The sequence below is a fragment of the Glycine max genome, chromosome 12, assembly GCF_000004515.6.
Source record: "Glycine max cultivar Williams 82 chromosome 12, Glycine_max_v4.0, whole genome shotgun sequence".
In the NCBI taxonomy this organism is placed as follows: Eukaryota; Viridiplantae; Streptophyta; class Magnoliopsida; order Fabales; family Fabaceae; genus Glycine; species Glycine max.
Window position 1 is genome coordinate 28,673,840 of NC_038248.2, and position 72,089 is coordinate 28,745,928.

Genomic DNA, 72,089 nt, shown 5'->3' on the forward strand with positions numbered 1-72,089 from the left:
ATCCTGCCTCGGTTTGCGTGCCATTTCTCTGGTTCTAGTACCTCGCGTTTCTCTGTGTCCGTCGGGGCTAGTTTTCGAAAGTACGCAATATATATATATCAAAATGCTCAGAATAAAACCCTGAGCGTGGTTCAGAGGTTGGTTTCGTTAAATTTTAAGTCGCACGCAAAAAGATGATTTTTAAACTAATTAATTAAGAATTAACCCATAACCTCCCAGTTATGGACTTCTCTTCCTTAATTAGCCTAACCCGCATATCTTGCCCCCACTACTCCTATTTCTACCAAGAACATATATGCATATACACTGAATAATACTTATATATATATAATCATTCAAAATACATCGTTTCCAAAAATTCCGGGTAGAAATTTCCAGGATGTTACAGGCGCCGGCCCCTCGACGGGGACCGGAGGGTAGAAATTGACATCCCCTTGGTCATACTCTCGATGATCCTCGTGAACCTCGTCGGGCTGTTGAGGAGGCTCCCCTTCAAGGATGGGGGAAGGGACATGACCCGCGTCATCACGCATGACTGGTGGCGTGTAATTAGGTGGTAATCCAAAAGGGTAAGCCACCCGGTTGTATCCCAAATGAGGGTTGCTGATGTGCCCCAGTGTGCTCCTTTCTTGTCCTACTGCGTTTGGGAGAGGATGGTGCGCGGTAGTTGGGAGAGTTGGGTCTGCTTCAGCATTCAAACTAACAGCGGCAGCGGTGGCCACGTTATTATCCATGAGTTGTCTCATTCCTAACATGGCCTCCATCATGGAAGGCATTTGCTCTTTCAAAGCTGACATGTCGGCTTTCATCTGTTCCTGTGTCTCCTTTTGGTCACCCATCGTCCTAGATTTGGATCTGGTGCGATAGGGATGCCTTGGGGCGCATTTAGTTATGGCGTTTTTCCTAAAAAAACCAAAAGTGAGGAGTAGGTAAAGAAAAATGAATGCATGCTAGAGATAAAATTCAGGAGTGACTTGATTCGCACTGATTTTTGGATTAAAAACGTGGGATAAACTCATTTTATTCAGAAAGTTATAACTAGTCAAGATCTAAGCGACAATACAAACTTCCTAGCGGTTTCTAATTATATGGGCCATTAAGTCTATCATATGCTGACAATAGCTTAGAAGTCCGTGGATCTCCTCGGGGGCAGAGTAGGTGTCCGCCATTGCTTTGGCCTTGGCTAGAAATCAGGGAAGTTCTTGACTCTCGTTCAAAGTAAGAGCAAATCGGTCCATCCACATTGTTGCCTCTTGATGTAATGAGTCGATCACCTTCCTCTAGCCTCCTTTTCTGCGTACACTCGGGCATACTCGCCCGCCACTTTATGCTCGTGGGCCGTGGCTAGATTTAGCTCTTCTTGGTACTTGCTGACGATGGCTAACATGTTGGTCTCTGTCTCGCATAAACGCTGAGACAAGTTTCTTTTGGACCTTGAGCAAGCAGCTAACTCCTCTTTCAAGACCATGCTATGTGCTTGTGATTGGTCTCTCTCTTCCCTTCGAAGCTTGAGCTCACTGTTGTTGCCCCATAAAGCTCCACGAAATTTGTCACGGCCATGATCTTCCTTGCGAGCCGTCTTGGTTTTTCATTCAAGGGCTCTTGCGGTAGCTGCATTTTCTTCTCGTAACCCAGAACACTCTTTCCGAATGTCTGTAGCGACCAACTTGAATTTTTCTTTGGCAAGTCTTGCTTTTCCTAGTTCTGTTTTTAGAGCTCGAAGTTCTTCATCCTCTTCTGGAGCTTTGAAGTTCTCTTCATCGATAATCTTTAACTTGGAGAGCCAACCTAATCCTCGTGTACGAAATTTTAGCCATTCATGATAACCACCGATGATGCCATTAAGGAAACATCATCAGTGGGTACAGGAACTAGAGCATCAGCATCTGTAACCTCCTCCACACCCACCTTTCCTTGGCCAAGCAACAAAGGAGTGTTATGAATAATAGTGGATCCCTCATAAACTCTCCCTAGGGCAACCAAGCGGGCAGGATCTGCTTCGATGTACAAGCCGCACCTATCTGAGTCACCCGTCTCAAGATCGTTTCTTGAGGGATCAACACAATTCCCCTTGGTGCTTACTCGAGGACCAGAGGGACCAACCAGAGGCTCGGGAGGTAGTGCAAGTCCCTGAGATTGCATCTGGGATGCATCTAGCTGAAGAATGCCATGAGCTGCCGCGTCACTTTTTCTGTGATGGACTCCTCTAGTTGGTCCCTGATTTGCTGGGTCAGCTGCTGCAATTCTTCAGGAGGCAGGGAGGAAGAGCTGCGGGATGTCCGTGGAGCCGATCCAAAGTATTGCTTAATGGTGACACCGGCTCCAGCAGCACGGACACGTGCAGGGTGCTCTAGACGTCCAATAGTAGCGGTGAGAACATCCTGACGTCCATGGGGAACGAAGGATCCCTGTGTCGCATGCTCCTCAAAGGAATCCTGCACAGAAAACACACAGTTGTACATGGCATTCACAAAATATTGAAATATAATTCTAATGGTTAGTTTAAAATGACTTACGATCTTCTCAGCGATTTCCTTTGCGGCCTTAGTCGTCATCTCCCCTTTTTTCTTCGTGCGGGCCATCTTCCACTTCATGTGGCGTCTGACCGGGGATGGAGGGTTGATGATGCCATCAACGCTTCCTAACTGTGCAGCTTCCTCCATCTTCTTCTTCCTCTTCTCAGCCAGGAGCTTCTGCTCCAAATATTCATAATCCCCATGAGACAAAACATGGGGGGAAGTGTTCTGTTTTTGGATGGCCTATACCTTTTTGCACATATCCTGCAAAAATAAAACAATAATCTTTCAAATTTCTAGAATGAAGTATAACAAGTTAATGTTTTTTGAAATACAACTTAAATGGCAAGGAATATACCTCCCAAGAAGGGTCTCTGCGAGTCTGGCAAAACTGGGCCCATTTTTCCTTGCTGATGTCGTATTTCTCATAGACAGTGTCCTCCACACCGTCCTGATCGGCTGTAAGGGCCCATTTCCTCGTGAGGTCTGATTTAAACTGCCTCTATCTCTCGCCCATGGTCTGAAGTAACTTCCTTTTCATCCTACTGTCAGAAGCCTCTGGGATTTCAAATTCTGCCTGACAACATCAAATAAGGTTTATTTGTTACAATAATGTATTTTTTGGCTATTAATTAAACAAAATCAAATAAGAAAAGAAAAATACCTGAATATCCTCCCAAATCAATTCCTTCTAAGCAATAGGGACCTCCTTCCAGTTCTCGTAGGTGACGTCCACCATATCACGTGCGACAATCCCAAATATGTTCTTAATTTCTTCCTGTGAGGACCGTCGGCCTTGCTGGTAGCAGGATCAACATGGACCATTGGTCTCTCAGCACCAGGTGGTCTAGTAGACAACGATCGTAGGCGTGAGGCTTTGCGTGTCCGCTTCACGGTAGACGGCGAAGCTGATGCGTCAGAAGGAGCAGGAGGAGGAGGTGGCGAGGCAGGTGGAGAAGCCATGATCCTGTATACATCATCAAAATGCAAATTTCAATTACAGACAAATATCGACATCAATAGTTCCTTAAATAAAATGTGATCAATTTTTATAATTTCATAAACTAATTTTCTATGACTATTCTAGATAAACAAATAAAATCTCATGTATAATATATCATAGCTTATATTTCCACTCATTTTCTTAGATTGAGATAAACATAAGCTTTTTTAAACCTTAAGACACTCTCCCTTAAATTAGAGTAACATTTTCTCACCCCTAAAATTTTACAAGGCAAAAAGGAGACAAAAATATCCTAATCTCATTTGAAATTGAAAACCAATCCCACTTAGCCATACCTAATCTACTTTAACACGTAATGAAGCACAACAACATGCTCCTCGCTATAATGAAATGACAAAGAAAGAACATATCAATTCTTTAAATAACAAGATGCATGATGTTAGGGGTCAAGTAGTCTAAAGGCCCAATTTTGCCTAAAATTTTCTGCAAGTGTGGTGGATTGTTTTGTTTCTGGGGTTTCTAAGGTGGGAGTGAATTTGTTGGGCTATTGAGGTTTTTAGATTTGGGTGGTGTTTATTTTTTTAAGGTTGTTTTGTATTTTGTGGGGTTTCAAAGGTTGCTTTTCAAGTAGTCTAAAGGCCCAATATATGCATGTTTTCAATAATGCAATTAGTAAACCAATGACACAACCCAATGTAGTATTGATTGATTCTAAATAGAAATGTAGTATTGATTTGCTCCATTTTATGGACTCATATTAAATGTCCATTAAATATTAATGAATTTGAATTATGTGTATGAGTTATGTAAATGAATCTAGCAAAATCAAATATATAAATAGAAAATTACATTAGACGATGTTAATTAATTCTCCTTCATCATGATCATTACAATTAGCATGAACGTCGTCAGCTTCTTCTTCTCCGACAACATTAGGAGTCATTTGTGTGGTCAAAGGACTAACATAGGTGTCCATGTATGAATCATCATCTTCTACATTGACACCAATTGTTTTGCCCTGGAGAACCACGCACCACTTTTCATCACAGGGGTCTTGCACGTAAAATACTTGTCTAGCTTGTTTTGCCATGATGAAAGGGTCATTGTGGTAACCAAGTTTCTTTAGGTCTACCAACGTAAATCCTATATCATCGGTGCACACACCGGTGTTGCTGTCAACCCATTTACATTTGAAAACACATACAATAAATTTCACATAGTTAAGCTCCCAAATTTCATCAATGAACCCAAAGTAAGGGATGGATGCTACACAGGGATTGGTGTCATTCACACTTGCGAAGTGTTAAGATTTAGCCCTTAGGGTGACCCCACTGGTCTGCATTGTACTTTTGTCATCTTGTGCTTTTTTGTAAAATGAATACTTGTTTATGTCGTATCCTTGCCAAGTTATAACATTCCTTTTAGGCCCATCTGCTAGTTTTCTTAATGTTTCTGAAGCATTCTCATCTGCAAAGATTTTATCTTTAAACCAATCACAGAAAGTCTTGTTATGCTTTTTCAATACCCAATTCTTTGACATTTTTGGATTATTCTGTTTGACTAAAGCTTCATGCTTATGTATGTATGGCAAAACTTCATTACTGTTGTTCAAGACATACAAGTGAGCTTGTAACAAATCTTCTACACTTGGAGTGATCACATGCCGTCCTCTTGAACCCTTACTACCCACTCTGTCATCATGCCGAGACTCAGGAAGGCCTACAGGTTTAGCCTTCTGAATGTGTTCTGAACAAAATTCAATGGTTTCTTTTGCAATGTACCTCTCAGCAATAGATACTTTTGGACGATATAGATTCTTTGTATACCCTTTTAAGATCTTCATGTATTGCTCAACCAGGTACATCCACCGTAGATAAACAGTACCACAACATTTGATTTCTCTTACCACATGCACAATCAAGTGAATCATGATGTCAAAGAAAGCAGGGGGAAAATACATCTCTAACTGGCATAGTATAATTGTGACCTTATTTTCCAGCTCATCAAACTTGATAGGATCAATGACTTTGCTACATATAGCATGGAAGAAAAAGCACAGGCGAGTTATGACTAACCTGACTTTGTTTGGCAAGATGTCTCGTATATCCACGACTAACAATTGTTGCATGAACACGCGACAATCGTGAGACTTTAACCCTACAAGCTTAAGCTCCTTTAACTGCACAAGACTCTTAATATTTGAAGAGTATCCTTGTGGAACCTTAACCCGACAAAGACACTGACAAAAACTTATCTTCTCCTTTTTGGACAAAGTATGGCAAGCTGGGGCAAGTAAATTTTCTTCCCATCAGACCTTGGATGCAATTGTGATCGTATCCCCATATCAGCTAGATCTTGACGGGTATTCAAGCCATCCTTCGTCTTGCCTTGAATGTTAAGGAGCGTCCCAATCACACTGTCACAAACATTTTTCTCCACATGCATAACATCAATAGAATGTCTAACGTCTAGATCAGACCAGTACGGAAGATCAAAGAAAATGGACCTCTTCTTCCATATGCAACTATTACTTTTATCCTTCTTTTGGATCTTTCCAAATACATTATTCAGGTGTTGAACCCGCTGATATACTTGTTCACCAATCAACAGTATTGGCGCAATATCATGCTCTTGACTTCCATTAAAAGCTTTTTTCAGTCGTCTGTAAGGATGATTGGGTGTTAGAAAACGGAAATGCCTACTGTAGACTATTTTTCTTCCATGTTTTAGTTGTATGTAGCTTTTGTTTTCTTCACAGATGGGGCATGCATGATGACCCTTAACATTGTAACCGCTGAGATTCCCATATGCTAGAAAGTCATTAATGGTACAAAAAAGCATTGCACGCATTTCGAACGTCTCCTTGCGAAACGCATCAAACACTACAACCCCCTCGTCCCACAACTTTCTCAAATCTTCAACCAACGGACTTAGATAAACATCAATGTCATTTCCTGGCTATCTTGGGCCCGATATCATCATAGACAACATCATGTATTTTCGCTTCATGCACAACCAAGGAGGCAAATTGTAAATTACTAGCAGAACTAGCCATGAACTGTGTTGAGTGCTTAAGGTGCCATATGGATTCATTCCATCACTGGCTAGTCCAAATCTAAGATTTCTTGGCTCATTCCCGAAATCCGGATAAAAACCATCAATCTTCTTCCACTGGGAGCAATCAGCCGGATGACGGACCATTCCATCAGAAATCCTTCCATTTGCATGCCATGTAAGGTCTTTTGCATCGTCCTCATTAGAAAAAAGACGCTTAAACCTTGGAATGATTGGAAGATACCATAAAACCTTTGCTGGGGGGCCCTTGTTGGAGTTTTCATCAGAACTGCTTTCCTCTTCATCCTTCACTTTGTACCGTGAAGTCCCACAAATAGGGCATTTCGACATTTCTTGGAATTCATGCCTGTACAGTATGCAATCATTGGGGCAAGCGTGAATCTTCTGATACTCCATACCCATTGGATACAATATCTTTTTCGCCTTATAGTAACTTTTCGGCAACGTGTTGTCCTCTGGAAGCAGATTGTACACTACCTCGAGCAGTGAGGTGAAACTTTTGTCACTCCACCCATACCTGGCCTTCACATTAACCAAACTTAACACCGCAGACAACAGGGTTAAGGAATTCTTGCACCCCGTATATAAAGGCTTCTTTGAATCACTCTGCAATCCTTCATACACAGGGGCGTGTGCTTGCTGGAAAGACTCTTGTCCAAGGTCATGAATCATGTCCTCCAAACGATCTCCCATTTCTACATCAAACGGTTCAGATTGGGACCCACTCTGCATGTCTGTCACTTTACCATGCCATATCCATGTCGTGTAATTCTTCTTAATCCCATCACACAATAGATGGTCCCGTATGTCGTCCAGTAGTTGTTCTCTTCCATTCAAACAGTTGATGCAAGGACAATAATATTTTCCTTCTTCATTCGGTCAACCTCTTTCTGAAGCAAATTGCAAAAACTGCTCGATGCCATCCTCATATTTTGGGCTCATGCGACTTTCATTCATCCAACTTCGATCCATCTAAGCAATTCCATGCATGAAAATCTCACTTTTTTATTTATAGGTGTGGCCCTATCCCATTTAGGAAGATTGTCTTTTATGTTAGCTTCAAACGTCAGGGTTAGCATTATTTTGAAAATTTGACTAAATTTCGGTAGCATTTTGCATTGGTCTCCAAGTACACAACATGACATCGGTGAAATTAATTTCCCGATAATCAAGTATGCACTCAGAGAACAACGTGAAATGCATTGTACCGAAATTTGATCAAATTAATCAAAATAATAATAACCTTAACGAATGAATCTAACATAAAAATATCAGTCTCCCCAAACTGTCCAAATGGACAATTCAAGACTAAATACAATGACTAATGCAAATTGTCCGCAAGAATCATTGCATTCAGTCTCAAATGGGAATCTAAGGTTCACTCAGCATGAACAACAATTGTTTATATAGCAAATTACATTGATGACGTACAAGAACATACAAATATCGAAATCAACAGTTGTGAGACTAGTCATAAAAATACAAGCAAAAGCAAGATGCTAACCAAGATGTAAATATTTTTATAAAGTTATAATAATACAAGCAAAAGCAACATGCTAACCAAGATCCAATGTTAGGATCCAACAGGGTATGACACTAGTCCTACATTAGAAGTATGGGATTCTAGTGTGGGTAGTAAAAGAGAAATCCTTCCCACTGGTAGTGAGAAGGTGGTCTCCATAAACTCTCTTGGCAACTAATAGATTCATTTGTCGGATCTGCAACAACGGATTTAAAAGAGACCACAATCTCCATGGAAGCTGAAGCAAAGATCAAGCAACGAGATTATAAATGGTTTTCGTAGCTCACACATTCTTAACAAAGTTATTTTTTTAACTTTATCCGAAGCTCACAAAGATTTGTCACATTGGAAGTTGACTAGTGATGGTACTTTTTCTGTGATGCACGGTTATTTGTGAGATTTGGGAAATGATTCTACCCAAAATGCATCATCCATCTCAGTTAATGATCTTAGAAGAAAGCTATGGAACATGCTTTATTATTATGTGAAGAATCGAACATGGCATGGTTTGCATCTTCGTTAGAAGGAAGAATGGATGTTTTGTAAGATATGGACTTTTCGGTCTAGTTTGACAAATGTTTATAGATTGAAGTGGCTCGTATCTGTCAATTTCTGTGGACCATCTGGTTTACAAGAAACCAATGGTTGTTTTCAACAAAGGAAAGTCCCCATGTGACTACTGTTAGAAAAATATCAGAATTTAGTTGTGCCTGCAATTGAAGTGGTATCAAATGATAATGTCCAAATTCATAAATGGAAGCAGCCAACTGTTTGTCTTATGAAAGCCAATTTGGATGCCTCTATGAAGAAGAATATAGGGACTTCGGTGAAGTCGTTGCTGCAGCATCTTTGGTTATTCCTCGCTGCTAGAAACCTCATGTAGCAGAAAATCATTTAAGAAGGCATCATGGTACAGTGAGCAAGTAATAGAGTTGGATTAAGCATAGGTAAAAGGATTCCACACTTTAATCCGATGTGCATAGGATGACAATTAACTGAGGAAAAATTTCAGAAAGAGACTAATCTAATGACTGAGGAGAATTAGCTTGCACAGAAGTACATCCAGCTTCAAAGATAGGAGCTGCAGGCTCAATAGTAGGACTAGAATCAGCATTGAGAGGAGAACTAGAGTTTCTGTGTGTGTATTGGTCATTAATTGGGTATATTGGTCACAAAATTAGGATGGTTGCAGTTTGTGTGTGGCAGTAGTGTTAATTTAAGAGACACACACACACATAGACAACTTTGGAGGTGGATTTTCGTAGTGAAGCACTAAACAGGAGCTGCTTATACAGGTGGTGTGGGAGGACAAAAAAGCATATTTTACCAGTGAAGGAAGAATGAACAGTTCAGTTTTACAAGAGGGAGATTCAGATTAGAGGGAGATACAGTTTTGGGATTTTAAATTCTGTGAAACCGGCTGAAGTATGCTCTGACATACCGTGAACTCATTGCTATTCTGATGCAGCGACATGTTCTTGTCAATGGCAAAGTTAGGATTGACAAGACTTACCCTGCTGGTTTCATGGGTATGTTTGCAGCTTCTCAATTTTTAGAATAACTATCTATTTCATGTTATGCAACCAAAATATGTTACATTATCAGGGGGAAATAATATGCTAAAGTTCTTATTGTTTATTGAGCTTGACCAATTCTGAATCTGATACATTTAGCAAACTCTCTTGAAGTCTATGTAGCTGGATATTGTAATATATATATATATATATATATATATATATATATATATATATATATATATATCCAGAGGTTTGAATGGAAAGTTAGGTGTTAACAAATTCTCAGCTATTCATGTTCTAAGAATGTAGTCTTGTCCTTAGAATTACAAACATTGTAAATTTTAAACCTTATTTCTAACATTCTCCACTGGCTTGTGAATAGACTATGGTAAAATGTGAGCTTGAATTGACCTAACCAAATTAGTTGCAGAATCAGTTCCTGTCTGAACTCTGGTAAAATGTGTACCTTTGCTGAGTTTAGTTATCTTATATAAAGGCTAACAAATGTGTTGATGCTAATGAACCTTTAAAATGTCAATTTCAGGACTTTTATAGTTTTTTATTTTATTTCATTTTCGAGTTACAATTTTTCCTACTTAATGGTTATGGTTTAGCATATATTCTTTGTATGTTGTGTAAATGGCAGTTCAAGCTCTGTAAGGTTAGGTCAGTGCAGTTTGGCCAGAAAGGTATCCCATACCTAAACACCTATGATGGTCGCACCATCCGTTACCCGGATTGAGGCTTCCAAAGAACTGATAGATATTGAGACCCAGAGAAAATAGGAAGCAAATGAATTTTCATTCAAATTGGAAAGCACGAGGAGAAATTTGAAGGAGGCCATTGAAGAGATTGATGAGTCAAAGGAGCTTGAAATGAAATTGGTTGTGACAATATCAGATGTTGATTTCTTGCAGAATGAGTTAAAGTCAGTTAAGGAAATGGATAAAAGGGTTCAAGGAGATGGGAGTACAAAGCAATTGGAAGGAAGATTCAAAAAAGGGGAGGAATTAGAAGACTCTATAGTGTTACAAAATATAACAAAAGAATCGGAGGCAACTAGGAAAGAATTAGCTTTGGTTAGAGAAGAAGGTTTCCAGTTTATGGCCTCTTTGGATGTCATAAGAAATGAGTTGAAGCATGTCACTACTGAGACAAATAGGTTGAAGAAGAAGGAAGGGAAAGTAGACTCAACAATTCAAAATCTCAATTTCAAGATTTTGAGGGCAAAGTCTAAATTAGAAGTTGTGTATGCTGCTAAGGAAAAGGCCAGATCCATAGTCGTGAGTCTATCTCATACTCTTGAAAAGCTGAAGACAGAAACAGAAGAAGCAAAAAAGGAAAATGAGGATGTAAGCCAAGAAGTTGCAGCCACCAAGGAAGAAATTCAAAAAGTTGAGTTAGATATAGACATGACCGAGGAAAGATTGCAAGGCGTCATGCAAAAGCTAGAAGTAGCCAAAGCATCTGAAGCTCTAACCTTAGAGAAGCTGAAAACTCTTACTGAGAGTACCATGAGAGAAAGAGCTTTAACAGCACAGCATAGTTCCATGATCACTATCTCAAAATTTGAGTATGAGTATTTAACAAATCATGCAGCCTCAGCAGAAGAAATTCCTGATAAAAAAGTAGCAGCAGCTGAGGCATGGATTGAAGCTCTCAAGGCCAGCGAGAAGGAAATACTGATGGAAACAAAAATAGCTCAAAGAGAACTCAAAGAATCAAAATTGGAGCAAGAGCTGGAGGTTTACACCAAAGAGAAGATGCTTTCAAGAAGAGTTAGTAGTAGTGAGGAGCTTGACAATTGGCCAAGAAAACGCGAGAAGAGTTCATCCAAGAACTTCCAGAGAGCCATGTCTAGAAAGAGCATCAAACTTAATGGCACTATAACTCCTGCAAGGGGAGCAAAGTTTCAGAAGATTGCTTCACCTGCAGCTCGGCATATCAGTCCTTTTACTATTAAGAAGAGAAAGAAGGTAATACCAAATTTGACAAAGCTTTTTAGGGCAAGAAAAACAATAGGGATAGATAGTGAATTCAAAATACAAAAAGTGATAATTGTGGCTTTTTATCATTGCTAAAATTTAGAAGCAAGGAAAAGTGTGTGTGAGGCAACATATCTATTAGTGATTGCCATGCAATTCCCATCACAGAACCCAAGTTCTCACTATGTCCCTTTTTCCCTTCCTTTTCATAATATCATTCCCACATGGCTCAAGTGTTTTTTTTTTATCATTGTTCCATTCATAACAACGATAAAGGATTTTACTACTAATTACTAAAACAATTTTTTATTTTAGAATTGTAAAAATAACTGATAATTGATTATTGATGCACCTGTGGTGCTATTTAGAATGCAAGCCACTAATAAATTTTATCAGAAAATAATTCTAACACAATAAATTCCCATTAGAGCAAGATTTTTTTTCTTCTTCAACGAAAAGGAAGGATAGAATAGAGAATCCAAAATATCTGTGATCGAGGCCGTACCCGAATCAAATAAACATGAAAATGCAGTAACTAGGAAGTGATCCTAGGTCGTTTCCCAACGAGCAGTGACAAGCCAAATGTTCATAATATACTTGCAGTAACAGTAACAGTAACGATGGGGGGGGGTTGTTTGCTTTTGTAAATTAAACAGCGAATATATGTGAATTAGAAAATATCAGAATTAAAACACGTTGCTTCCCCTTGATTCACAAGCAAGTCTCTTATCCTAGGTTACGAGAGTTTATCCTTTATCAGTTTAACCACTTAATCCAACCCTAAATTAAATTACTAAGCGAAATTCAACATAAGGCATTCATTATGTGATTAAGCATCACATACACCAATTACTCATAAACGATCATTAAGCATGAACGTAAATTAAGCGCAGAGACAATTAATCAAGCACTAAGCATGCATGAATTAAAAGCAACAAATTCAAAGTAATTAGTGAAGAGGAAAAACTAAACAGAATTTAACAGTAATAATAGAACCTCAAAGAGAACTGTGCTTGATCCTCAAGGGAAAACAACGCTGCGGACTTAGCCTTCCATTAATCAAATAGAGAATGAAATTTTATTGATAAAACTAAAAGTCTGAACTGGAATTGAAAAAAATGAAAATAAAAGAGAAAGAGAAGAGAGACTAAAACTAAAAACGAAAAATAGAAGAGAGAGAGGAGAGAGAGAGAGAGTCTCCCCCGAGGGAAAGAGGGGGCCCCCTAAACTAGAACCTTGGTGCTGTTATATAGTTTTTTCAGCCCCAAAGCTTACAAATATGTTTTAAATCCAAGCCCATAAGTAAAATAAAATCAAATCTAGATAAGATAAGATAAGATAAGATCTAGATGAAATAATATCTAGATGAGATCAAATCTAAATAATATCTAGATAAGATAAGATCTAATTTTATAGAATAAATTAGTCTGCCCTCTTCAAGTCCAAGCCCAATTCTAGATTCAAGCCCAATGCTAGATTCAAGCCCAATGCTTCATTAATTCCTGAAATTAGATTAAAAACATCAAATTAGCTGAATGGGCCCAAATAATAAAACTGCCTAATTAATTGACAATTAAGACCAATCAATAATTAAAATGGTGCAAAAAGGGTTTAGAAAATAGAAGAAAATGATGGCACATCAATCTGATAGCAACACCCAGGAAGAGACAGACACAGTACCTCAGGTCCATGAAGGTAGGCCCAAGAGAGGCACCACATGTCCTGTCCACTTGAAGAACTATGTGTAAATTGTTGCAAGTTCACTAAATGTATTCAAACTTGATCTTCCAAGTTCATTACAAGCAGAGTCATTGGGTTCTTAGTCTAATTAAGATATTACCATACAGCTTAGGGGTCAAGACATGTCTTAAATCTGGACAGAATAGTCTGTCGTGTGTATGCATTGCATGCTAGAAATATTATATCGATTAATGATATGACCAAAATAAAGTTTATAAGTAAACGGCAATTTTTAAATTTTGAGTTACCTTTTGGGGTTGAACTAGACCCAAATCCAAATATCTAAGGACTAACACTGCAAGATTGCATTGCAAGGGATGGTTTTAATTTTAAGCTTCCAATTACAAGGATTTGTGTTACATGATCATCTCACGTGTATATTCTTATTTCATTTTCGACTTCTTTTGCCTCTTGTCTCCTTTTCATCTCCAGATGTCTATGACAAGTGTCCAACTTTAATTGATTTCACGAAGACGCAAAATGGATCGCATCATCCCAAGAGACTTCTGTGCGAATAGTCTTTGGCACTTGGCTGTTATGCATGACAAACTGTCGTTCCAGCCATAGATTGGTCTTATGACAGCAAATCCTTAACTACATATGATTGTGATGTAAATTGACTCATTACCCAGAAACACAAATCAATTAAGTTCATATTTAATTGCCAAGAGAAAAGTTAATGATTTTAAGTTTTAATTTGATAATTTATTTATTTTAATTTAATTTTCTAACTTAGACTTATATATCTCAATTGTCTTGCCATTGAAATACTATTAAATTTCATCATTTATTTGATAGAATCGATCTCATAATTTTTTTTGAATAATCCCACTAAATATTTACTTGCTTTACCTTTTATTATCTTTTTCCTTTTCTTCCTATTAGTAAAAACTAAAAACAAAGTTGTCTAAAAGAAAGAGGATGAAAGGTATGGTGCATAAAACCCCAAACTCAAATATCTTTTCCCCCTTTCCATCATTATTGAAATTGAAACTGTTCTAAACTAGAGTTAAGGTTCAATTTGTATTATAGAACACCTGAGTCCAAAAAAGGCATAACCAACTCATGTAGCAAAGTATTGACCAAGGTCAACACCCACTCGGGTGTACGACTCCTATAATATTAGTATATTTGGATGCAAGTAAATTGAAAGACACGCAACCATGAATTGAATCCAGATACACACTACATAGGTGAACAATGAATTATCCTTCAAAAAGAAACTACAGAATATAAAATATACACTACATACTTTGTGAATTGCTTATCGATATCCTTTAGTAGGGGATTTCTTCATTTTCACTAGAACACTCACAGTTCGGACGAATATATGAACAAGGTTCGGAGATTTTATGAGCTCTTTATCAAAATAGCATGATAATTAAGGCATAACTTCCCTATTATTCATACTAAACAATATCTTTTTAATTGTCAGCTTGTGTTTCAAGATAGCATGACATCACAATTGCAATTCTCACCAACAAAATCATCAACACAGCAAAGCATACAAAAATATCAAGGAAATGTATCTTCATCAGGTCGTACCTCGATCAAGTCGTACCTCAGTATATGCAAGATTACGTCTAGCAAGTCCAGCAAAGCGACTGATGACGTAGCAAACAAACCTCGTACCTCAATCAGCTGACCACTAAAATCCAATCAAATGTATCTTCTAGCTATAGAGTTCCTGGAAAACAAAAGATTAGAAGGATCTTAGATTACTAATTCTATGATACAAGTATTTGCAAGACATAGAATTTGCATGACAAGCCACCAACCCCATACAAATTATTATTGGTAGGTAGGTATCCTACAAATAAAAAGCCCCACATGTCCTATAACGGATTATCACGGAAGGAAGGCTTAGCTGAGGCTTCATCTTGGTTCAAGGTATCCTACAAATAATTTCTTATCATGGATTATCAGCCACATTTAATCAGATTAGTTCTTTGAGACAGTATTACGATAGTGAGGATAAGAAAGGCATTTGATAACAACATTTCAAACAGGGCAAGACAACCTCACAGGATTGAAAAGCAAATTAAATTGTTTCATTTAGACGGAGACACTGCTGAGATACTAGAGTTAACAGTTCATAAGCAAATTAATTTTAAAATATGAGATGGAGCAATCACACAAACACTTATAAGTTAAATAATTCAGGTTTACTAATTCAATTTCAGCAATTACTTTTCATTTGTCCTGCTGAAGAGTTGAAAGATCCTTGGTTTGTTTTGCAGGCCAAAGTAAAGCCACAACATTCGGAGAAGAGCAACAACAAATCTCATATGAATTTGATACCAAGTTGGATGCAGTTCCTGTAGTAAACCCTACAACTCCAGCCACAACAAATTTATTTCCTACACTAAACCCAACAACAATTTCTCAAGCACCTGGCTCAACAGGACAAACCACACCCACAACCCCATACATGAACCATACAAACCCTTACACAAACCCCACAACACCAAAAACAAGCCCTACAAACCCATATTTGTCTTCCTTTCATTTGCCTCTTTCAAAAAGGTCATATAGGCTTTTACCTTCTAGGTCTTTCAGAAGTGAAAAATCCAACAAAAACAAAGCACAATGACCAACAAATCAAGTGAGACAGTGACTCCTCAAAGCTCAAAACACAGAACAATAAAAGGAAAAGTAGAACATTGTTACATTTGCCATGGTGCTATACGCATTACAACACACACCTACCTACCTACCCATTAGGCATTCAAAGGACACAAATCAATCTGAATTACTCACTGAAAATGACACCTTGCGAGCACGAGTGAACACCCCAAACGGAATGCAAAGTCAGCACCCTAAATAGCCCACGACAATGATGACAAACCAACTCCTTCGAGCTACCACGACTTCCACAAACCAACTCCTTGCAATACACACAAACAAACATCCTTGCAGTGAGCACAAGTTCCCCAAACAAACAAACAAAGAAGAAGAAGACAATAGAGGCTAAGGTCGCGAAGAAGAAAAACAAATTGTACCTAGGTAACATGGATAAGCCGTACAAACAAGCTGAAGAACATATACTCACGGTCGCAAAGAAGAAGCGAAGAAGAAGCGAAGATGGAGCAAAAGAGAAGAACAAAGCGCGAGGAAAAGTGTAGGGCTCGGGTTCTGAAATTTTAAAATATATAAGTCCAACATCGATTTTCAATAAAAAAAAAAACCGATGTTAACTCAACGATGTTAATGTTAACATCGGTTTTCTGAGAAAAACCGATGCTAACATATCATACGTTAACATCGGTTTATTAAAAACCGATGTTAATCAAAAGACGTTAACATCGGTTTTCCAAAAAACCGATGTTACCGTATCATATGTTAACATCGGTTTTTGGAAAACCGATGTTAACTACTCCAATTAACATCGGTTTTTTAAAAAACCGATGTTAACATATTTTAATTAACATCGGTTTTCGGAAAAACCGATGTTAATGAATATATATTATTTACATTTATGCCACCGCGTTTAGATTAACATCGATTTTGTCCAAAACTGATGTTAATCTGCCGATGTTAAAACTGCTTTTTGTAGTAGTGTTTTCTGCAGAAATAAAGTTGAAGTTTATCATTTCATTATAAGCTTGTTTTGTTTGCAATATTTATGTTGTGTTGGAATAGATCTCTATAAAGAATAAAGTTTGGACCTGTTGGAAATAGGCATGACTAAGATCACATTGCATGTAATTTTCATGTTGCTTATCCATATTGACCTATGTCATTAAGTGTATTGATGTGATAGTCATTGGGGTCTAGTTACATTTGTTGTAGTGACAAAAGCCGCAATGATTTCATTATTGATATATGAGATGGACTAGGTTGTTAAGGTGAAAGTCTAAAGGTAAATAGCATACAAATGCGCACTTCAGGATTTTTGATATAATTGTTACAATATGTAGTCCAAGTAGGAGATTGTTGGAATTTTCTATTCTAATAATTAATGTGGGCTAATATTATAAGACAATTATATTAGTTATTTATCATTAGTGGGTTTTATTTTATGTGATCAAATTAAGTGAGCTCGTTAGACAACTAAATCAGAGGATATGGACTTAAATGAGCAAATGTCAATGTTGGCCCATTAGGGGATAATGGGAACCCTATTAGATTAATAAGCTATAAGAAGGCTATTGTTCCCAATATACTGAGTCGTCACATATAGTTTCATTTCTCCCCATCTGAAGAGTTACGAAAGTCTTATTAAGGAATAAAGAGGTTCCGGTTGAGAAAGAATCATGAAGTCACCGATTACCTACGAATTCAGATTCCGTTGTGTTTGTTTGATAAATCATTATGGATCCAGGTATTCCTAAAACTCTTCTTGATAATCTAACATAATATGTTCTTGGTGATTATTGACATTTTATAAGGATCCCCTAAAATTCCAACAATTCACCGTTACAATTATACTATGTAGGTATCTATGATAACTATTATTGTTATTAATATTCATTTTCTCTCTTCTATATTTGTTTATTATCATCGTCAAGCATATAGGACGAAGATGGAGATGATGTTAGGAAACAAGAATAATGAATAACATACAATCTCGTGGTACTCCATTGTCATGATTATCTTAACCATCATTTATACATTTTTTTTCAAAAAATAATTATATATAAACATAAGATTAAATACTTTTTAAATTTTTTAATTTTTGGGTTTAATTTTGTTTTCTAAATTTTAAAAAAATAATTTAATTTTTTTCATGTTTTTATTAAATCATTTATCATATGACATTGCCAAGTTGATGCTCCAAATTAGTCTTGCAATTGTTCTTCAATATATTCATCATGAATGCATTTCAATATGTTGGTAGTTTTAGATTTTTACTTCATAGTTTAGTCTTTTGTAAATAATATACTAATAACATATCTAACAAGAATAACTTCAATAAAATTAAATATGTATTTTATTGTTTATAAAATTTTAATATATGAATAATGATTTATATCATCGTAGCTAGATAGACAGTATTATTTTATAAGATATATTATATATTTCAATCATATTAGTTTTGGTTCTAATTAAATAGGTGCTTCGCCATTACAATTATACTATGTAAGTATCTATTGTAACTATTATTATCTAATTTTATTACAAGAAAACAATAAATTGTTCATTTTACAAAATGGACAACCTAAAAAATTGACACGTCCAATTGGAGACCATTTTTGTCAATCGACTCTTTTTTTGACAGCTTTTTGAATTTCAAAATCCTTTCTCCCATGCACCATCTTGACAAATGGATATTGTTGAACAGATATGCATAATTTTGTCTTCATTTTGAATTTTAAAAATATTCTCCACTCATCTAACACAAACAACATTGTCGCACCAGCATCGCCACACCGCATCATCTTCGACTAGAACCATCTTCTCCACCCTTCATCCACCATGACCAAACTCTAACCACCACCAAACAACATTGTTGCACCACCACTGTCGCGCCACACTAACAGGTATTTCAATGTGACAGATCAAGTTTGAAATATTTGTCTTATGTTGCTTCTTTCTTCTCATTAGATATGGAATTTTTATTTGATATATGTTCCAAATTTGTGTTGATGTTTTTTAGTCTTGCTTTTGCTTCTTATATCATAAAAACAAATCCTACTTAAAATTGTTGAAATTTGTTTTGCTTATGAGGTGTTTAACAAAATGCCTCACCCAAATTCCATTATGATTTCTAGCAAGACTTAGGTTACAAAAAGCAACAATGACCATTAATTGACAGACCAAAAAAATTGCAAGCTCCTATACACCATCTCAGCATATGGATATTGTTGAACACCATTGATGAAATGTTGAAGAAATGTTGAAATTTGTTTTGCTTATGAGGTGTTTGATAAAATGCCTCACCCAAATTCCATTATGATTTCTAGCAAAATCAAGTTATGATGGTTTTAGTGTGAAATTTCCTTTTTATGAAGGATGCAACAAATGTTGCTATTGTCACTAATTATGAGTTTCTATTTATGTGGGTTAGGTGTTAAGGAATCAAGGTTTGAGCAATTGGATGAAAATCAAGTGAAAGCTATCAATACTTCAAATGGGAAGAATTTGCCTAAATGTCCAACTTTAATATTTGAATTCACAGGTGTTGCTTTTGGTAAAACAATACATCTCTTTGAAAGTCTTGGGTAAGTTCCTTATCAAGTCTTGGGATAGTTTATATATACATATAACATTGGGTGGCTTATGAAAAAAATTTCTTTTCTAGATATGCTATGAGGTAGGTACGCATCATTGTAATTGAAGTTCAATTTTGTAACATATGTAGGCTCTAGCTGAAGGTCCTTTAATTCAACCGTGAAAATTTATTGTGATGATGGGATTTAAGTGAGTTTTATGTTTCACATGATACACTTGTATCATCATATGAGTTTTGAAAAGTTTCTACCTTTTTTTTCTTTGTGTGGCAGCACTTTGTGTTTGTATTTTGTTCTTCAAAAATCTTCCATACATGCTCTTCATTTATTTTGTTCAGCATATATTTATGCATGTGTGTCTCTTTGGTATAAAGATTATGGTTTATTCATGGAAATGTTGGTATCAATTTGAAGTCCAATGATGACAGCTTAAGAGTTCTCTACTTTTGGTAAGTCTTCCCATTTCTCTTTTCAACTATTTGGTAGTACAAAATAAATTTATATATAAAGATGGATATCCTGTTTTCTATATACATAGTTCATTCCTCTTCTTTCCCTTATTCCTCTTTTTTCATCTATTTTTTTCTTTTAATGTTTCATTCATATGATTTTATTAGTTTTTGTTGTTCCATTGATTTTGGTGTGGCTTTATTGATGGGTTATGGAGAAATAGATAAATATTTATTTGATTTTATTTTGTACTACTTTGTGGGTTGAAAGCTACGTGTTTGGTTAAATCCCCAAATGTACTTTAAGATTTTCTTTGGCTATGCAGAAAAGATTTATACTCATTTGTTCTTTTTAATGTTTTATTTATATAATGTTATATGAGTCTTTGTACATTTTGTTTGAATGATATTGTGTTTTTTTATTCGTTTTGGACTGATTTATGACTTCATTGTTCTCCTTATACCATATTGTAAATCCTTTAATTATTTTTTAAAGCTCAAGGCTGGGAGGTAATCATTAATTAGTAGGTTTGAAAGCTTTATGTTTTTGTTTAAGTTTTAATTTGCCATGTATTTTGACTCTTTTCCTATTGTCCTATTGAGCAAACTGATAATATTGAGGAAATAACTTTGAAGATTTCTCACTTGCCAAAAGCTTCAGAAAAACATAAAAGGATTATTGTTATCACCCAAGGTGTAGATTCTATTTGTGTTGTTGAGTATGAGAAAATGAAATTGTATCCTATGATACTATTACCTAAAGACAAATTAGTTGATACCAATGGAGCAGATAGCAACCTATTGCTTTTAGTATTTAAATGTTAAAGTTATATGGGTAATTAAGTTTATGGGCAATTGGTGTGCTCATAAAATGCTTTGAATAGTAAATCATAGTCATGCAACCAATACATAGATATTGCATCTTGATGATAGTGGCAATCTAGATTTTTATTTTGTCTATTCTAAATGTTTGTGGAAACTTAAAAAATTGATAATGTTATGTACTTACAGTTTTTGTTTTTGCAGGTGTTACTGCTATGAATTACTATTATTATTATTATCATTGAGAAGGATTTTAATAGACACACTCAAACTACATGTAAGTCTTTCACTAACAAAATGATTGAACATGCTCTATAACGATTAAATATCAAGTTTACTCATATACAATATCATGGGTAAAGTGTAACTTTTTTTTGCTATTTTTTTTCTTCGGTGAGGGATCTGTTATTACTAGGTACAACGACTTGAGCTACTTCTTTAGCTTTTGGTAGGAATCCATATAGAGCTATAACTCAAGTAAAGAATATTATCATCTAATTCAAACACATAAAATTATTTGCTCTCCCCGTCAAAGATTTCTTTTCTATAAATATATATTGTCTACTACAATTTATAATAACAATTTAATTATATTTAAAATTAATTTTAAATGGCCTAAGATTATAATTTTATGACATTCAATTTAATTATATTCAAAATTAATTTTAGATTTAAAATTAGACAAAAATTATGTATTTTATTGTTTATAAAATTTTAAAACATGAGTAACCATAAATATCATCCAAACTAAATAGACAATATTAATTTATGAAATATATTACATATCTCAATCTTATTAGTTTTCATTCTCATTTATTAAGTTTTACACACTTACAGTTATGTCTATTGAGTTAAAGTTTAACACCAAATATTACAAATGTTTTGATTGGTGTTTTTCACCATTAAGTCATCCAACTCTTACCATTTTTCAGTGCACTTTTGATTATGTATTATAACATTGTAAAAAATAAAATATAATAATAATTATACTTAAATTACATATATGCATTTAAATTATTGTTATTCTTATATCCATTAAAACTTTAATACACCCCAATTAAGTTCTACTTTACTTTATATTATTAATTTATCTCAAATTCTCATTTTTCAAACATTCAAAAAACAAAATTAACTTTTTAATCTAAACACAATTTCAATACCAAAACAAAAAATATAATGGAGCAAAGCGAAGCGTACCTAAGCACGGGTATCTAACTAATTTATTAACTAAAAAAATTCATATGGTAGGTCCTGCATCAATGAGATTTTCACAACGAGTATTTGTATACAAATTATGAATGATGAATTGAAAACAAATAACCACAATTTGCCTACCAAACGGCTCGCATTTACTGTGTTTCTGTTGAGATTCATGTTGAAGCAAACAACTTGTTCATCCCTAGGATAGCAAGAATGGTTTCTTGGAAAACTTTTTGGTTGAGAATGCCCTTTAAAAATGGTGATCTGAAAGGTAGATGCTCCCACATAACATAGTGCAACGCGTTGGTTGCCATGAATTCCATAGAAGTTCCTCCACTCCAACCAACCATCTGTTACAAGTGATCTCATCAAATCTCCATTGTAACTAATCGTATGCCTATTATTGTTTTCGTCTATCCAGGTTTGCTCTAGTTCACCAACAATCTTCCGAATAAATGACTTGTTAACCTCACCAAACGCCTACAAAGTAAAACCCCACAAAAACTGATTGATATCAAGAAATGATTGTCGAACTACAATTAAAACTAATGAAGCAATACAACCATGGATTACCTAATCTTGAACATGAACAGTCATGATGATGGCTTTCCCTTCTCTATTGAAGATACTGTGCTCATTATCCATGGTGAAAAGTAGTAGTAACATGTAAAAAGAATGTAACAGGGCAATTTATACACGAAATGTGTTTAGTGATGTGTTAGACTTTAAAGCTGCAATGAAAAGACTTTGGGAAACCAAAGGGTGCTTGGAGATGGGAAAATACTTTTTGAAAGTTATGTGCCCATAAATTAACCTATTGGAAACCAAAAGACCTTTCACTGAACCATCTCTTCCGAAGGGTTACTAATGACCCATCTTGTCCCAGTTACCTAGCTAGGCACCTCAAGATGACCTTTCAAAATTAAAAAAATAGGCTCAAAACAGTATGTTGAATAATACTCAAAATCAGACTCAAATATACTTGATTATTATGTTATGTTCATGTCTCATCTCAAAAAATACACGGACATAATTTATATCAACATTATATTATATTTATATTTATATTTGCCATGTCAATTTGTATCACCAATGCATTCATGGTGCCACAGGAACTACACCAAGAAAAGAATACAAAAATTTAAAATTAACTTCATTCAATCTCCTTGGTTGAAAAAAATCAAAACAATCCTGACCATCAAGTTGAGCTGCGTTTTGTTTTTGACTTTCATCTAAAATAAAACATATGAAAATTGAAATACTATTTCAACAACATTTCCCAAAAAGAATTCAGATTTATAAGGCTATGTTTTTCACATTAACAACTTCTATTCCTAAAGATTTAGTGAATAGACACACGGTAGAGAACACCAAACCAAAAAATTCTTCAATTTAAAATTCTATAAGAATTTAAAATACTTTAATTGAAATTCTTTTATTTTTTAAATTTTATGTTTGGATAAAAAAAAATTAAATTTGTGAGGGTGAAAGAAAATAAATGCAAATAGAAGAGAAGATATGGTTGGTGTGCTTAAAGAGAAGAATATTGATGTGGCATGGGGAGTCGCATGGAAATAGGATATGACAGCATACACCACCATACCTGATCACATTCAGTCAACGACGCAAGGCATGACCCGAGCCATTTGCGTCGACGAGCACCTCCACCGGGTGATAGGCAGCAATAGCTGCTCCCCTGACTGACAGGTGCTGTTCTACATGTCCCCTACGCCTGCACCCGATCGACGCTCCGTGAGTTTAGACGGTGTTTCTTGAAGAAGAGAATCATCGACGTGAGGGAAGAGTCGCGAGTTCAAGAATGGGATTTCAAGAACTTTAAGGTGAAAAGAGGATGAAGGTTATAAAGAAAATACATGAATGTTTTGGAAGGTTCTTCTATCAAGAAGAGAATTTCAATTGCTCACCTTTTAGAAGGAAATTAAAATTCTATATTTGTAGTTGTTTAAAATTCTATTTTAAAATTACAAAAATTTAAATTCTTCATAGAAAAACATTCAAACAATGAATTTTAGATTAAAAAAATTTAAATTCTCTGATAAATAACTTTCCTCAGTTAAAATTTTCTATCCAAGCATACTTTAAGTTGAATATAAAGAAAGTAAATCACTCACATTAAGTTGAATATAAAGAAAGTAAATCACTCACATCATGTTGTGTCCGTAGGTTAAGTTGAGAATATGATACTTCACCGGAGTTCCAGCTTTATAATACTATATATATTACTATTGTGCCAGAAATGTGAACCTGGTTATACACGAAATAAACAACCAAAAAAGATTCAATTAGAAGAGCATCAAACACGAGCTAAAATCAAGCAAATTCAGCAATTGTACAATCATATCTATAATCTATAATAAATTATAAACTTTTAAAATAAATTGAGGTTTTGAATACATGATAAAAAGGTAAAATAAAAATAGGAAGCTAGTGAAGTCGCCAAATATATATTCTCTGTTTTCTATCCCCAAATCTACAACGGGAAAATTTTCAAATTAGCAAACCTTCCAAAAAGAAAAAGGCAGAAATCAGAAGAAAAAAAACATTAAATGTTATTAAAAAAAAATACAATATCCACTAGACACTAACACGAGTTTCACAAAACAAAAACTCATCTTGAAGCTGTCCTCATGCGCATCCATGCTATTGCTAGGTCAATTGGTTTCGAAGTTGGGAAGGCGCCTCTGAGTTGCCACTGAACGAAAGGGTCACTACTAGAAAATACACTTTCAACATCGGTTATTTAGAACATTCTACATCGGTTCTAAAACCGATGTTGAAAGTGACGATGTTGAATGTATGAATGTTAACATTGGTTTTGGAGAATCGATGTTAACATACATATGAAAACATCGGTTCTCTAAATACCCGATGTTAAACACAATGAACAACAGCAAAAAAAGTGTAGGCATGATGAACGTTGACATCGGTTTTCCAGTAAAACCAATGTTAATATGTTAGTTTAACATTGGTTTTCTAGAATAACCGATGTTAATGTATGCCCTTAACATCCGTTTTTCTAGAAAACCGATGTCAACGTTGATGATGCTTACACTTATTTGGTGTAGTTCTTTGTGTATAACATCGGTTAATTATAAATAACCGATGTTACTATTCAAATATTCACATCGGTTATTTATAATTAACCGATGTTAATGTACAATAGTTGACATCGGTTATCCACAGATAACTGATGTTAAAATACAAATGCTGACATCGGTTATACACAAAAAACTGATGTTAATATACAAACGTTAACATCGGTTTTCTATTATAACCGATGTTGGTTATGATATTAACATCGGTTTTTGTTAATAACCGATGTTGTTTTCAAATATTTTTTTTTATATATACTTTCTGTTTTTACAGTAAACCCAAAATTGTACCTGTCAAATGCAATTTCAGGAGGCCCAATTCACAGCAAATAAACATTTTATTCTGCTTTCAAGCAGTTTTAATGATAATAAACATCAAATAATTGATTTATATATTATAAAGAACAATCAACAAATGAATTCAATGTTCGTGTTACATAGAAAATGTAAAAAATGTAAAAAATGTTAAAAAATGTCCCTAAATCCTAGGCCTGATCTCTAACTCGGAGATAAAACTGTGCCCACTGAATCCGCAATGCTTTTAATCTCTCGGGCTCCAATGGTCTAGGGTCGTTAAAATACTGCATGATTAAATAAATCATATTAAGTTAATAATGTAATACAAAATATAAATAAATCGATTTTCTTTGAAATAAACTTACCGCTTCCCAATTATTTCTAAAACTTCCTAAAATGATGGTGGACATCCAGTGCATGACATAGTAGCCGCACTCAGTAGTTCCTTTTTGTCTATTACACTCAATACATAATGAAATTTGGATATTAATTAAACAACTAGTGTACAGACACATAAAGAAATATATATAAGTGGAAGTTTTATGTAAATGACGTACCTTGACGACAATCCACCTAGCAGGAGCCTTTGATTTAGGCTTTGGAGCATCATCAAGACCCTTGATAGCACTGTTCCATATGAGTAACAATTAAAAACTGGTGTTGTACGTTGAGGTATTACAATGCAAATGTATTGAAAAGAACACTAACCTATTAATAATCCCCTTAAGGTAGTTGTCTGGCCTGTTATGCAATGAACAAAACCAGACAACTAAGTGTTCCTTGGGCAGGATGACCACCATCTGCCAATGTCCGCTGCAGTGGAACCTAAAATGGGTTAGTACATTAGTAAACATTAATTAAATTTTGTTATTTTGTGACTTACCCATTTAGGTAGGCTCCAAGATACACATCGCGTTGTGAACTCTGCATCCAACTCTTTATGTAACTTTCAGATTCAAACTGCGATTGCCCAGACCTCTGAATGGACTGAGGCTCGAGGAATCCATAGATATCAGAATTCCCCGCTTGCATACATGTTTCAGTGAGATGCCTGTTTATGATAAGTCAAAGTTAAATATTTATGAATTGAAAGCCATAACTTAGGTAAATAAAAGCCTTTTATATAAAGACTTACAAAATCCACAACTGTAACACTGATATGATGAGACATTGACCACCGTGCGCGATTTCGGAGAGGTCTTCGTGCTTTATGTACAGGGGGAAATCTGGATTAACGACCCCGAACACAGTGGCATCCCATCTAACCTGATAAGGCCTCAAGAAAAGCTCTGGGATGGTCAATGCCATCAGATAAAGCGGATTATCGACCTCCGGATCGGGCTTCGGAGGTGGTTTTGGCTGAGACACAGCTACCTGTTCATGAAACAAAGTTAAATAGCCTAATTTGAAAAGAAGAAACATATAGTAAGGACAATAAGTACCTGCTGTGATAAAGACTTGACCAGATGTGTCGGCCAAGCAAGGAAGGTGTGAAGTGCCTGCCCCACTAAGGAAACCTCATCAGTGGGTACAGGAACTGGAGCATCTGCATCTCTAACCTCCTCCACACTCACCTTTACTTGGCCAAGCAACAAAGGAGTGTTATGAAAAATAGTGGATCCCTCATAAACTCTCCCGATGGCAACCAGGCGGGCAGGATATGCTTCTATGTACAAGCCGCACCTGTCAGAGTCACCGGTCTCAGGATCGTTTCCTGAGGGATCAACACAACTCCCCTTTGTGCTCACTCGAGGACCGGAGGGACCAGGACCAACCAGAGGCTCAGGACGCATTGCAAGTCCCTGAGATTGCATCTGCGACTGAAGGTGGCTGAAGGATGCCATGACCTGCCTCGTCACTTTCTCTGTGATGGACTCCTCTAGCTAGTCCCTGATCTGTTGAGTCAGCTGGTGTAATTCGTCAGGAGGCAGGGAGGAAGCGCTGCGGGATGTCCGTGGAGCCGATCCAAAGTATTGCTTGATGGTGAGACCGGCTCCAATACCACGGACACGTCCAGGGTGCTCTGGACGTCCAATAGCAGAGGCCAGAACATCCTGACGTCCATGGGGGACGAACGATCCCTGTGTGGCCTGCTCCTCAAACGAATCCTGCACAGAAAACACACAGTGGTACATGGCATTCTCAAAATATTCAAACATAATTGTAATGGTTAGTTGAACATGACTTACAATCTTCTCAGCGATTTCCTTTGCGGCCTCAGTCGTCATCTCCCCTGTCTTCTTCGTGCGGGCTATCTTCCACTTCACGTGGCGTCTGACCGGGGATGAAGGGTCGATGATGCCATCAACGCTTCTTGACTGTGCAGCTTCCTGCATCTTCTTCTTGGTCTTCTCAGCTAGGAGCTTCTGCTCCAAATAATCATAACCCCCACGAGACAAAACGTGGGGGGCAGTATTCTGCTTCTAGATGGCTTGTGCCTTCATGCGCACATCTTGAAAAAATTAAACAATAATGTTTGAAATGGGTAGAATGAAGTATAACAACATCATGTTTAATATGAAAAACAACTTAAATGGCAAAGGAACATACCTCCCAAGAAGGGTCTCTGCGAGTCTGGCAAAACTGGGCCCACTTTTCCTTGTTGATGCCGTATTTGTCACAGACAGTGTCCTCGACACCGTCCTGATCGGCTTCAAGGGCCCATTTCCTCGTGAGGTCTGATTTAAACTGCCTCCATCTCTCCCCCACAGTCTATAGTAACTTCTTTTTCGTCCTACTGTCAGAAGCCTTTGGGATATCAAATTCCGCCTGACAACATGAAACAAAGTTTATTTGTTACAATAATGAAATTTTTTGGCTATTAATTACACACAATCAAATAAGAAAAGAGAAATACCTGAATATCCTCCCAAATCAGGTCCTTCTGAGCAGTAGGGACCTCCTTCCAGTTCTCGTAGGTGATGTCCACCTTATCACATGCCACAACCCCCAAATATGTTCTTAATTTCTTCTTGTGGGGACCGTCGGCCTTCCCTGTAGCAGGATCAACATGCACCACTAGTCTCTCAACACCAGGTGGTCTAGTGGACAACGATCGTAGGCATGAGGCTTTGCGTGTCCGCTTCACGGCAGACGTCAAAGCCGATGCGTTCGAAGTAGGAGGAGGAGGAGGAGGAGTGGAGGCAGGTGGAGAACCCATGATCTTTTATACAATAACATACAAAATTGGATTAATGAAAAGAGGATTAGTGATAAGTTTTTTTTGGAAGGCAAAAGTATAACATTATTAAACAAAACCCCACCACATAAGGAGACAAGACAAATTAACCAAAGGACTCTGAAAGATAGGTAGTTGTGCTTTTTAATTGTGATTTCATCCATGTTTTCTTTGATATTGATTTTCTTAGGACTTCATCCATGTTTTGACAGCATTTGATTTTCTTTTTTGCAGAAAAGAAAGAGGGGAACGAGCAACAATTTGAAGGTTTTACATTCAGGAACTAAAGAATTCAAAATAGCTAGTAATAAGAGGGATTTGTTTTTGGGATTTTTTGAGCACCAAGAGCGGCTACGCAAGAAGCTTGCACTTGAGGAGGGAAGGATATTTGCAGCTAATGAACAACTTTCTTAACTATTTGTCCTTCAGATTTTACTGTTTTTTTTTCTTATATGTAAATATAAATAATATAAGGTTATGCCATAGGGACATGGTCATTTTTACCCCTAACAATCTTAGAAGTAAATATAGACCATGTTTTTACACCATACCCTTATACCATTTATATTTACATATTAGCAAAAAGAAACAGTAAAATCTTAAGGACAAATAGTTAAGAAACTTGTTCATTAGCTGCAAACATCCTTCCTTCCTCAAGTGCAAACTTCTTGCGTAGCCGCTCTTGGTGCTCAGAAAATCCCAAAAACAAATCCCTCTTATTACTAGCTATTTTGAATTCTTTAGTTCCTGAATATACAACCTTCAAATTGTTGCTCGTTCCCCTCTTTGAGAATGAGGAGGATCTTCATAGGACTTCATCCAGCTGATGTTTGTCGGCAGTTTCATCATCCACCACCCTTTTCTTATGTGCCTTCTCACGTTCATTGTTGTTAAACCCATATTTATGCCTTCTTCCCTTCATGCCTTGTTTGATCACAACTTTAGCTGAATCTCCCATCTTCAGCATAGTTGAATCTCCTGTCTTATTGTCCAATGCCACATTTTGATGGCCTGTATCTCTTTTGTTCGTATGTTCTACTGCTTCAGCTTCACAATGCATAGAGCAATCAGAATTTTTCAGTCATCACCAAAGGCTTCTGCATCAGCGTTGACACTCTCCACCCTCTTTGGTTTATGCTTCTGTGTTTTCTTCCATGCTTCCTTCTTATAATTCTCATATTTATTGGAGGTCCCACTAGAAGGATCAGCACCAATCCGTGCCTGTTCCTCCTCTACCAGCTCAATATCTTTCGTTTCACCTTTGCTTTTGAAAACTACACTGTAATTTACAAAACAAAAGTTGAAAGGAAAGATATTGACCTGATAGACGAGGAAGAAGCACAGATTGGTGGTGATCGTTCTAGTGCAACCTCGAATAAAGCTGAGATTTATAACGAGGAGGCACGGAAGAAAACACAGAAGCATAAACCAAAGAGGGTGGAGAGTGTCAATGCTGATGCAGAAGCCTTTGGTGATCACTCGGAAATTCTGATTGCTTTATGCATTCTGAAGCTGAAGCACTAGAACATACGAAGAAAAGAGATACAGGCCATCAAAGTGTGGCATTGGACAATGAGATAGGAGTTTCAACTATGCTGAAGATGGGAGATTCAACTAAAGTTGTGATAAAACAAGACATGAAGGGAAGAGAGCATAAATATGGGTTTAACAACAATGAACGTGAGAAGCCAGAGAAGAAAAGGGTGGTGGATGATGAAACTGGCGACAAACATGAGCTGGATGAAGTCCTAAGGAGGCAAATTGAAACAAAAAACCGATGCCTCAATAAGAGAAAAATGTAGTTGTCACTTACTAGGTTTGGTGACCTCTGTCTCTGCAGAAAATTACATTAGCCAATGTTAATCAACTATCCTTCATCATGATCATTTCGATTTGCATGAACGTCATCAGCTTCTTCTTCTCCGACAACGTTACCAGTGATTTGAGCGGTCAACGGACTAACATAGGTGTCCATGTATGAATCATCATCTTCTACATTAACACCAACTGTTTTGCCCTGCAGAACCACGCACCACCTTTCATCACAAGGGTCTTGCACGAAAAATACTTGTCTAGCTTGTTTTGCCATGATGAAAGGGTCATTGTGGTAACCAAGTTTCTTTAGGTCTACCAACGTAAATCCTATATCATCAGTGCGCACATCGGTGTTGCTGTCAACCCATTTACATTTGAAAACACATACCGTAAATTTCACATAGTTAAGCTCCCAAATTTCATCAATGAACCCAAAGTAAGGGATGGAAGCTACACAAGGATTGGCATCATTGACACTTGCAAAGTGTTGAGATTCAGCCCTTAGGGTGACCCCGCTGTTCTGCATTGTACTTTTGTCATCTTGTGCTTTTGTGTAAAATGAATACTTGTTTATGTCGTATCCTTGCCAGGTTATAACATTTCTTTTAGGCCCATCTGCTAGTTTTCTTAATGTTTATGAAGCATTCTCATCTGCAAAGATTGTATCTTTAAACCAATCACAGAAAGTTTTGTTATGCTTTTTCAACGCCCAATTCTTTGACATTTTCGAATTATTCTGTTTGACTAAAGCTTCATGCTTAACTATGTATGGCAAAACTTCATTACTGTTGTTCAAGACATACAAGTGAGCTTGTAACAAATCTTCTACACTTGGAGTGATCACCTGCAGTCCTCTTGAACCCTTACCACCCACTCTGTCATCATGCCGACACTCAGGAAGCCCAACAGCTTTAGCCTTCTCTAAGTATTCTGAACAAAATTCAATGGCTTCTTCTGCAATGTACCTCTCAACAATAGATGCTTCCGGACGATATAGATTCTTTGTATACCCTTTTAAGATCTTCATGTATCGCTCAACCGGGTACATCCACCGTAGATAAACAGGACCACAACATTTGATTTCTCTGACCAGATGCGCAATCAAGTGAATCATGATGTCAAAGAAAGCATGGGGAAAATACATCTCCAATTGGCAGAGTATAATTGTGGCCTCATTTTCCAACTCATCAAACATTACTGGATCAATCACTTTGCTACATATAGCATGGAAGAAAAATCACAGGCGAGTTATCGTGAACCTGACTTTGTTTGGCAAGATGTCTCGTATAGCCACGGCTAACAATTGTTGCATGAGCACATGACAATCGTGAGACTTTAACCCTACAAGCTTAAGCTCTTTCAATTGCACAAGGCTCTTAATATTTGAAGAGTATCCTTGTGGAACCTTCACCCGACGAAGACACTGACAAAAACTTATCTTCTCCTTCTTGGACAAAGTATGGCAGGCTGGGGGCAAGTAAATTTTCTTCCCATCAGACCTTGGATGCAACTGTGATCTTATACCCATATCAGCTAGATCTTGACGGGTATTCAAGCCATCCTTCGTCTTGCCTTGAATGTTAAGGAGCGTCCCAATCACACTGTCACAAACATTTTTCTCCACATGCATAACATCAATACAATGTCTAACGTCAAGATCACACCAGTACGGAAGATCAAAGAAAATGGACCTCTTCTTCCATATGCAACTCTGACTTTTATCCTTCTTTTGGGTCTTCCCAAATACAGTGTTTAGGTGTTGAACCCGCTGATATACCTGCTCACCAGTGAACGGTATCGGCGCAATATCATGCTCTTGACTTCCATTAAAAGCTTTTCTCAGTCGTCTGTAAGGATGATTGGGTGTTAGAAAGCGGCGATGCCTACTGTAGACTGTTTTTCTCCCATGTTTCAGTTGTGTGTAACTTGTATTTTCTTCACAGATGGGGCATGCATGATGACCCTTAACACTGTAACCGCTGAGATTCCCATATGCTGGGAAGTCATTAATGGTACAAAAAAGCATTGCACGCATTTCAAACGTCTCCTTGCGAAACGCATCAAATACTACAACCCCCTCGTCCCACAACTTTCTCAGATCTTCAACCAACGGACTTAGATAAACATCAATGTCATTTCCTGGCTATCTTGGGCCCGATATCATCATAGACAACATCATGTATTTTCGCTTCATGCACAACCAAGGAGGCAAATTGTAAATTACTAGCAGAACTGGCCATGAACTGTGTTGAGTGCTTAAGGTGCCATATGGATTCATTCCATCACTGGCTAGTCCAAGTCTAAGATTTCTTGGCTCATTCCCGAAATCCGGATACAAACCATCAATCTTCTTCCACTGGGAGCAATCAGCCGGATGACGGACCATTCCATCAGAAATCCTTCCATTTGCATGCCATGTAAGGTCTTTTGCGTCATCCTCGTTAGCAAACAGACGCTTAAACCTTGGAATGATTGGAAGATACCACAAAACCTTCGCTGGGGGTCCCTTGTTGGATTTTTCATCAGAATTGCTTTCCTCTTCATCCTTCACTTTGTACCGTGAAGTCCCACAGACAGGGCATTTGGACATTTGTTGGAATCCATGCTTGTAGAGTATGCAATCATTGGGGCAAGCATGAATCTTCTGATACTCCATACCCATGGGACACAATATCTTCTTCGCCTTATAGTAACTTTTAGGCAGCGTGTTGTCCTCTGGAAGCAGATTGTGCACTACCTCAAGCAGTGAGGTGAAACTTTTGTCACTCCACCCATACCTGGCCTTCACATTAACCAGACTTAACACCGCAAACAACAGGGTTAAGGATTTCTTGCACCCTGTATACAAAGGCTTCTTTGAATGACTCTGCAATCCTTCATACACAGGGGCGTGTGCTTGTTGAAAACACTCTTGTCCAAGGTCACGAATCAGGTCTTCCAAGTGATCTCCCATTTCTACATCAAACGGTTCAGATTGGGACCCAGTATGCATGTCAGTCACTTCACCATGCCATATCCACGTCGTGTAATTCTTCTTCATCCCATCACACAATAGATGGTCCCGTATGTCGTCAAGTAGTTGTCGTCTTCCATTCAAACAGTTGATGCAAGGACAATAATATTTTCCTTCTTCATTCGGTCGACCTCTTTCTAAAGCAAATTGCAAAAACTGCTCGACGCCATCCTCATATTCTGGGCTCATGCGACTTTGATTGATCCAACTTCGATCCATCTAAGCAAATCCATGCATGCAAATCTCACTTTTTTATTTATAGGTGTGGCCCTATCCCATTTAGGAAGACTGTCTTTTATGTTAGCCTCAAACGTCATGGTTAGCATTATTTTGAACAATTTGAGTAAATTTTGGCAGCATTTCACATTGGTCTCCAAGTACACGACATGACATCGGTGAAACGAATTTCACGATAATCAAGTATGCACTCAGAGAACAACTTGAAATGCATTCAACCGAAATTTCATCAAATTAATCAAAATAATAATAACCTGACCGAATGAGTCTAACATAAAAATACAAGTCTCCCCAAACTGTCCAAACGGACAATTCAAGACTAAATACAATGACTAATGCAAACTATCCGCAAGAATCATTGCATTCAGTCTCAAATGGGAATCTACGGTTCACTCAGCATGAACAACAGTTATTTATATAGCAAATTACATTCAGCACGTATAACAACATTCATGACATACAAGAACATTCATGATGTACAAGAACATACAAGGACATCAACAGTTGTGTGTGTGTGTGTGTGTTTTGTGTTTGTCTCTTTATGTGTGTGTGTGTGTGTGTGTCTATCTATGTGTGTGAGTGTGTTTGTGTATGTGTGTGTCTGTGACTCAGTGTGTGTGTCTTTGTGTGTGTGTCTGTGGCTCAGTGTGTTTGTGTGTTTGTCTGTCTCTTTATGTGTGTGTGATTGTGTGTGTGTGTGTGTGTTTGTCTCTTTATCTGTGTGTGTGTGTGGGTGTGTGTGTTTGTGGTTGTCTCTTTATCTGTGTGTGTGTGTGTGTGTTTGTCTCTTTATGTGTGTGTGTGTCTGTCCATGTGTGTGAGTGTGTTTGTGTATGTGTGTGTTTATGACTCAGTGTGTGTGTCTTTGTGTGTGGGTCTCTGTGTGTGTCTGTGGCTCAGTGTGTTTGTGTCTTTGTCTATGTCTTTATGTGTGCGTGACTCTGTGTGTGTGTGAATGTGTATCTTTATGTGTGTGTGTGTGTTTGTGTTTGTGTCTGCGTGTGTTTGTCTCTATGTGTGTGTGTTTGTGTATCTGTGTGTGTCTCATTGCAGGGTAGCAAAGGATCATTAAATTGTAAACATCATGAGCCACATGATGAGGGAAGCAGTATCAAATCAATGCTTTACAAGCTTTTGGTCAATCTCAAAAGTGGTGTCTTCATGCTGCAAATTGATGGTTTCTGAGTGGAAAATCCTAATTTGGTTAAGCCTGAAATTTTGCAGCATTTGCAAAGCAGATTCAAATTAATTGAAGTTATGTACGAGCACTGTAGCTTTTACAAAAATAAGCACTGCAGCTTATTTAAGGCACAAATTCTGCAGCATCTGCAGTATGTGGGTGGAAAAAGGGTGGGAGTGGAAATTTAAATGGAGAAGACACTTGTTTGACAGAGAGCTTGAGATGGCAGATTGTTTCCGTAATGATGTTGTTGGTAGCAGCCTGAGCTTGAAACCCATTTTCTGGAAACTCAATCTAATTCATGTACTGTTTTGTACCTCTAGTACTCACAATATATATAAATATAATTTATCTTGGCTGATAAAAAAAATGTGGGTGGAAAAATAAGCACTGCAGAAGGTTTTATGTTTCCTTACAACAACTGCGGGAGGCCTCAAATGCTTTTGAATACCTTTTAAGACAGAAATCTAGAGAAAGATGGTTGAAACAAGGGGACTGCAACTCAGCATATTTCCATAAAGTCATAAATTTCAGAAGAAGTTATAATAGTCTACATGGAATTCTCATTGGTGGTGTATGGGTTCAGGACCCCATTGCAGTTAAGAATGAAGCTATGAGCTTTTTCCAAAATAGATTCATTGAAATGCACAATATCATACCTACCCTTGATGGAGTTAATTTCTCCTCAATTAATCAGAGGCAGAGAGAAATTCTGATTGCTCCTTTCTCAGACAAGGAAATCAAAGATGCAATGTGGAGCTGTGGTGGGGAGAGATGCCCTGGACCGGATGGTTTTAACTTCAATTTCATTAAAGAATTTTGGGAGGTGGTAAAATCTGACTTCAGAAGATTTGTAGATGAGTTTCATGTCCATGGTTGCTTCCCTAAAGGCAACAATGCTTCATTCTTGGCTCTAATTCCCAAAATTAATCACCCTCATACTTTTGATGACTATAGACCAATCTCCTTGATTGGCTGTATGTACAAGGTCATAGCCAAGTTACTAGCAAATAGACTGAGGCTAGTTATATCTGCTCTTATTGATGAGAGACAGACATCCTTCATCAAAGAAAGACACATTCTGCATGGAACCTTAATCCTCAATGAGGTGATAGAGGAAGCTTGCAGATGTAAGAAGCCAGTTATGGTATTCAAGGTGGACTTCGAAAAGGCTTACGATTCAGTCTCATGGTCCTTTCTTGACTATATGCTGCAAAGAATGGGATTTTGTCCAAAGTGGAGACAATGGATTTCAGCATGTCTCACAACAACAACCATATCAGTTTTAGTTAATGGCAGTCCCTCAAAGGAGTTTGTCCCTTCTAGGGGCTTGAGGCAAGGGGACCCTTTAGCCCCATTGTTATTTAACATAGTTGGAGAAGGCATCACAGGTTTGATGAGGGAAGCAGTGCAAAAAAATCTATATAGAAGCTACTTGGTTGGGAAGAATAAGGAGCCCACTAATATTTTGCAATATGCTGACGACACGGCTTTTGTGGGAGAGGCTCTTTGGGAGAATGTTCTAGTTTTGAAGGCTTTGCTGCGAGGTTTTGAATTGGCTTCTGGATTAAAGATCAACTATGCCAAAGGTTAGTTTGGGATTATTGGAGGGATGGTCAACTGGGCAAATGAGGCAGCCCAACTTCTGAACTGCAGAAAAATAGAAACCCCTTTCTATTATTTGGGTATCCCAATTGGGGCTAAACCCTCAAGCGCGATGGTGTGGGAGCCTTTGATCAACAAATGTCAATCAAAACTATCCAAGTGGGCACAGAAGAACATATCTATGGCAGGGAAGGTGACACTAATAAATTCTGTCCTCAACGCCTTACCAATTTATCTGCTTTCATTCTTCAAGATACCTCAAAAGGTGGTTCATAGATTGGTGGCTCTGCAAAGGAATTTCCTGTGGGCTAAATGGGAAGATGTTTGCCTTCCTAAGGCTGAAGGGGGATTAGGGATTAAAGATATTGCTAAGTTCAATGAAGCTCTGCTGGGAAAATGGATTTGGGCCCTAGCTTCTGAACAAAAGCAGCTATGGGCCAGAATTATTAACTCCAAATATGGTGGATGGAAGGAGTTCCAGCTTGGAAGAGATAAAAGGGGATTTTCCAATTGGTGGAAGGATCTGACGAAGAGATAAAACATGGTTTGGAAGATAGGTTGTGGTGACAGAATTGATTTCTGGCATGACAGATGGATAGGCGAATGCACTCTTAAACAGCAATACAACCAACTTTTCATGATAAGCAGTCAGCAACACAGCCTCATTTCAATGATGGGTAATTTCTCCCAGGACAATTGGAGATGGGATTTGCAGTGGAGGAGAAATCTTTTTGATCATGAACATGACTTGGCAGTAAGCTTTATGGAAGACATTACATCAATATGTATTCAGAGAAATGTGAAGGACATTATGATTCCGGTTCACAAGACAGGTTTTCTAAACTAATTTGGAATCTGAATATACCTCCAAGGGCAGCAGTTTTCATTTGGAGACTTCTTAAAGACAGGCTCCCCACCAAAGGGAATTTGTTAAGGAGACATATGGATATTCAAGATGCTGGTTGCCCACTCTGTTGCCAAGGGCAGGAGGAAGTGGGGCATCTCTTCTTTAATTGTAAAAGGACAATAAATATGTGGTGGGAATCAATGGGATGGATCAAGGCTGTAGGACCCCTTCCAGCCTCCCCATTAAATCATTTTGTTCAATTTTGTGTTGGGTTTGGGACAAACACAAATCAGAGTAGATGGAGTGCTTGGTGGGTTGCTCTAACTAGCATTATATGGCATCACAGGAATCTTCTGATTTTTCAAGAAAAACCTTTTGATTCATATAAAGTCATGGACGAGGCTTTGTACTTAGTTTGGTCTTGGCTTAAATCTAAAGAGAAAGGTTTTGACATTAGTTTTAACCAATGGTCTTCCAACATATCGGAATCCTTTGGTTAATCTAAGTCGGATTGCCTTTTATTGGGATAGCTTAGGGTTTTTTGGAGGGCAGCACCAGAGGTGCTTGAATTTCTTTTATTCCAGTACCACTTGTACTGCTTTGATCATTTTAATAATATATATATTTTATGCCTTCCAAAAAAAAATTCATTTCCTAAGGGACTCAATTCCTCATTCATTGAAACCAGTATGCAACATTTTACATCAAACACCAGTATATAACATTTTAAAGCAAACACCACTATATAATATTTTAAATGAAACAGCAGTATATACATGCTAGTTCCTACGTACGTACCTCGAGTTGCTATAACCCGAACGACCTTCAACAACAATGTCAATTAAAAGTAGTCTATGATAACCTGAAAAAAAAAAAAACCAATGGTCATGGACATGGCTGACACATTTGGAGAAGATTTTGGTATTCATTTCAACCAATGGTCATCCAATATCAGAGCAGGATTTAATCATATAGTAAGAAATGGAAGCCATTAAACCAAAGTCAATACTCATGAATGCTAGAACATCCATCAAGAATGATAACAAAGCAGTAATTTAAATTAAATTCATCTTAGTTTTTCTATTTTATAATCACTCCCGATTGCTGGAATGGTGAAAGAGTTGCATTAATGCAGAAATTTCCACAGAATCATCAGTGTCAAGATTGCAGTTCTTTAGCACTTTAAAGAAAGATTCTTAGAGCAGAATCCTTGCAGACCAACCTTGGAAGGGATCCAGTTCTCTTCCCTTGATCAAAGGCAGAAGGAAATCCTTGTTGATAGATTCACTGAGCTGGAAATCAAGTCTGTAGTTTGGGCTTGCGAGGGAGATAAAAGTCTTGGCCTGGATGGTTTGAATTTCAATTTCATCAAACAGTTTTGGGAAACTCTAAAACCTTATTTTATCATATTCTTTGATGAATTCTTCATTAATGGCAGATTCCCCAAAGGAAGTAATGCATCCTTCATAGCCCTCATCCCCAAAACCAATAGCCCCCAATCTCTTAATGACTATAGACCCATCTCTCTCATAGGGTGTGTCTACAAAATAATGTCCAAAGTCCTGGCTAATAGGCTGGCTCTTGTGCTGCCTCACTTAATTGATGAAAGGCAAATTGCTTTCCTCAAAGGCAGACATATCCTCCATGGTATAATGATAGCTAATGAGGTCTTAGCTGAAGCTAAATTCAAAAATAACCCCTGCATGGTTTTCAAACTTGACTTTGAAAAAGCTTATGACTCAGTTTCTTGGGGATTCCTAAACTATATGATGATAAGGATGGGATTTTGTGATAGATGGGGAAAATGGATCCATGGATGCCTTTCTAGTGCAACTATATCAATTTTGATCAATGGCAGCACTACTAGAGAATTTTTGCCTGAGAGGGGACTGAGGCAAGGAGATCCCCTTGCACCTTTCCTATTTAAAATATCAGCTGAGGGACTCACTGGTTTGATGAGGACAACTGTCTCTAAAAACCTTTTCAGCAGCTATAAAGTGGGGAGGCAAAAGGAGGGGATTAACATCTTGCAGTATGCAGATGATACACTATTTTTTGGAACTGCAACTACAGCTAATGTTAGAGTCATGAAATCTATCCTCAGAATTTTCGAGTTGGTTTCAGGACTCAAGATTAACTATGCTAAAAGCCAATTTGGGTGCTTGGGTAAATCTTTGGACTGATGCAGGGAAGCAGCTAGCTACCTTAATTGTGGCCAGCTGGAATTTCCTTTTTCTTACCTTGGAATTCCAGTAGGGTCCACCTCTAAAAGCTGGGATGTTTGGCAGCCTCTCATCAGCAAGTTTGAATCTAAGGTAGCCAAATGGAAGCAGAGATGTCTCTCTATGGGAGGCAGGATATTCCTAACAGCCCTTCCTATCTACCTACTGTCATTCTTCAAAATTCCTAAAAAAGTGGTGCATAAGGTAGTATCTATTCCACACTTGGTGTTGGTTAAATGGAATGGAGACAGACTTCCATCTTCAGACTTTTGCAGTGCAAAAAAAAAAAAAAATCATGCAAGCATATTTGAAAACTTAAAATACGAATAACTCAAGTTAAAATCAATTCATTTTTTACAACTGTGAACAAATTAACTAAGGTACAGTAGGCAAATTTGTTTTCACTAATATTAGTAGGTCATCACCACTGCAGTAGAATTTAAGTTAAACTTAGATAAGTACCTTATGAAGAGGCCAGCTACCTTGTCACAACTAACAAGTCAGAACTGAACAAATTTCTGCATGTATAATTCAACAAATTTGTTATCAAACTTGTGTGTGTGTCTTTGTATGATGAGTGTGTGTGTGTGTCATCAGTGTGTGTCTGTGTGTTTCTATCATACGTGTGTGTGTGTGTGTCATTAGGGTTTGTGTGTGTGTGTGTGTGTGTGTGTGTGTTTCATGACCAATTTTTCTTACTGGCAATTCAGTGGCAGTGTATTGCTTAGGCTTCCGTCGAAATGAAAGGAAAATCAATGAGTCTGACAGAACAACTTCAGTCTTCACTCTTCACTAGTTGAACACAAATAAAAAAAAATTAAACTACTTCAAGGATAAATAAAAGGTTCAGAAGCAGCAGACCTAGATTGTCTAAGCTATTTTATAATGGGAAGCTATAGTTACAATGATGATGAAATGAACTATAGAAAAAACAAGTATAAAATACAGAAGAATAAAAAAACAATTAAGGGCAGAACTCAAAAGCTTTTAGCCATGTTGCTTGGAATTTAATCAATGAATCAATCATGTCACTGAAATTTGGAACATAAATGAACTTCTCCCTTACTATCATTCTCTTTCTCTATTTTTTCTCTCTCTCTAGCTGCCTTGTTATGTTATATATCTATCTGCATATACAAATGATACTCTCTTTTTACTTCATGGTGAATAATTAACCTACCTAGGTCTACAATGAGGGACTGAAAGTTCCAAGAGAAGAGTTTGAATCCAGAGAATATCAGCTGTGGCAGCAACTAAACTTCTATATTTTGTTGCAGGGGCCACTTCTATATCAGTTGTGGCTTTGTATCTATTGATATTGCCATCAGAATTAATAATGATCAAGCAAAAAAGAGAAAAGATGTTATTTCATATACATTGACCTAAACATTGATCTACTAACCCGTGTGCTTAAGGACCATATACACTACATTGGTTAAAAGCAAATGTTGCATAGTGGTTAAAACTTGCTTGTTGTAGCCTAAACCAGTTTAGCATCTTGTTCTCAAATTACTGGTTTCATAACTATGCTATTGGCTTGTGTAGCATAGTGGTTAAAACTTGCTTCTTATAGCCTAAACCAGTTTAAGCATCCTATTTTCAAATTACTGGTTTCAATTTTCTACACAAGCTACATACAAAAATTCTTAGGATCACTTCACAAACAAAAATATGCATAAAAAGCAATCATTGGAACTATCTTAACGTTTAGACCAAAATACTGACATTGTGTTGGATTAAACGAACAAGCTGATAAAAGAATCCTAACTAAACTGGGAAAGAAGAGCATAAGCAAAACAAATGAAACGGCACTCAAACCAAATAATGATTGCATGGGTAGTTTTCTTGAAATAGCACTCAAACTGGGAATGGCAGCTTAATTGGAGAAGACACCTAGCCTTTTCAATTCTGAAATAGCAATGGCGGATAGTTTTCTTGGGGACATATCACAGCAGCAACTTCATCCCCTAAGGGAGGACACTTGGATTTGGAAACCTGAACCTGCAGGAAACTACTCAACAAAAAGTGGATATGATTTGATATGGGGAGAGCTGATGGAGGCAAGACAGGAACAGGATTATGGGGCAATATGGAAACTCAAAATACCCACAAAACAGCAGTGTTCACTTGGAGGCTACTTCGAGATAGATTACCAACAAAGCAAAACCTTAGAAGGAGACAAATACCGATAGATGATATGTTATGTCCTTTATGCAGAAATAAGGAGGAGGGGGATGAACACTTGTTCTTCAATTGTAGCAAAACCATCCCTTTATGGTGGGAATCAATGTCTTGGGTTAATCTTATCACTGTAATGCCACAAAATCATAGGGACCATTTTCTGCAACATGGAATGGAGGTAGCAGATGGAGTCAGGTCCAAAACCTGGAAATGCTGGTGGATTGCTTAACTTGGACAATATGGCACCATAGAAATAAGGTGGTGTTCCAAGATACAACTTTTCATGGAACCAAACTGTTAGAAGATGCCCTTTTCATGAAACAGAGAAGCATCTCTATGGCTGGCAGAATTACCCTAATAAAAGCTGTTTTAATAGCACTGCCTATGTTTTATCTGTCTTTTTTCAGGGCCCCTATAGCAGTGATCAAGAGGCTAACAGCAATCCAAAGGAAATTTCTTTGGGGTGGCAACTGTGATGGGAAAAAGATAGCATGGATACCTTGGAGCAAAGTCTGTGCCCCTACAGCTAAGGGAGGGCTGGGAATTACAGATATTAAGGCACTCAATTATGCTTTGCTAATTAAATGGAAGTGGTTGATGTTCCACCAATCAGACCAGCTCTGGAGTAAGATCCTATTTTCTAAGTATAAGGGTTGGAGAGGTTTGGATCAGCGACCATCAAAGAAATATTTCTCTCAATGGTGGTCTGATTTAAAGAGTGTCAATCAGCACCCAGTCATGGAGGATGTTTCCAAGCAGCTCTCTTGGAAGGTGGGTAGGGGAGACCAAGCTCTTTTTTGGGAAGACCCTTGGGCTGATGGTGGGGTACCGTTTAAAGAACGATTCTCAGAATTATACCAAATCTCTTCCCAAAGATTGCATTCTGTTGAAGACATGAGGTACTTTTCCGAGCATGGGTGGCAATGGAATTTCTCTTGGAGACGCAATCTATTTGATAGCAAGATGGGGGTAGCATCAACTTTCTTAGAGACTATTGCTGCTATCAGAATTTGTGGTACCCTGAAAGATACCTGGTTGTGGGGAGCTGAACCTAATGGCATCCTCTCTACTAAATCAGCCTACAACCTCATTAAAGCAGAGCAGCTTTTGGAAGATCAAGATTCAGGTTTTCACCAGCTTTGGGATCTTAAAGTCCCCCCTAAGGTTCTGTCTTTTGCTTGGAGGCTGCTCTGGGATAGACTCCCTACTAAGGATAATCTTTCTAGGAGACAAATCCAGCTTGACAATGACCTATGCCCTCTATGTCAAACTCAACCCGAAACTACATCCCATCTGTTCTTCACTTGCGATAAAGTGCTGCCACTGTGGTGGGAATTCTTCACTTGGGTTAAGGAAGGCACAGTTCTACATAATAGTCCCGTGGCTAATTTTCTTCACACCTCAACTACAACTGGAGGAAAGAATATTACTAGAAGAAGGAAGACTTGGTGGTTGGCTGCTACAAAGTCAATCTGGCAATCCAGAAATGACTTGGTGTTTCACAATCAGGCGTTTGATATTCATAAGTTGATAGATAATTCTATTTTCCTCACTTGGACTTGGCTCAAGGGGTGGGAAAAGAATTTTTGTGCTCCTTTTCACCACTGGTCCTCAGCGATGTCCTTAGTTTTTGTTTAAGTTTGCTTTGTAGGGAGGGGTTTGTGGGTTTCCTCACGAGGGGGTCATGCTTTTTGTATCCTTTTAGGAGTTTCTTCTCCTGTGTTTCATGTAGTACCCCTGGTACTCTTATCTATTAATATATTTATTCTTGGCGGTTCAAAAAAAAAATGGTCGTGGATCAAAGCAATGGACAAGGATTTTTCTCTTCATTTTAACCAATGGTCCTCTAATCTTAAGGAAGGTTTTAGGAACTAGGAGGCGTTAACTCTTAAACTCTTAAACTGTTACAAGAACACAATAAGGGTAAGGGAAACTGTTAAACTCCAATAATAGGCGTTAACTCTTAAACTGTTACAAGAACACAATAAGGGTAAGGGAAACTTCACTAAGGAGAAGAAGCACAAAGTTGTCACGATGCTCGAGTTAAATATGAGATACCCTAGCCATGTTTAGTTCACTAAGTGTGCGATACATGAATGCAATCAAATATTTATACAGGATTAGACCAAACATACCTACGTGAGGTGGCGAAGGAGAAGAAGCACAGACTTCTGACGATGCTGGAGTGCGACGAACACGATGCTCGACCTTAGACAAAATGATGGTCAGATGGAGAACATACAGCTTCAAGGTAGATGGAGAACAAAGAGAGCAAGAAAGTATGGATGGAGAAGAAGACAAAGAGAAGGAGAAGACTACGCGAAGGTGACGAAACATACCTAGGTATGGTGGCGAAGGAGAAGAAGCAGAGACTTGTGACAATGCTCGAGTGCGACGAAGACAATGCTCGAGTGCGACGAACACGATGCTCAGATGCAGACAGGGACGGTTTTGCTAGACGGAGATTAGAAGAAGAAGAGAGTGCGAAAGCTTAGATGGAGAAGAAGACAGAGCGCTAGTTTCTTAGGGCTCACCATATTTTTTAAAATATAACTTCAACATCAGTTTTTTAAAAAAACCGATGTTAACAAAACGATGTTAACATATCAAACGTTAACATCGGTTTTCTAAAAACTCGATGTTAATAAACATATGTTAACATCGGTTATTTAAAAACCGATGTTAAATAATAAATGTTAACATCGGTTCTCCAATAACCGATGTTAATGAACTTTGTTAACATCGGTTTTTCACAAAACCGATGTTAACGTATACACGGTATTTACAATTATGCCACCGCGCATATGTTAACATCGGTTTTTTTAACAACCGATGTTAACACACCGATGTTGAATATGTTTTTTGTAGTAGTGGGTCTCCAACTCTTCATTGGGCAAAGTTGGGATTTTCTCAAAATTTCTTTTACCTTGTGTTTCCATAAGGAATTTCAAGATTTCCGGAATTTGAAATGTGTAGAATTTGAATTACTTTAATTTTAATTTATTTTATTTTTAAAATTTTTTATTTAGATAAATCAATTCAAATTTTTTTAGTTTTAAATTTTTTGTTTGGATAGAACAATTCAATTTTCTCTATATTGAAAATTTCAATTTTATATTTTAAATAGATGAAATTTTAATATTAAACTTTATAGAAAACAAACACAATATAATTTTGAAATATTAATTAAAAAATATTTTTTAATTTTTAATAATTTAAAAATACAAAATGTTAATAATTTTAGCTAGGGTTACTTTGTCTGACCATAATCAATAATGTTTTTAAGCCGACATCAACCAAGACTATTTTTCGATCGACATCAAATAGGTTTCTTTGTCAAAGTATGTCGGGAATATTTTTCAGCTGACGTCAGCCGGGGCTATTTTTCGATTAACGTTGGTTGAATATATTTTTCAGCCAATGTTGGCTAGGTTTTTTTACTAACATCGGCTAGGGTTTGTTTGACCGACACTGGCTATGATATTTTCGAACGACATTGATCAAGGTTATTTTTAGTCAATGTCAGCCTAAAAAATCCTAATAGGTGCTGACAAAAAAATCTACCCAATATCGGCTAAAAAATAGTTTGGTCGATGCCAAGAAATAGAACTATCCGATATCGGTCGAAAAACGTCATTGGTCAACGTTGGCCGAAAAATCCCTAGTTGAAGTTAGTAAAAAAACCCTACCCAACATCAGCTATAAAATAGTCTTGGCTGATGTTGGCTAAAAAATAGCTCTAACTGATGTCGACCGAAAAAACTCTAGTTGATGCCAATGGTAAGAACCTAGTCGATGTTGACTAAAAATAGTCATGCCTGATGTCGGTCAAAAGTACCTAGCTGGTGTTAGCAGAAAAAACCCTAGCCAACATCAACCAAAAATCCTAGCTAATGTGGTTAAGAAATAGCTCTGACTGATGTCAGCAAAAAAATCCTAACTAACGTCGACTAAGAAAATCTAGTTGACATCAACCAAAACACCCTAGCTAACATTGGCTGAAAAATAACTCTAGCCGATATTGGCTGGAAAAACCTAGCTGATGTCGGCTGAAAAACCCTAGCAGGTGTCTACTCAAAAGTTAGTCATGATCGATGTCAGTAAAAAAAATCTAGCCAATGTCGGCAAAAAAAAAATCATTAGTCAATATCAACTGAAAAAACCTGGATGACAACGACCAAAAAAATCTTTGGCCGACGTTAGCAAAAAATTCTCATGACTGACATCAGTGAGAAAATAACCCTAAGCAACATCATCTAAAAAAATTTAAGCCGATATCGACAAAAAATAACTTTGTTTGACATCATACAAAACAATTCTAACCTAAAAAACCTCAGCCAACGTCAGTGAAAAACAACTTATGCCAATGTCGATCGTAAAAACTTTGGTCACCTGTAATTGCGAGTGTTGAGCGAGAAAGAGTCACGAGCAAGAACGTGAGTTAGAGAGAGCATCTCCGAAAAAAGAATTTCAAATTCTATAGTTTTTGAGAGAATTTGAAATCCCACTGATTTAGTCAATCAAAATGATTCATAAAAATAGCAAAAATTAAATATCCTTTCAAATATTCTATCCAAACAAACTATTTTATCATGAATCCTTTTAAATTCCTTGAAAAAATGAACTCTCTTACTGAATTGTTCCATCCAAACACACTAAGGAAAATGTAGAGGAGAGGATAAAAAGCATGTCAATTAGTTTATTTTTCTAACCGCTACCTAAGGAGGTCGAAAACGGCGGCGGAGCCGATGATCTGAAAGATTCTACGTTATCTTTGGAGAGAAGGAGGAGGATATATCAGAAAAAGTGAATTTGTGAGTGCATTTCTTATCATTGGAATTTTGAATTTGGAAATGGCCACATAGCCACAAAGCTAATAGTAGTATGGTTTTTAAAAAGTTGGAACTGGTTTTCAAAATGTTGGAAATGGCTATAATGCTGCTGCTGTTGACACGTGTAAATGAGTTTTCTAGAAATTAAAATTTTGACAAACTTTTAAATTAGGTGTTTTTGTAATTTTCTCAAAATTTAAATATTTTAAGGCTTTTAAAATGAAATGGTGAGTAATCTTTTTGCAGGACTCAGAATCAAATTCATAATTAGAAAACGCTATAAATTAGGTATTCTCATCGTTTTCTCGAAATCTAAAAATTGGTAAACTTTTAAAATAAAATTATTGGCGAGTAATCATTTTGTAGGGACCATAATCAAATTCATAATTAGAAAATGCTATAAATTAGGTTTTGTTGTCATTTTTTAGAAATTTAAAAATTAGCAAACTTTTAAAATGAAATTCTTGGTGAGTAATCTTTTTGTAGGGACCAGAATCAAATTCATAATTAGAAAATGCTATAAATTAGGTATTCTTATCATTTTCTAATTAGGTATTCTCGTCCTTGAGTAGTATTGTAATTGTAATTATAAAAAGACAAGAGCTAATTGTTTGTACATATTTACGATTTTTTTTAAAACTATACAGATTAAGTTTTGTCTGAATGTGACATGATTTGTAAAAGTTGAAAAAATGGCAGAAGGGCTGTGGTGTTGACACGTTGCAAACATACCTCCAACAATGAGCTCCAATGTTATAAGTATAGATTTCAAAATATTATAATTATATATTTCAAAAACAGCGCTGAGAAGCAAAGCCAAAAGCAAATAAGAGAGTATTTGTATCCAAAAAATGGTGAACCACGTCTCAAACTATTCTCCTTTATTCATCATCTTGGTTTTGCTTGTCAAAGGTAAGTCTCTTGTTTTACATTGTGATGCTATTTAAACTACAAATAAAATGAAACTCAATAATATATTTTGCTTCATTTTTTTCTGTGTTTTATATTTTGGAGCATAGGTCAAATAGAAGTGCAAGGAGATTTATGTGTAAAAGCTTTGAATTATTGTGAAACCCAAGATGATTGTAAACTAAAGTGTATAGCCCCGCGCAAGGATGGGTTTGCGTATTGCGATAACACACACACGTGTTCCTGTTTTTTCTATTGTAAGCGAGACTCAAGTCGAACTACGTGTTCCTGTTCATGAATATGCGCCTACTACAATTCAAATTTGCAAGCCAATTTAATTAGTTTCCTCTTTGGTTCAAGTATCAACTTATATACTTGCAATTCAATAATTTGACTGTTGAATTTTATGGCATATTCTATATCTAATTTCTCCCTCATAGATTGCGTATCGATACACTTGTGGGGTAAATGTTTCATTAAATAAAAAATAAATATAAGAATATATAAATACACACAAATCCTTGTTTCGAAGTTTGAAATATTACAGTAATTACCTATTGTATTAATTACCATATATATATATAATGGTTTTTAGAATTAAATTCATGCATGTAATATTCTAATTTTGGCTCTGTGTGTATCAGATATATATATATACCTCAATGATAAGTATTATGTGTTATGTGAATCTATGATGATTGTTTAAAAATATTGAAGAAAAATAAATAATGGAGTAAATTACACTTCTTTCTCTTAAGAGATGTTAAAATTATATCGTATTTTTTATGTTTTTTTTTTTTTGGAAAAGATGAATTAAGAATTAAAATAAGATAAGACATTCTAACTAGATCGACACAATTTACTTCTTATGTTTAAATATACAGTTTAGTTCATTTAATTTATCACTCTTAAAGTCAATTACTTTCTCCTCTCTTAAGAGATACGCATATTTTAGTGTCCTTCCCTCTTATGTTAAAATATAGAATAAATTACATATCACTTCCTTAGTGATTTTCGTATTACATTCTCCTTTCCTCTTACGTTAAAATACACTCTATTTAACTTAAAATCTCTAAACAATATTTATTATAAGATTTAAAAAAATAATGATAAATATTTTTAATTTACTAAATTATCATTTACTCACTCAATACATGTTCTTAAAAAATATATAATTAAGTTTAAAATAATTTATTATATTGATAATTGATAATTAAAAATAAAATTTATAAGATATATTATACACGTATATATATATATATGTCAATTTGTATGTATTATAAAAAATTTTAATAATTATATTTTATTTCACAATAGATTTTTAATATAAATAATATTATTTTTACAGTTACATTTAATATATACATATGCATTATATTAATACATATAATGTATAGTACTACGTACTATTAAAATTAATCATATGTTTATAATTAATGTTATGTATGAAACATATAATTTTTATTTAAATATTTATAAAAATATTCCATTAACAAAATCAATTAAATACTAACTTAATACTTGTGTTTAATTTTATTATTTTAAAATATGTTTTGTGAAAATAATAATTAAAGATGAAATTAGTAGATGAATAATAATAATAATAATAATAATAATAATAATAATAATAATAATAATAATAATAATAATATATACAATTGAATAAAACATTTAAAAAAAAATTTAAATAATAATAATAAATTCAAATGAGATTTAGACACAACCAATATCATATTGTTACAAAAAAATATTTTGTAACATCCTATTACATTAGTTACTTGTGGCTTTGATGGAACCCTAATTTGTATATTTAATTTTTGGTATCATCAAACTAGAAAACCTAGCTGGGACTCTTTGAATTGGGGAAAATAAAAAAAAAGCATAATTAGAAAATGAGATAGAAAGAACAACGTCACAATCTTGAAAGATTGATAAGTTGAGGATAATTCGTTATAAAGAATAGAACTCTTAGATACAAGAACCAATAGAGATACTCTCTTTGATACATTTTATTCTTCTCTTTGGATAACTGCATACCTTGTGAAAGACAAGTGATGAGTGCATTTTACTTCATTCTCTTATCATGCAATCAGTAACTTTTGTTGCATACACCTTTGTACATAGTCATTGCATGTTATTGTCACTTGAGGACAAGTGAGATGTTCTCTTTTTGCTTGAGGACAAACAAAACTGTAAATTTGGGGGAGTTGTTAGTCGATGAATACGACTAACTTTTGAGTATAAAACCTGTGTAAAGTGTATCAAACTTCCCCAATTTATGGTTATTTTGTAATGTTATAAGTATTTTTTGTTAAGTATAGGTAATAAATACTTAGTACTTCCATTTTGTGTGTTTAATAATCATTTTCTCTCAATTTCAGGTTAATTAGGCAAGCTTTGAAAAGTGCTATTTTCCACCTTCTCGCTAAGCCAATCTGCAGGCTTAGTAAGCATCCGCTAAGCGCATCACTCATGGGCTAAGCGTGAGGAAGACTCTGGAAGAAGATGAGTTGTACAGGTTCACTAAGCGCACCGCTTCAGTTCATCCGCTAAGCGAGAAAGGCATGTGCTAAGCCAAAATTCACTAATATACGCTAAGTGGTCCATAATTGCGCTAAGCGCACGAGCACGAACAAGGCCACCTATTTAAGCCTGAAATCAGATTTTAGAGCGGGAGTTTGGACTGGGATTCGGAGCTTTACATGTCTAGAGATTCTAGAGAGAGAAAGGTCCAAGTTCTAGAGAGTTTTGAGAGATTTTGTTGTGTGTAGATCTGCAGAAACCAGAGCTTGAAGCAGGAGCCGGTTTGAGAGCTTGAGATGAGTTTGTGAGTGATTGTGAGATCCTAGAGGTGAAGGAGACATCCTCACCACTTGTATTTTTGCAATCTTTCATCTTGTCTATCTCTTTGTTGTAAAGAAGGCTTCCTGGTATGGAAAGCAAAATCCTCTGTTGGATCTTCCCTGTATAGGTACCTGATGTAAATATATTTCTATCTATTTAATGATGTTTTGTGTGTTCTCTATGCTATCTGCTTTTCACTCCAGTATGCCTTTACCTTGATCACGCAGATGCATGATTTTTTAGGGTCATTCAACAGTGGAAACTGGTCTGATTTTAAAGTCCTTGATAGTACAGGGCTAAGTTGTCGTACTATCACGAGGAATCAGGGTGCGATAATTTAGTTGTGTATGTGTATCTTAATGCGGTCCTGGTTGAGTTTAGTCCAACAAGAGGAATTTGCGAACGATGCTTGATCAGGATTAGGCTAAACTATCATGAGGAATCAGGGTTTGGTATCTCAGGAGACACCATAGGAACACATGAGCATTGTTAGATAGAGAATATCTTTTTAGCATCAGGCACCTATTAGGAAGGCCAATGTGTTTTCTACTTGTTTTTACACATCATTTCTCTCGTGTGATTTTCTTTCTTTTTGCACAGATAGTTTACACACCTGTTCATATTCACACTTATCTTTACACACCAGACACCTATTTGCTGAAATATCTTACCAAATAACACAAGTTCCCTGAGAGTTCGATACTCGGTTCTTACCATTTTATACAACTTGTTCGATCCGGTGAACTTGCCGGAAGCCGAACACTAAACATATTGACATCATATACCACTTTATCTGTACTAAGAGGAGGATTGTAGTCTAGAAAGTTGATACGAAGGAGAATCCAACTGATATGTTCACAAAGCCCATTCCTCAAAGCAAGTTTATGCACTATTTGGATCTACTTAATGTAGATTGTTACAAATAAATAATATTACATTTGATTCATAATTGCTATTGAACCAAGGTGGTTGACGTAGCTCCTTGTGGAGCTTGTAGGCCTTGGATCTTCTTCATCAATGGAGTCCTTTGCTTCTTGAAGATCAATGGCAACGGAATTGAGATGGAAGAAAGATGATTGGAGGTGCCACTTCAAGGAGAAGATGAGTCAAGAAGAAGCTCACCACCATAGGAAGTCATGGATAAGAGCTTAAAGGTAGGAGAAGATGAGTGGAGCGAGAGGGAGAGAAGGAGCACGAAATTTTGTGCCTCAAATGAGATTTGAACTTTGAAGTGTAATTCTCAAATGATCAAAGTTGAAAAAATGCACATACATTTCGAGAAAGCATTCCAGTTTTGACACAGTTCAAAGATTTGTAAATTTCTACCTTTCCCGAAAAACAAATTGAATTATACTTTTTAAAATTTAAATCTAACAGAACCCTCTTTTCATCAAGGTAAAAATTGTACAAAAACTCATTTTGTGTTGTTCTTAGTAAAATTTTCTTTCCAACACTTTTCTCTAGCTTCACAAAAACCCTTCTTGCAACCACTTTTTTTTTCTTTGGCCTTTAAAAATTAGAAAATGAAACTTATAATTTTTCTAATAGACATGTTTGAAAATTTTTTTTATCTCTAGTTTAATAAAATATAAACTTCATTTCAATTTGATAACTATACAAGCCAAAAATTGAAGGCATGCATTGCCAGACTTAACTTGTAACACAAAAAAGTCACCTTGCATGTCATAGATGGACCCCAAAAGACCTCAGCTCTCAAGGGCTTCAACATAAAAGTTGTTTCAAATTTTTTCACGTGTAAAACAAGATAAATTTCATGAAAAAACAACGGGTAGATAGTATTATAGGCTCAAATCACTAAGATTGGTTTTGATAACAAAGTCTTCCAGCTAGCCTTTCCCTTCTCATAGCCCCAAATTTCGAAAATCATAGCTTGTTTAAAAGTTCTAAGCAAAATTAGGCAGAGTCTCCTTTGTATTAGGTGATCTTCCAAGGAAAAAACAAAGCAAAAAGAAAAGAAGAAGACATGCATGCAAACGGAAATGTCACAACGTTACAAAACAATTTGGTAAAGCCTTAAAAACTTATTTTTCCAACATCTAATGCATTGTAGGTTCACTACACCATGGCTGCCTTCTCCCTGTAATGACCCCAAAATTACCTCATCTCTTAAGACTCCATTAATTTTCTTATGAAAAATGAGAGTAAATTTTTCATGATATACATTCACCAAACAAGGAAAAATTACTTAAAGGAATATATATATATATATATATATATATATATATATATATATATATATAAACTCAATACACATCATTCACATAACAGAAAGTAAATTAGTTCATACATATAATTAAAATATGTGATTTACATCCTCAATTCAAAAAGAATTAAGAACCAGCTATGAAGGAGTTGATTAACAAAACACAACTCTCTCCCAAAATAATCCCAATGTCATCATGTCGGCTTGGCAGCTCCACAAAAGAATCTCATTTCACGTACTCTATTGTTATCCATCTGCTCCCATGAACGAAGGTTCATAATCATCATAGGTACCAACCACATGGTACAAAAATTGCAAGGGTAAGTTTATTATAAAAGAAATTAACACAAAAATCAAATAACCATGATTAGTAAGAAAACATCAACAAATACCATAATCATACACAAGCATCCACTAGTCCAACATACACTCAACAAGTAGTCATCAACCTTCCATAATTCCAATCAATAATGCTCAGTATGATGCATGCACCTGACCTCAACTCTCAAATGCTCAATATGAAGAATTGCATTAAATAGATAATGGGAAAGAATTACATTACAAGAGTTTGGCCTCCAGGCTGCCAACAAAAGGGGTTTAGCCTCTCATATCCATGAGAAGCTTTACACTTTAGGGGCTAATAGAAGAAGCGGATGGATGACTAATATCAAGAAAGAGAATAATGACTAAAGAAAGAGGGTTTCCCCTAAGGGAGAGGCTCAGACTTTGGATTTTTTCACTAGAGAGCTCTGAGATTCGATGTGTCTTTTCCTTTTGCTTCCTACTCCTTTTATATGCCTAAGGTAGCTTACTTTTCATGCTGACTTCGTGCTAAGCGCGTATTTGTACGCTAAGCATGCCTTGGGCTTCCTCGTGGGCCTTCTCACGCTAAGCCAAGGTTGCACACTGAGCGAGACTGTGCGCTGAGCTTGGGCTGCACGCTGAGCGAGCTGAACACTAAGCCTGAACTTGCTCGCTAAGCAAGAGTCCACTTCTTCCAACTTTTTCTTCAAGGCTTTTTCTTCCACATTTTTCATCATTTTTCCTCTAAAGCGCTTGAATTCTTCTTCTTTTGACTTCTGCTAATAAAAAATTGCTCTGATGTTAATTTCTTCGTTATTTCATTAAAAACAATAGTAAAGTGAAGAAATTATTGCCATTCTTTGCAGTTATCAATTCTCTATCAACATTATCTTAAACATCAACGTCACCTCATATCAATTAATATCATCAATAAAAATATCATCAGTAAATTACATTCCACACACACATACATATATACATACATATATAGTTCATGCATGAGATTCACACTCTCTAGGTGTTCAAACAACACAAGTTTAATGTTAGTCGGTGAATACGACTAACTTTTGTGTATAAAACTTGTGTAAATTGTATCAAACTCCTCCAATTTATGGTTATTTTGTAGTGTTATAAGTTCTTTTAGTTAAAGATAGGTAATAAATACTTAGTAATTTTGTTTTGTGTGTTTAATAATCATTTTCTCTCAATTTTAGGTTAATTAGGCAAGCTTTGAAAAGTGTTGTTTTTCACCTTCTCGCTAAGCCAATCCGCTGGCTTAGTGAGCGTCCGCTAAGTGCAACACTCATTGGCTAAGCGCAAGGAAGAATCTGGAAGAAGATGAGCTATACAGGTTCGCTAAGCGCACCATTTCATCTCACTAAGTGCACCACTTCAGTCCATCCGTTAAGCGAGAAAGGCACGCGCTAAGCCGAAATTCACTAATGTGCACTAAGCGGTCCAGAATTGTGCTAAGCACACGAGCACGAACAAGGCCACTTATTTAAGCCTGAAATCAGATTTTAAAGGGGGAGTTTGAACTGGGATTCAGAGATTTTCATGTCTTGAGATTCTAGAGAGAGAAAGGTCCAAGTTCCAGAGAGTTTTGAGAGATTTTGTTGTGTGAAGATTGGCAGAAACCATAGCTTGAAGCAGGAGCCGATTTGAGAGCTCGAGATGAGTTTGTGAGTGATTGTGAGTTCCTAGAGGTGAAGGAGACAACCTCACCACTTGTATTTTTGCAATCTTTCATCTTGTCCTTCTCTTTGTTGTAAAGAAGGCTTCCTGGTATGGAAAGCTAAATCCTTTGTTGGATCTTCCCTGTAGGTACCTGATGTAAATATATTTTCATCTATTTAATGATGTTTTATGTGTTCTTTGTGCTATCTGCTTTTCACTCCAGTATGCCTTTTCCTTGATCACGTAGATGCATGCTTTGTTAGGGTCATTCAACAGTGGAAACTGGTCTGATTCTGATGACCTTGATAGGACAGGACTAAGTTGTTGTACTCTCACGAGGAATCAGGGTGCGATAATTTAGTTATAGTATGTTTGTCTTAATGCGGTCCTGGTTGAGTTTAGTCCAACAAGAGGAATCTAAGGACGATGCTTGATCAGGATTAGGCTAAACTATCATGAGGAATCGGGGTTTAGCATCTCAGGAGACACCATAGGAACACATAAGCATTGTTAGATAGAAAATATCCTTTTAGCATCAGGCACCTATTAGGAAGACCAACACGTTTTCTACTTGTTTTTACATATCATTTCTCTCGCGTGATTTTCCTTTTTGAATAGATAGTTTACATACTTGTTCATATTCACACTTAGATTTTCACACCAGACACCTATTCACTGAAATAGCTTACCAAGTAACACAAGTTCCCCGAGGGTTCAATACTCGGTTCTTACCGTTTTATACTACTTTTGTGATCCAATGAACTTGCCGAAAGCGAACAAGTTTTTGGCGCCGTTGCCGGGGAACTTCTTTTCATTTGGAAAGTTAGATCATTTTTAGGTGTCTATTATTTATTAGTTATTCTTTGATTTTGTTAATAGTTGTTCTTAATTCATATTTTTTCTTCTCTTATTGGATTGGATAACCGCTGTGTCTGTTAGTATTTTATATGCATAGATCTCCCACAGGCAATTTAGTTCCTCTAGACTTAGAAATTGAAGCTACATTGAGAAGGAACAAGGTCAAGAGGAGAAGGAAACTTTTGCAAGATAGAACAGTTGCATCCATTCTTGAGGAAGAAACTCATTTTTTTTATTCATTATCACCTAATTCACCATCATCAAGGGAATCCGCTACTCAATTGCCTAAAACCGCTAGCATGGCAGACGAGCAGCACCATAAGATCACCCTTGAGGATTATTCAAGCAGCTCAGTACCACAATTCTTTACTAGCATTGCACGTCTTGAAGTGCAAGCTCACAACATCAATTACTCGTATTCTTTAATTCATTTAATACAGGGGAATTTATTCCAAGGATTGCCTAATGAAGACCCTTATGCACAATTGGCAATGTTCATTGAAATATGCAACACTGTTAAGATTGCCGGTGTGCTTGATGAAGTTATTAGACTCAGCCTATTCTCATTATCATTGGCAGGAGAGGCCAAAAGGTGGCTTCACTCATTTAAGGGTAACAGTCTAAAAACCTAAGATGAAGTTGTTGAAAACTTCCTATAGAAATACTTCCCAGAGTCCAAGACTGCGGAAGGGAAAGCTGCAATCTCTTCATTTCATCAGTTCCCTGATGAATCTCTGAGTGAAGCATTGGAGAGGTTCAGAGGTTTATTGAGAAGAACTCCCACCCATGGGTTTTCCGAGCCAATTTAATTGAATATGTTTATAGATGGGTTGAGACCACAAACCTAGCAATTGCTAGATGCTTCTGCAGGGGGAAAGATAAAACTGAAGACCCTAGAAGAAGCAACTGAGCTAATTGAGAACATGTCAGCCAGTGATCATGCCATTCTACGAGATAGAACCCATCAACCCACGAAGAAAAGCTTGTTAGAGCTATCATCACATGACGCGTTATTGGCACAGAACAAGTTGCTTTCTAAGCAACTTGATATTTTAACAGAAACACTCAGAAATTTGCCAACTAAGTTGTCTATTGGTCAACCTATGCACTCTTCTGTTTTGCAGGTTACAGGTTGTACCATCTGTGGTAAGGCTCATAAAAAAGGCCAATGTATTCCCACTGAAAAAAACACTCAAGAAATTCATTATATGGGAAATCAACAGCGACAAGGGTACACTCAAGGAGGATTTTCAGGCTTCCAGCAGGGTCCCTATAATCAACAAGGACAGTGGAGGACACACCCTGGCAACCAGTTCAACAAAGACCAGAGTGGGCCTTCAAATAGGCCAATCCAACAAAGGCCTAACATATTCCAAAGGAATACTAAACTGGAGGAGACCTTGACTCAGTTTATGCAGGTAACAATGTCAAATCATAAAAGCACTGAGTCAGCATTGAAGAACCTTGAGGTCCAGATGGGACAACTGGCCAAGCAGATAGCTGACAAGTCATCCAATAGTTTTGTGGCAAATACAAAACAAAATCCCAAGGAGGAATGCAAAGCTATTATGACAAGGAGTAAAAGGTTTGTGGAGGCTAAGGATGAGGATAGTGTTGTCCATAAGAAGAATACTGCTGACAAGAAAGGTACTGATGGCAAGAAAAATGAGGTGAGAGGTGAAAGAAATCAAGAAAAAGAGGAACAAATAATGGTCAGGAATAAAGAATTGAAGGACCAAGAAAAAGAAAAAGAATTAGAAAAGGAAATAGAAAATGAAAAAATTGAAAAAGAACAAAAAAATAGGAATGCAAAGAAGAGTAGAAGTGAAAAAGCTGTGGATGAAGGTGTGGAAGTACCATATCCCGTGGTACCTTCCAAGAAGGAAAAAGATTGTCATCTGGCGAGATTTTTAGATATTTTCAGGAAATTGGAAATAACCATGGTCTTTGGAGAAGCTTTGCAGCAGATGCCACTCTACTCCAAATTCTTGAAGGATATGTTAACAAGGAAACATAAGTATATTCACTAGGAAAGCATCATAGTGGAAGGAAATTGCAGTGCAGTGATTCAAAAGATCCTTCCACCAAAGCATAAAGATCCTGGGAGTGTAACTATTCCTTGTTCAATAGGAGAAGTCATTGTGGGAAAAGCACTTATTGACCTGGGAGCCAGCATTAATCTAATGCCACTCTCCATGTGCAGAAGATTGGGAGAGTTGGAGATAATGCCCACTAGAATGACTTTACAACTAGATGACCACTCCATTACCATGCCATATGGAGTAATTGAAGATGTGTTGGTCAGAGTGAAACATTTTATCTTCCCTGCATATTTTATGGTAATGGATATTTGCGAAGATACTGACATTCTTGTAATATTGGGAAGGCCATTCATGTTGACCGCAAGTTGCATAGTTGATATCGGTAGGAGGAAGCTAGAGTTGGGTTTTGAAGATCAGAAAATTGATTTTGATTTATTTGTTGAAGACAAGCCTGTTTCAAAACAAAATGTTGGCTTACAGGTAATGGAAGGAGGTCAAGAGGTTCTGACGGTAAGAACCAAAACATGAGATCACCCAGTGAGGTAAATGCATCAAGCTAATGACGTCAAAGAAGCGCTTCCTGGGAGGCAACCCAGTTTTAATTTCTATTATCTTTGTTTTTGCATGCATATATTATGTGGAACTTGCTTTTTTTTAATCTGTACATTGGAGTATATCGACTTATCCTTGAATGTTAGATATAAGGGTTTCAATTTCTTGGAAAAAAGAATGAAAAATAACTTTGAAAATATTTTCTGAAAAATAGTTCTTTCACTAAGCACAAGCCTCGCACTAAGCGCATCTTTGTTCATGCGCTAAGCCACGAGTTTCAATCGCTTAGCGCTTAACCCTTGCATATGAGCCTGATTTGGTTTGCTAAGCTGGCCAAGGTTGAGCTAAGCCAACTTCAATTTGATCTGAATTCGGCTAAGCTACAACCTGATCGCTAAGCTCATCATACACTTTGGCTAAGCACGAGGCATTGCCACCAAGCTTAGTTCTTTGCGGCTAGAACTGGGGTTCATGAAGCTAAGCACCAGTCATGGCGGCTAAGCTGAATTCCTTGCGGCACTGTAAGCGCTAAGTGAGTCCTTATCAGCTAAGCGCATACTTCTCTATACTCAAGATGCATCATTTTAGCTAAGCTGGCCCAGAACCCGGCTTAGCAACAGTTGCATCTTTTCTAATCTGCAGACCTCGCTAAGCGGACTTATCCGCACGCTAAGTCAAGCCTGTGTGCTAAAAAAAAAACTTGAATTTCAAAGTTAGGCTAAGCGCACGGTGCCGCAAAGCGAGCATCTTCGAAAAACCAAACGTCACTTCGAGAAAGCAAAATGGCTTATGTGAGTGTAACGGCAACTACTCTCACATTTGTTGGAAACTGATGTATTGCCTGCATCTTCTCTCTTGCACTCATTTTCCTTCATTTTCGCCTTCTTCTGCATCAAAGCATCAACAATACAAGTAAGTTCCTTACTCCCTTCATTCTTTTTTGTTGTTGAACCTTAGGGTAGAAAACCATAGATTTTAGTTTTCAATCTTTAGGGTTTTCATAATTTTAGATTAGGTAAAAATTAGGACTTTTTATATGATTGTGTTGTGTAGATATTTTCAACTGTCTTGCATGTTTGATAATGCCTTTTAGAGGCTTAAAAAGACAAGGAAATGAACTTCATTTTCTGTGTTTTTTCTAGAAAATGCGATGAACTCGCTAAGCGAGCATGCTACGCTAAGCGAGTTCATCGATATTCATTAAAGATATGCGTTTCCAGACGAACTTGCTAAGCGCGCTGTCGCAACCTACCCTTCGGCGGGAGGGCGACGCGAGACTCGCGGGATGCGTGTTCCACGAAAGGAATACGCGCGGAGTCGCCACCAACGTTTATTCGAGGAAAACGTCGGAAAAACCGGAAAAGACGCGATCTACGAACTTTTAAGTGAAAGGTTCGGGAGTTGTATTTACGCACGGGGAAGGTATTAGCACCCCATACGTCCGTCCCAAGGGACGGCAGCCTTTAATCGAATGTGCAAACATGACTTTGATTTTTACGTTCCCTTTTATGTCCTTATATCCTTTTTATATTTTTCCTTTTTTGTGGTCGACAAGGGTGTTTCCCTTTGCTCCTACGTATTCCTCAATTTGGGATGAGAAAATCAGACCTACGTAGTTCTTTTGGAACAAAGTGTTTGGTTAAGTTGTTTTTGTCCTTTTTGCAAAATATGTTTTTATTGAACAAAAAGGTCATTTAAGGTGTTGGACCATTAAATGATCTTTTGATTTTGAAAGGAGAGAAACGTTAAGGTGTTGGACCATTAACGATCTTTTGGGGTGGTCGACAAAAGCGGGACTTTTGCTCCTACGTATCCTCAAGGAGGAACTCAGACCTACGTAGTTCTTTCGGAACAAAGTGTTTCTTTTTTATTTTAAGAGGTGATCATTTTAAGGCGTTGGACCTTAAAAATGATCCATTTTACTTAGTGAGGAAATGAAACGACAAACTTCAAAAGCCTATTTTTATGGACGAGCTTGACTAGGCGAATTGATCTTAGCCTTTAGTTTCACTTTAGTTATTAATCAATTCGATTAAGAATGAGCAATCCCAAAGAGAAAACGTCCGATTGATTTTCCGCTTTATTTTACTAAAAGATGTTTTTTTGATTATTTATATTATTTTTTTACCTCTTTTTGATTTCCAACGTGGTTACGGCATGACCGAACGGTCGAAATTTATTTTAACCGAAGTTAACGGATAATGCAATTCAAATGTTCGGTGAAAATTTATTTTATTTTTAAGTTAAGCGAGAAATGACTTAAGTAAAATGGCTTAAGCACGTCAACAGGGGGTATAAAGAGTAAACAAAATGAGAATCAAAATGCACGAAACACAATGTGGACCACTACGGGTGCATAGAATGAATCGAAAAGCTTGGTTCGAGGTACTTACCCGTTGAAGATCGAAGAACGATGAAGAACGAATGAAGAACGTCGAAGAACGGTTCAAACCTTTGCGAGATTCCTCACTGAAAACGTTACGGAAACGTTTCGGAAGCGCCTCGGCTTAGATTTTCTTCACGGAAACAATTTTTCCAAGCAAATTCCAAAGAGAGAGAAGTGCCTAAAGGGCTGGGATCCTTTTCTTCTTCATTTTCTCCCCTATTTATAGCAAAATAGGGGAGATGCTTGCCGCCCAGCTCGCCCAGGCGAGCTCAGCTCGCCCAGGCGAGCAGGGTTGCTTCCTCCAGAAGCAACCGCCTTCTGGAGGAACCTTCTGGAGGGCCCAAATGGGCCTGGGTGCTATTTGCACCCCCATTTTTACTAAGTTCACCCCCTCTGCTGTTTTTTGGTGATTCTTTTTTCGTAAAGTTACGGAAACTTACGAATTTCGTAACGATACTTGTTTTCTTTCCGTAATTGTTACGGAACCTTGCGGATTACATAATCATCCCCTTTTTGACTTACGGAATGTTACGGAACCTCACTTAATTATGCAACGACGCTTCCTTTTGATTTCCGGTGTGTCACGGAAACTTACGGATTGTGCATCAATATTTTTTTGGTTTTCCGGCATGTCCTGAAATTTCACAAATTGCCTAATGATGGGTGCCAAGCACCTCACGAGGACCAAAGAATGGTCGCACGTCATCGAGCAAAGGTTCCCGGACGAAATTAGGGTATGACAGTTGCCCCTCTTTACTTGTCTTTTATTGGAGATAAAAGAAAAGTAAAGATAAGACACTAATTTCGCTCCTCTCGACTTGGCGAGAGTCGCGGGTGACCATAAAATCTCCACATGCCAATGACTTGTTGTTCCCAAAATTTCACAAATTGCCTAATGACGGGCGCCAAGCACCTCACAAGGACCAAAGAATGGTCGCATGTCATCAAGCAAAGGTACCCGAAAATCAGTGTATGACACTAATTTCGCTCCTCTCGGTTGACGAGAGTCGCGGGTGACCGTGACTTGTCGTTCCTAGGATTTCACAAACTGCCTGATGATGGATGCCAAGCACCTCACAAGGACCAAAGAATGGTCGCATGTCATCAAGCAAAGGTCCCCGAAAATCAGCGTATGACACTAATTTCGCTCCTCTCGGCTGACGAGAGTCGCGGGTGACCATGAAATTTCCACATGTAAATGACTTTGTTGTCCCCGGAGGAACAAAAGGTGCAGAAGACTGTGTCAGCCTCTGCATGCTATCAAGCGTTCTGTCTTACAGATAGCAAAAGAATGGGTGCGAATAACCATAAGGTATCTCCGCGTATCTTGGGTGCAGAATGACCAAACTTGGTCTCTGCTTGTCATCGGGCCCGCCGCCTCTGGATGACAAAAGGGTGCGGATAACCGTAAGGTATCTCCGCGTATCTTGGGTGCAGAATGACCAAACTTGGTCTCTGCTTGTCATCGGGCCCGCCGCCTCTGGATGACAAAAGGGTGCGGATAACCGTAAGGTATCTCCGCGTATCTTGGGTGCAGAATGACCAAACTTGGTCTCTGCTTGTCATCGGGCCCGCCGCCTCTGGATGACAAAAGGGTGCGGATAACCGTAAGGTATCTCCGCGTATCTTGGGTGCAGAATGACCAAACTTGGTCTCTGCGTGCCATCGGACAACAACTGTGTCTAAATAGCAAAGGGGTGCGGATAACCGTAAGGTATCCCCGCGTATCATGTGTGCAGAATGACCAAACTTGGTCTCTGCGTGCCATCGGACAACAACTGTGTCTAAATAGCAAAGGGGTGCGGATAACCGTAAGGTATCCCCGCGTATCATGTGTGCAGAATGACCAAACTTGGTCTCTGCGTGCCATCGGACAACAACTGTGTCTAAATAGCAAAGGGGTGCGGATAACCGTAAGGTATCCCCGCGTATCATGTGTGCAGGATGACCAAACTTGGTCTCTGCGTGCCATCGGACAACAACTGTGTCTAATTAGCAAAGGAGTGCAGATAACCGTAAGGTGTCTCCGCGGTCTACCAGCTCTTGAGTCATGGCAACAAAAGGCGGTGTGGTCGACAAAAGCGAGGCTCTTGCTCCTACGTATCCTCCAATGAGGAACTCAGACCTACGTAGTTCTGGATAACTTGTGAGACTTGAAAAAGTCTCGGTGTTTTCTCCACTAAAATGCAAACATGTTTTAGCAAAGAGACAAATATTCCAACTGATTTTAGAGCAGCATATGATTTGAGTGACAAACAATGCGCCTACCAGGGAAGGAGAGTCTGCTGATGGGATCCCCCATAACCATAAATGAGATCTTGGATGTTAGCATTTCGTTTCTAAATGACCATTTAGAGGAAACACTGGGTTCGACAAAAATAGAAGAAATCCACTCAAAGTGTATCAATCTCGCACAGGTAAGTGTTTCATCCTAATTCCGAACCATAGATATGTCATGACTTGACTTTGCAAATTATTTCCTATCAAATCAAAAATTACATGCGTGATCATGGATCAATAGGGCTTCCCTTGGGAATGGGTTCTTTTGATGGTTTCTTCTTTCGGTTTTTATGTGTTTTTGGCTTTTGATTTTTCTGGCTTTTTCTTTTTTTTGTTTTTTTTTTAGTGCGGGGCGAGAAAAAAAAAGTCGCTAGCGCACGGGATTTTGGTTGGTAATCAAAGGGAGAAGACTATTTTAGGTCGTGGTTCCCTTTCCTTCTTTTTTCGTTCATTTGGTGACAATTCTGTACTGTTCAGATATTGTCTGGTCCAAAGACCTCTCTGCACATTTCTTCTGGTTTCTTTCGATCCTTGATCAGGAGCTTTCTTTCCTTCTTCTTCTTCCTTTTTTACTTTCTCCCATTCTTTGATTGGGAATTTTCCTTTCTTTTCTTTTTGCTTTCTCCCACTCTTTGATTGGGGAATTTTCCTTCTTTTCCTTTTTTTGCTTTCTCCCACTCTTTGATTGGGGAATTTTCCTTCATTTCTTTTTTGCTTTCATTGGAAATTTTCCTTCTCTTTTTCTTTGATCGGAAATTTCCCCTCTATTCTTTTTTTGCTTCCGAGGGTAAGGATTGGCATTCTCACCCTGGGTCAAGGTTTATGGTGAGTCAGGATTTTGGCTCAAAGCTTGTAGAATGGCTAGACATGATACATGTCAGGGTTTGGTTTGGTTCAAGGATAAAAGGGATGCCCCACATTATTTCCATGACACAAATGCAAAAATGATGATTTGGAAACTTTATGCAAAACTGGTCATGCATGCACCTATGCGGACACTCAAGTGTCAAATTTTTATGGTCATGTGATGCTAGGGCTCAGGATTCGTTTCCTCTATTTTAATCAACCCAATGTTTTCAAAATATGTTCTTTTATCAATTTGTGCATTCATCCGAGTCCATTTCGGGCGTCCGGGGAAATTTCACAGCATTCACCCTTCAGGTGTAGACACATTTTCCAAAAATTGGTTATGATCAATGAACTTTTTCAAAGAAAAGTTGGAAATCGTTTCTTTTCAAAAGCATGCTGTTTTTTAGCTAGACAACCTATTTTTTCCTTTTTTCTACCTTTTTCCTTACTTGCCCTTCTTCCCCTATTTGCCCTCTTTTTCTTTTCACTTTCTTTTCTTTTCTATTTCATTTTCTTTCCTTTTCTATTTCTATTTTTATCATGATTTTTTTGTTTATTTTACATATATACTTTGGACGATGTTCCTAAACGAAGAACTCTACATGCTAAGGCTCTGCCCTGAACTGGTCTGGAGTAGGGCATGAAAAAGGAGCGAAGCCCTGGCTCTGCATGCTAAGGCTCATCTGGTACAGACAATCATGGGTCCGTACATGTGCTCGGTGGTTGGCTGCCTGCTGGCGAACCAAATGTCGTAAATACTGCTCCATGTCGAATGCCCCAGCCTGGCCCGCCTGATGAGGTGGTGGGGGCGCGCCTGCGGCCTGTGGAGCATCACCCTGACCCTGTCTCTGGGTACAGTACTTCTCAATAAAAGCCCGGGTGATGAGCGGCCGAATCACCTTGGTAGGTGCGACGGGGACTCCGAACGACTGGCAGAGTCCTGTGATCAGTGCGGGGAATCCCAGGGCCCTGTTGGACTTATCTGGGTCCAAAGGGTGCCTAGTGGGCGCCATACCTGCAAAAATATAGATGGCATCAGCGATTAACTGAGCCACATGGATGCTCATCCGTGTCAGGATGGCGTACACCAGCTGACACTTAGGCATGGGGAGGTCGGAATTATGATCGGTGGGCAGGATGTTGCTGAGGAGCAACGTCATCCATATCTGGGTCAGGGTGGTCATATTGGTGCGCATGATTCGCACTCGCCTCCCTGCAGCAGTCCGGGCAAAATCCTGCCCCGGTATACATAGCAGCTGGGCGATGGCCTCCTCATCGAACCCATCAGACCGGTTCCTCCTCTGGCCATACTCGCATTCCTGGCCCTCTTCCAACACCATCGGATATCCCAGGAGCTGGCTGATAGCGTCGGCATCGAACGGGATCCACTGACCCCTAACCCAGGATCTCATGTCACGCACGCCCTCCTCTGTTGGCCAAGCATTAGCATAAAATTCAAGGACTATTTCTGGATCAATCTTGGCCATAGGAGTAACCAGTGGTGCCCACCGCCGGCGCCCTATTTCCTCCTGAAAATCAGTATACTCGTCGTCCCTGAGCTGGACGCGTCGCTCCCGGAGAAACGACCATCCCTTGATGGCTTCAAAGCGCTGCTGGTGTACAACGCTCCTAAAGCGGTGACTGTCGTACTCCGGGGCGGAACTAGTTCCTTCGGCCGCCTTGTCCTTCCTGGACCTCTTTGAGGCAAGCTTCCTCGGGGCCATTCCTGCGAAGGCAAACATTTGGAAAGTTAGTTTACAAGAAATATAACAATCATTACAAACAAGGGCCAAACAACACTTCTCATGGCCCGAGTGTCAACATGCACTTTATAAAATAATCATATTGGGGTCGTGCTATTTTATGACACATACGTATTTGCACACATAAAAATTTTGTGTGAAGCATTTTACGACACCTATCCATGTACATATTTTTTGACAAACCTTTTCATGCTACATCCTATATATATACACACACATTTTTTTGGAAGGCTTCTTTTGTTACCTACTCACAAATACACATATTTTGAAAAACACTTTTACGCTACCCATCCAACACTTTGTAAGGCACTTCATGCTATATATATTCACATTATGCAAGGCATTTTATTCAACTTTCTGCAAGGCATTTTATTCAACATTTTGCAAGGCATTTCCATGCTATATATATTTACATATATACATACCGTTGAAAGGTATTTTCCATGCTACCTAGGTGCAAGGTATTCCTCATGGGGCAGCCAAATTTAAATTCTATTAACAACCTCTCAAACATGTCCTAATATTCATGCCTTTTTTCATTCAAAACCAAAACTTAGATTCCTAGGCGTAAGTCATGCTTTCTTGTATTGAAATTAAAAGCTTGGGTTCCTAGGCCTAGAATTGCATTCGGGCACTCATTTTAAATCCTTCATGCTGCCCCTATACATATAAAACAGTCCCACAACCCAAAGCTCACAAAACCATGCTCATATCTCGTTGAGGCATTTCACCGAGCACTTGGTGGGCGCATGTTTAGGCACGAATATCAAGAGAATGGGGACAATGTGGCATGCGCCATTACTTCAGAATACACCCTAGGCCAAGGCCATCCCTTACAACCCCTCAATCCAACAAAAACAAGCAACAATCTGAGGATAAATCCCTCACGTTTCTTAGCAAACACATGCAATTTAGGGCACCAAAATACATCAATGGAAAGCTAGAAAGCCCAAGAATGAGGTACTTACCTGTTGGAAAAAACGGAATCAAAAACGCAAAAAATGGTGACCTAAGGGCTGCAAAATCCGGAAGTTTTTGAATAAAAAACGTCCCCCCCTTCGTCATTTTTATATTTTGGTGCAGAGGTGGCTCGCCCAGGCGAGCCCAGCTCGCCCAGGCGAGCTAACCTGCACTTAACCTGCACTTTTTTTTTTTTTTTTTTTTTTTTTTTTTTTTTGAGGGGGGAACATTGACCATGTCCTCTCCCTTCTCATGGATTAGCATTTTGCCTAACTTAGGCGTTGATTACTTATCTTATTATTACTCTTTTCCTTTTTAAAACAAACAAATAGTAAAAGAAAGCTACAAAATAGAAAGGATACGGGGCTGCCTTGCAGCGACATTCCCTGCTTGTTTCGCAAAGAGAAGAGCAACGATCGGTCGGTCGTGACCCCATCCCCGCTTGCGTTCATCCTTAAGTACCAGTAAGTAATAAACAACCAGGTATGGCCAATCTTGGCCGCATCATTACCCTACCTTGACTGGTTTCTGCCATTCATGTTTTGTCTTCACCCCAGAGGGTAGCCCAAGGTGATCCTGCCCCTGTTTTACCACAACAATATACATGCGTATGCGTATGCGTATGCATGAATGTTTTCAAACGCTGAAAATTTAGGGAAAGTTGGTTCAGGTTCAATTCTAATTAAGCGCTTGGGGGATCCCATGAACTGAGCGGAAGGGCTCAGGCGATCAAAAATTAACGCAAGGTGTGAAACTAACATGAGGACTAAAAGCCTCAAATCCATGTTCATTTCTTTGAAAGATCGTAACAAGAGATACAATGGACCGGAAATCCCCGGGGGGAAATCTAGAAAACGCGTAAAGATAGAGAACATGCAGCGACATCCTTAATTGCCCCAGCTTCTAAGCATAATATTGTTTGACGACATCAGAGTTCACGGGTGAAGGTAGCTCTTCGCCATCCATGTTGGTAAGCACCAGGGCTCCTCCGGAAAAAGCCCTCTTCACAACAAAAGGCCCTTCGTAGTTCGGGGCCCATTTCCCTCGATGGTCCTTGACAGCATGGGACATTTTCTTTAGCACAAGGTCTCCCTCATGGAACTTGCGTAAGCGTACTTTCTTGTCGAATGCACTCTTCATTCTCTGCTGGTATAAGAACCCATGACTCATGGCTGTTAAGCGCTTGCCCTCAATGAAGTTGAGCTGATCGTAGCGTGTTTGAGCCCACTCTGATTCCTTTAACCCGGATTCCGCCAAGATCCTTAACGACGGGACTTCCACCTCAAACGGTAACACCGCCTCCATCCCATATACCAATGAGAACGGCGTTGCCCCAGTTGACGTTCGCACTGAAGTCCGGTAACCGTGTAACGCGAATGGGAGCATCTCGTGCCAATCCTTGTATGACACGGTCATCTTTTGGATAATCTTTTTGATATTCTTATTGGCCGCTTCCACGGCTCCATTCATCTTTGGCCGGTAGGGCGTGGAATTGTGATGCTGGATTTTAAACTCCTCGCACATTTCTGCCATCATCTTATTATTCAGGTTGGTGCCGTTGTCCGTGATAATCTTCCTTGGCAAACCATATCGGCAAATGATCTCTTTCTTAATGAACTTGACCACCACATTCCTCGTGACATTGGTATATGAAGCCGCCTCGACCCACTTGGTGAAATAATCTATCGCTACGAGGATGAAGCGATGACCATTCGAGGCCTTGGGCTCAATGGCCCCGATGACATCTATTCCCCACATGGAGAAAGGCCAAGGGGCGGACATGACATTCAGAGGATGTGGTGGGGCATTGACATTATCTGCGAACGCTTGACATTTGTGGCACTTCCTCACATGGACACAACAATCACTTTCCATGGTAAGCCAGTAATAACCTGCTCTTAAGATCTTCCTGGCCATAGCATGCCCGTTGGCGTGCGTTCCAAACGAGCCCTCATGGACTTCCTCGATCATGTGATTTGCCTCCTTGGCATCCACACATCGCAGGAGTGTCATGTCGTGATTTCTCTTATACAGTGTGCCTCCGCTCATGAAGAAACTGGCTGCCAACCTCCTCAATGTCCTTTTATCGTTGTCGGCAATCTCTGGCGGGTATTCTTTGCTTTCGACATATCGCTTGATGTCGTAATACCAAGGCTTTCCGTCTCGTTCCTCTTCCACTTGGCAACAATGTGCGGGTTTGCCACGACACTGAAATTCAATGTAGGGTAGGTCCCCGTGCGGTGTTAGCTGGAACATAGATGCCAATGTAGCAAGTGCATCCGCCATTTGATTTTCCTCGCGGGGAACATGATGGAAGGAGATCTCATCGAAGGTCTTAGCCAATTCCTTGATATAGGCTTTGTAGGGTATCAGCTTGGGATCTCTAGTTTCCCATTCCCCTCTCAGCTGATGGATTACCAATGCCGAGTCGCCGTACACCTTGAGTAGTTTGACATTGGAGTCAATTGCTGCCTGGACGGCTAGGGCACATGCCTCATATTCGGCCATGTTGTTGGTGCAGTCGAATCCTAGCCTGGCTGTGAAAGGTACACATTGATTGTCCGGAGAGATCAACACTGCCCCAACGCCATGACCTAGAATGTTTGACGCTCCGTCAAACCATACAGTCCATTTGTCCCGATCTTCGTCCAACCTTTCCTCGAACAAGGCCATGATGTCCTCATCCGGGAATTCCGGATGCATGGGCTGGTAGTCGTTAAGAGGCTGCTGAGCCAAATAATCTGCCAAAGCGCTTCCTTTTATCGCCTTTTGGGTGACGTAGACTATATCAAACTCAGATAGCAAGACTTGCCACCGGGCGATTCGTCCTGTGAGAGCTGGCTTTTCAAAGATGTACTTAACCGGGTCCATTTTGGATATCAACCAGGTAGTATGACTCAGCATATACTGCCTTAGGCGATGGGATGCCCATACTAAAGCACAACACGTTCTTTCGAGCAAGGAGTAATTCATCTCACAGGTCGTGAACTTCTTGCTTAGGTAGTAAACAGCGCGCTCTTTCTTCCCGGATTCGTCATGTTGCCCCAGCATACACCCCATTGACTCGTCCAAGATTGTCATGTACAAAATGAGAGGCCTTCCAGGTACTGGTGGCATAAGCACGGGAGGATTCATTAGGCACTTTTTGATCCTTCCAAAAGCCTCTTGGCAATCCTTATTCCACCGATCAGTTTGGTTTTTGCGCAAGAGTTTAAACAACGGCTCACAAATGGCGGTGAGCTGTGATATGAATCTGGCAATATAATTCAAGCGCCCCAGGAAACCTCGGACTTGCCTCTCCGTACGGGGTTCTGGCATCTCAAGGATAGCCTTCACTTTTTCGGGGTCTACCTCTATCCCTTTCTGGCTTACAACGAAACCAAGCAATTTCCCTGATTTGACCCCAAAGGTACACTTAGCGGGGTTCAACCTTAATTGATATTTCTTAAGCCTTTCGAACAACTTCCGCAGGTTGACAAGGTGTTCTTCCTCAGAGTTAGATTTAGCGATTATGTCGTCCACGTAGACCTCGATCTCTTGATGCATCATATCATGGAACAAAGCTACCATGGCCCGTTGATAAGTTGCCCCGGCGTTCTTGAGTCCAAAGGACATCACCTTGTAACAGAACGTTCCCCACAGGGTGACGAAGGTAGTCTTTTCCATATCCTCGGGCGCCATCTTTATCTGATTGTAACCAGAGAAACCATCCATGAAGGAAAACAAAGCGAAATTGGCCGTGTTATCTACGAGGATATCGATGTGTGGTAACGGAAAATTGTCCTTGGGACTGGCCCGATTCAGGTCCCGGTAATCTACACACATTCGTACTTTCCCACCCTTTTTAGGAACTGGTACGATGTTGGCAACCCATTCTGGATACCGAGCGACGGCCAGAAATCCAGCGTCAAACTGCTTCTTCACTTCTTCTTTTATCTTCAAGGACGTTTCGGGTTTCATCCTCCTCAATTTCTGTTTTACTGGGGAACACCCGGGATTTAGAGGCAATCGGTGCTGCACAATGTCAGAACTCAAACCGGGCATATCTTGGTATGACCAAGCAAAGATGTCTTGGTAGTCTTTTAGCAGGGTTATTAATTCTTCACGGATAGGTGCGGTAATGCCTGTACCTATCTTTACTTCCCTCTTTCCACTGCCAATTCCTAAGTCTACTAGCTCTGTTTCTTCTTGATGAGGCCCCATTTCTTGGTCCTCTTGGGCGACCATTCTTTCTAGTTCCGAAGGAAGTCCCATTTCCTCATCTTCTTCATCTTCCGTTTGGTTCATTTCTTGCTCGAAGTTGATAGACGGGTCCCAGGTATTAGTACCTTCGGGGGACTCGTCATCGAATCTGCCGTTTCAGAAAAAGAAGTAAACATGCAAATGAATGAGAATGGGTAGAGACCAGGAACAGATGAAGAAAGATCCTTGTATTATAAATTCAAAGACAAAAGACGCAAAGCCTTAACAAAAAGAAAACTCTAAAGCCTAGGCCCAACTATAGAGCTTTTAAAACCGTAAAGGTTTACATTATGCTTGTTGCGTAAACGCCGGGGCGTTCCTCCACTCGCCAATTTCCCAGCTGGAAATCAGGAGGGCATGGTCGGACCAAATCCGAAGTACTCGGAACATCATTTTCACATATCGCGAACACTTGACCTTCGTCTCCCAGACCCGCACTTATAAAGCTTCTACTTATGTGGCAGGGCGGGCTTCCTTCACTTTCTTGTCTCCAACGCGAGCTCTGACCACTGTTCTTCCTTCCCGCGATGCTTCTTTTCATGTTTGCCTGAGTGGGCTTATAGCCTAAACCATACTTCCCACGATTTCCTTGGGTTTTTATCAGGCTAGTTATGCCGCCATTGTCTTTGCCTAAACCCATCCCGGGTTCATAACCGTTCCCCAACATAACTCGGGCCATCATTACCGCCGCATCGGACAGACAAGGTTGCCCAAAGAGGGAGTCCACGGAGGAAATGCTGACCACCTCAAAAGACTGGAAAGCGGTTTCTAACGATTCTTCTGCGGCTTCCACATAAGGCATGGAGGATGGGCAGCTTACCAAGATATCTTCCTCGCCTGACACGATGACCAAGTGCCCCTCCACTACAAATTTCAGCTTTTGGTGGAGTGTAGAAGGCACAACACCCACTGAGTGGATCCACGGGCGCCCCAACAGGCAACTGTAGGGTGGGTTAATGTCCATTATTTGGAAGGTGACTTGACAGGTGTGAGGGCCTATTTGTACTGGGAGATCGATCTCTCCCCTAACCTCTCGGCGAGTGCCGTCGAAGGCCCGAACCACCATTGAACTTGGTTTTAAATGGGAAGCATTGAATGGTAACTTGTCCAAAGTGCTCTTAGGCATCACGTTTAAACTGGAACCATTATCGATAAGTACCTTGGCCACGATATGGTCCATACACTTGACTGATACGTGTAAAGCCTTATTATGCCCTCTCCCCTCGGCGGGGATTTCTTCTTCGGCGAAGGCAAGATAGTTGTTGGCAGTGATATTGTTGACCAGCCCTCCGAAACCTTCTACCGAAATATCTTGGGCCACGTGAGCCTCGTTCAGCACTTTTACTAGCAGAGCCCGATGAGGCTCGGAGCTCATAAGTAACTCTAGCAGCGAGACCCTAGCCGGGGTTTTGTTGAGCTGTTCGATAACCTTGAATTCGCTCTGCTGAATTATCCGAAGGAACTCGCTGGCTTCCTCTAGCGACACCTCCTTTCTACCATCCCTTTTCTCTGGGGGCCCCTTTGCTGGAATATCTTTATTCGAAGCGTGGGGTGCTTCGCCATCTTGTTCCTCCACCACCTTTCCTTTTCCCTTGACGTCGGCGGGTTGGACCGGTAGGTCCGGAGGTGCGAACACACGACCACTACGGGTCACACCACTCAGTCCCGTGATATTTGTTACTTTAGCCGACAGCGAGCTGACGTCTGTGACCTCTTC

At 38.3% G+C, this 72,089-nt stretch overlaps 1 pseudogene; it reads left to right on the forward strand.

The window, feature by feature from the left end:
• Positions 1-10,307: 10,307 nt before the first annotated feature.
• On the forward strand, positions 10,308-36,390 carry LOC100797271 (protein PLASTID MOVEMENT IMPAIRED 2-like; annotated as a pseudogene).
• The last annotated feature ends 35,699 nt before the right edge of the window (positions 36,391-72,089 follow it).